At 41.7% G+C, this 70,698-nt stretch overlaps 6 protein-coding genes across 6 annotated transcripts in view; 2 read left to right on the top strand and 4 right to left on the bottom strand.

Annotated features, from left to right (window-relative positions):
• smarcad1a (SNF2 related chromatin remodeling ATPase with DExD box 1a) overlaps positions 1-8,979 on the top strand; it is a 13,268-nt gene extending 4,289 nt beyond the window's left edge. The window contains exons 9-23 of the mRNA XM_072433155.1: positions 403-599; positions 969-1,059; positions 1,158-1,257; positions 1,327-1,386; positions 1,458-1,533; positions 1,613-1,748; positions 1,815-1,946; positions 2,144-2,239; positions 2,317-2,434; positions 2,506-2,621; positions 3,187-3,375; positions 3,454-3,572; positions 4,962-5,144; positions 6,725-6,834; positions 8,190-8,979. Of these exons, the coding sequence (XP_072289256.1) occupies positions 403-599; positions 969-1,059; positions 1,158-1,257; positions 1,327-1,386; positions 1,458-1,533; positions 1,613-1,748; positions 1,815-1,946; positions 2,144-2,239; positions 2,317-2,434; positions 2,506-2,621; positions 3,187-3,375; positions 3,454-3,572; positions 4,962-5,144; positions 6,725-6,834; positions 8,190-8,251 (1,785 nt within the window). The 3' untranslated portion in view covers positions 8,252-8,979. The remainder of the gene's footprint in view (positions 1-402; positions 600-968; positions 1,060-1,157; positions 1,258-1,326; positions 1,387-1,457; positions 1,534-1,612; positions 1,749-1,814; positions 1,947-2,143; positions 2,240-2,316; positions 2,435-2,505; positions 2,622-3,186; positions 3,376-3,453; positions 3,573-4,961; positions 5,145-6,724; positions 6,835-8,189) is intronic.
• A 281-nt stretch (positions 8,980-9,260) lies between these two features.
• Positions 9,261-12,265, bottom strand: prf1.5 (perforin 1.5). The gene is made up of 5 exons (XM_072433556.1): positions 11,945-12,265; positions 11,485-11,760; positions 11,061-11,332; positions 10,260-10,401; positions 9,261-10,182 (listed from the first exon to the last, which is right to left on the bottom strand). The coding sequence occupies exons 2-5, from the start codon at positions 11,752-11,754 to the stop codon at positions 9,295-9,297; spliced, it is 1,572 nt and encodes a 523-aa protein (XP_072289657.1). The 5' UTR covers positions 11,755-11,760; positions 11,945-12,265; the 3' UTR covers positions 9,261-9,294.
• Positions 12,266-29,635: 17,370 nt separating this feature from the next.
• LOC140346569 (macrophage-expressed gene 1 protein-like) lies at positions 29,636-32,456 on the bottom strand. The gene is made up of 2 exons (XM_072432698.1): positions 31,969-32,456; positions 29,636-31,607 (listed from the first exon to the last, which is right to left on the bottom strand). The coding sequence occupies exons 1-2, from the start codon at positions 32,416-32,418 to the stop codon at positions 29,943-29,945; spliced, it is 2,115 nt and encodes a 704-aa protein (XP_072288799.1). The 5' UTR covers positions 32,419-32,456; the 3' UTR covers positions 29,636-29,942.
• Positions 32,457-33,960: 1,504 nt separating this feature from the next.
• On the bottom strand, positions 33,961-37,165 carry LOC140347468 (macrophage-expressed gene 1 protein-like). The gene is made up of 2 exons (XM_072433906.1): positions 36,728-37,165; positions 33,961-35,592 (listed from the first exon to the last, which is right to left on the bottom strand). Exons 1-2 carry the CDS (start codon positions 37,163-37,165, stop codon positions 33,976-33,978), a joined length of 2,055 nt encoding a protein of 684 aa, XP_072290007.1. The 3' UTR covers positions 33,961-33,975.
• Positions 37,166-39,798: 2,633 nt separating this feature from the next.
• On the bottom strand, positions 39,799-40,428 carry LOC140346380 (uncharacterized). Its single transcript, XM_072432403.1, has 2 exons — positions 39,922-40,428; positions 39,799-39,885 (listed from the first exon to the last, which is right to left on the bottom strand). The coding sequence occupies exons 1-2, from the start codon at positions 40,373-40,375 to the stop codon at positions 39,854-39,856; spliced, it is 486 nt and encodes a 161-aa protein (XP_072288504.1). The 5' UTR covers positions 40,376-40,428; the 3' UTR covers positions 39,799-39,853.
• Positions 40,429-47,146: 6,718 nt separating this feature from the next.
• tspan36 (tetraspanin 36) lies at positions 47,147-56,819 on the top strand. Its single transcript, XM_072432402.1, has 7 exons — positions 47,147-47,330; positions 51,999-52,190; positions 52,556-52,630; positions 53,375-53,470; positions 53,877-54,020; positions 55,385-55,468; positions 56,718-56,819. The coding sequence occupies exons 1-7, from the start codon at positions 47,271-47,273 to the stop codon at positions 56,796-56,798; spliced, it is 732 nt and encodes a 243-aa protein (XP_072288503.1). The 5' UTR covers positions 47,147-47,270; the 3' UTR covers positions 56,799-56,819.
• The last annotated feature ends 13,879 nt before the right edge of the window (positions 56,820-70,698 follow it).

The raw sequence follows: 70,698 nt of genomic DNA, 5'->3' as shown, positions 1-70,698 counted from the left end.
TGATGTAAAATAGGAATATTGAGAGATTCAGTTTTTTCATCCCTAGTCCTCCGTTAAGGGGTCGGCAGCTTTGGTTCCATCAGTTTTTGCATTTCAGAATTCTTATTCAACGTACACAGCGGTTTCAAATATTTCCTTGTAGATTATATTGTTTATCAATCAAATATACTTGTATATAATGTCCCAGGGGAAAATGTATCTTGGGCAAAGTGTTGTAGCTGCAGAACCCACAATAAATGCAGAAAAAAGTGGCCCATGGAAACGGAATTGCAAATACATTTCAACAAAGCTACTGAGTTTAAAGTGTCAAATTCATACAAGCCATAAGGAGCGAGTTTAAAGACCACCTCCCGCTCATCAAAAGTAACATTTCTACGAATGATGTTTTTTTTTCCTCCTCAGGGTGACCACATTCATAAAGACAATGGACTTTCGGAGGACTTGTTGTTCGGTTGTAAAATTGTCCTCAAAGAACGGAAAGTGGTGCTCGGTCTCATGTCGAGATGTGAGACCATTTCTTCAAAGCTGATCAAGCAAGTCTCCGAGGTGATGAAGAACAACACCTGCTCCACCAAACAGCCTAAACTGCTCGCTCCGCAGTAAGTCTTATTGGTGATGTTTCAGTCAGTCCAGAATGTTCTGTCATAATTTCAAATGGAGGATGTCTTACTCTAAGCCAGCTCCCCGCTCCATAGATCTGACCTGTTACATTGTACTATGTACTATTGCTGTGTTCCTTGTAACTGGGATACTACAAGTTTAAAAAGCTCTGGAATGCTCCTCAGTGGTATATCCCACTTGAGAACAGTGTGAACTGCTGTTTTTTGATTTGCCCAATTAGAAATATGGACCATTAACCAGGTCAAAACATCCAACCCTCCATTTTAAACTATGGACCGTGTAGACGTGAACCCAGTCTTTTATTTCAATGTAGAACATCTGAAAATATATTCTGTATTGTGTTTTAGCCTCAGGTTGAAACCCTATCAGGTCATTGGTCTGAAGTGGCTGATGCTCTTGAACGAACACAAGCTGAGCTGCATCCTGGCGGATGAAATGGTGAGGAAACCTCCAGGCCTCATCATAACCAACAAACATATCTTGATTTGAAAAGAAAAACCTTGATGACTCTTCTGTGTTGTCACCGTTTCTTTCAGGGTTTGGGGAAAACCATCCAGGCCATAGCATTTCTTGCACAACTGTATGAGAATGGTGTCACGGGGCCGCACCTCATCGTGGTCCCGGCCTCCACTTTGGGTAATGAACGTTAAAGATGAACATCTGTGACACTGGTGTAACATTGTGGCTAATACATCTGTGTTTTAGATAACTGGGACAGAGAGCTGAAACTGTGGTGTCCAAAACTGAATGTTGTTGTATATTATGGTAAGGATTTCTCTCAAACCTGACACTGATACTGAATTTGAACAAGTTCTAAAGTTTGTGCTCATGTTCAGGATCAGCAGAGGACCGACGCTACCTCAAGTACGACATCCTGAACGGGGACATAGAGTTGGACGTCATAGTGACAACGTAAGAAAGCACATTCTGAATAGTGATAAAGATGAGTGATGGTGGTGATGTTGCTTTGTAACATTATGTTGTTTTACAGATATAATTTGGCCATAGGGAACGACAGCGACCGGAGCCTTTTCCGTAAACTGCGCCTCGTCTACGCTATATTTGATGAAGGTCATATGCTGAAAAACATGAACACTCTGCGATATCGCCATCTCATGGCTATCAATGTATGTACATGTTTAGTCAGGTATTTGGAATGGTTGTTCTCCATGATTGAGCAGTGTTTTGTGCAGGCGAAGCATCGTGTGCTGCTCACTGGGACGCCTGTGCAGAACAACCTGCTGGAGCTCATGTCTCTGCTCAACTTCATCATGCCCTCAATGTTCTCCGACTCCACTACTCAGCTCTCCAAGATGTTCTCCATGGTCAGTGTTCATCTGTTTTCCACCTGCAGGGGATTTTTACAGGGTTATTGTTGTGACATAATCAGTGCCTTATTTATCGATTCAAGATACAAATACTTTTTACATTGTAAATTTCACTCTACATTCGATGCAGCATGTTTTGCTAAAAATGTTCTAAGCGTTTGTAGAAAGACAAACTAATAAAACAATCTTTTCAGAAATCCTCTGAGGGAGAGAGTAAATTTGAAAAACAACGCATTTCTCAAGCCAAAAGAATCATGAAACCGTTCATCCTCAGAAGAGTAAAAACAGAAGTGAGATCAACACTGCAGTTAACAAAAGCACTTATTTGTTGTGTAAGATAATGATGAGTTTTGTGTTGTTACTCCAGGTCCTCAAACAGCTCCCTGCCAAAGAAGAAGCGGTCGAGTACTGCTCCATGAGCGAGCGACAGGAAGAACTCTACCAAGAACTGTTCAAAAAGCTCAAAAAAACAGTTCCTGGCGAGAGTAAGCTGCATTTTGGTTCTTGTGTTTGTTATTGGCAAAAAGGACCCCTGTAACATGCATTTTCCCTTAAGAGCGTGAGATGTGCAACGCGATGATGCAGCTCAGAAAGATGGCTAACCACCCTCTACTTCATCGCCACCGCTACACCCTCGAGAAGCTCAAGGTCATGAGCAGGCTTATGCTGAAGGTGAGGCGGGAGTTCTATGTAGAAGCAGTGTTCTCGCTCAGGGGTTTAGGCATGGCGGGCCCTCGCCGTGCTGAAAAGATACCGCCAGGTATTAAGATAACCATGCTCGCGGCGCCTGCGAAAAGCACCACGACACCGTCCGTGTGAGTACTTTTCGCTCCTCAGAAAATACGCCGCTAAGTGGCGGAGTGTTATCATATTGGCTCTCCATATCGATTGCCGTAGGCGCGAGCGCAAATTTTTTACTTTTCGAGCGCCGCCTATAGCTCTCACCGCCATCCTCCAACCTCAGCCCAGCGAGAACACTGAGAAACCAGCGCATGATCAAACTATCCATTATTCTGCACACATTATATGTCATGTGATATGAATCAAATCAAATATTGCAATGTTGCAAAGAAAATTTACATAATGCAAAATGTGTCTGTTTTGTTTTTGTTCACAACCGATTACATATCATTAAACCAGTAAAAATAATATTGATAATCCCAAAGAAGAACAGTCCTGTGTGCGTGTCCTGGTGCAGTGTACTTGTATTGCCCGTTGATCCCTTCTACGTTCTCAGGAGCCCACGCACTTCGATGCCGATGCCGCTTTGATCCAAGAAGACATGGAGGCGATGTCGGACTTCGAGTTGCATAATCTGTGCAAACGGTACAGCTCCCTCAGCTCCTACCAACTCGAGACTGACGTTATACTCGACTCGGGGAAGTTTAAACACCTCACAGATCTGCTGAGCACAATTAAAGAAAAGGTACACGCCGCAACTCGCCTGAACACACATCTGCTGTCTGTAATGACGCATTTACCTGAGGGGCGTGTCTTCTCCCAGGGCGACCGTGTGGTGCTGTTCAGTCAGTTCACCATGATGTTGGACATTGTGGAAGTGTTTCTGAAGTATCACAACCACGGATATGTTCGCCTGGACGGATCCACGCCCATCGCTGACAGGTCGAGTATCGCTCTGTGTAATAAGTCACATTTTAAGATTGGACGCACTCATGGTCTCAAATAGAGGGCGCCTACGTTTGTCTGTGGGGGATTCACTGTGTGCGGGGGGAGAAAAAACATAGAAATTGTGTCTACAAACTAGGGCTGTGCTCAATATATCAATTTTGTGATGTATCGTGGCAGACTTCTTGGCCATATGTGTATCGTGATTGCCGAAATTGCCTAGTTCTATACTTCTGAACCTCCAGATTGATGCATCAAAGCCGAATCTGAGGAGCTGAAAATGTCATAGGACAGTTTTATTCTGATATTGAAGACAGTGTGAACATGAGATTATTATTCCTTTATGTAGAATAACAAAATGCATTAGAGAGGATTTTTTGCCGATTTGAGAACTCAAGCGACTGTTAGTCCCTTTTTGAAAAGTGCACATGTGCGCACTCACCCCCGTGTGGAAGCTTGCAGCTGCTACACGTGCGTTTGTTTATTAGATCACATCGCATCTCTGGTCTCCGCAGATTTCAGTCTCTTCTGAGCTCAAACAGTCTTCCTCTGCCGTCCTTCACAACGGCATATCTACCACGCATGCGTAGCCAGGGAAACGTGCTGCTATACCAGAATGAGGCTGCTGCATGTGAGCAGTAGGACAAAAGAGATATGTGGGAGGACTTATTGGCTGTCATCGCCACGAGGAAATGAGACTCAGATTTGCCGCCCAAAAATATTTTTGTCCACATTTAGCACCGGTTTTAAGGGATATTGGACTCGTATCGTATCAAGTTCTGAGTATTGGGATTCGTATCGTGGACCCTGTATCGGGTTATGTTTTGTATTGTGAGGTACTGGACAATAACCAGCCCTACTACAAACCTTGCATAACAATCACGTCTTTCAACTGACGACAATCGTGCGAATGGGGCAATACCGCTATTAATATTGATTTTATTTTGATACAAATACTGATCTAACCTTGTTCAGTCATAACTATAATAATACTGCCCTGAACTTTGTGTTTAGACACCAAATAATAATTAAGAAGAGACAAGATAACCTTTGTCTCACAATTCTAGTGTTGGAACAAAGATTAGGCACAGAATTATATTATCTTATTAAAAACAGATGGAGAATATATCTTATCTTAATAATGATAATAATAATACTCTTAATAATGACACTCTCATAAATGGTCCCAACATGTCTTAACTTAACACTTACACATGTTAATTTGTAGTATTGGTATTTGCATAACTGTATTGATGCCTAAATTGGTCAGGCCTGAATAGTCCCAGCCCAGTTTAGAATGTCCTGCCAGTTTAGACGTGTGCGTTTTCAGATCGACACTTGTCTGATCCTTTTCGATGAGTAAACGTCATCTTTTGTGTGTGGCAGGATTGTGTTGATCGACAAGTACAACACGGACAAAGACATCTTCGTGTTCCTGTTGTCCACGCGAGCCGGCGGCCTGGGCATCAACCTCACCTCGGCCAACGTGGTCATCCTCCACGACATCGACTGCAATCCCTACAACGACAAGCAGGCCGAGGACCGGTGCCACCGAGTGGGACAGACCAAGTAAGACACGCCAGCTACAGGCGCTCTCGTTTGAATGTGTGAGCAGACAGGAAGTGTGAGCAGACAGGAAGTGTGAGCAGACAGGAAGTGTGAGCAGACAGGAAGTGAAGCCACAACAACGGCAACCGAGCACTTTCATTGGAGGACGCAAAGAAGAAGAAGCAAAAACGTTTATTAATGGGGAAATGTCAGGAGCGAAACAGAAAAGTGCAGTTGAATAACAAAAGCTATCGCCAATATTCACACTTGATACAGCAACAAATTAAATCCATTTGTTGTGACGCACGATATCATTATTTTTTGGGTCTTTGATCTGACGGCTTGAATCCTTTTAATAGACAAATGCCTTTTGGGGTTTAATACTGGCACCACTTTTAAGTTCATTTATGTGGACAAGATATTGAACTCTTTGCGAGTTTTGTGTATTATTAGATCCGATACGACTAATACTACGGCATGATAAATGTTGTGTTGCCAGGTGAACGTAACTTATTAAGAATAAGTCAATTAAAGGGATTGTGTGACTTAACCGCGCACCAGCGATGTTGTATCCATTTCCTGGTTTTGATTTGAGTTGCTTTGAATAATGAGGTGCCAAAAATGTGCTGGACATGAAGCTGAGGTGTGGCCAACGCACAAACCTTTATCATATGAACAGTAAATACAGTTTATTCAGAATAAACAATAAACAAACAGTGCTACTAGTTAAACAGATGGTTCTTCTTCAATGTGCACGGTGTGAAATTGTAATGACATGAGTTAATACACACTTTGGTCGGATCAAATTAATTCTAAAACATTAAATGAGTGGGATCATCGTTCCTTTTATTCTGTGCAAACACATTGACTGAAGAAGAGGACAAGCCTCGAGTCCAGGGAGTTTGAGACAGTTTCACATAGTCACATTTTCAGCCACAGGTGAGTGATGAGTTTGCCTTTAAACACTGTAATGTTTAAATGTTAGTAATTATTCAATGTTCCGATTATTAAATAACTGGTTCATAATATTACTCATTAGATTTTTTTTCTGAAGCAATGCTCGATCAAAATATAGCAATATAATAATAGCATTTTATACAAATTATTAGGTCTCACTGCATATTAACCATTAAGGACACACTTTATGCTAAATGTTCTTTGTGAGCTTCTAACCATCTTCTGACATTGTTCCCTCTTCAAAAACACTCCATTCACGCTAGTTTGATGAATCCTGCTGTTCCTCATGATCATTACAACTGCTCGGATACATACACACATAAACATATATGCATACATTCATACACACACATGCATAAACATACACACACATGCATAAACATACACACAGCCTGTAGCTCGCCTTGGCTCTCACATGTGTAGTTCCCGCTGCTGCCAGTAGATGGAGCCCATGGTTCAGTTCTTTGTGTGGGATGAGCCTGAGACGTTGGAAGTTGTTTTTTTGTTCTAAAACATGAGATGCCAAACTAAAAGTACTCCAGAACATGTTTAAAGGCCATTAACATTAGAATAATAACATTTTACATGTATGAATAAAGTTTAGACTGGCAGTACTACATTCTGTTGTTTTCTCCTTTTGTTAGGACGGTTCAGGTGATCAAACTCATCAGCAAAGACTCTATAGAAGCTTGCATCCTTAAACTGGGTCTGAGGAAACTCAAACTGGAGCAGGACATGACGGCAGCAGACGCAAGTAAGATCGCTGCACATGTTATGCCTAATCTGCACAATGTGATCCGAGAGGAACTATTTATTTGTACTATTTAACTCTATATATTGCAGATTGTTAGATGTAGAGCTGGGTTTCGATTCAAATTTCAAGAATCGATTCGATTCCGATTTTTAGGTTTCAAAATAGATTTTTTTTCCGATTTCTCAGATTCCATCCCATTCGCTCCGATTTCGATCTGATTTCCGATTCGATTTCGATTCGATCCGGGGGTTAATGTTTTTAAAAATGTATTTGAACCGTTTCCTTCACTTCATGACTGTGTAGAGAAGCGACATATTAAAACTAGTATTATATCAATATTAAACAGCAAATCTTACAAGTATTGGTAGTTACTGATGGAAGACTGATGAAAAGGTTAAGGGTCAATCTACCTTCAAGAAACATAATCCAGGAGTCCTGAATTATCTTTCTTGAAGGTAGATTGAAGTTCACTGAGGGAAATGTAGAAAATAATTTAATTAAAGGCGGTATGGACGATTTTTCGGCGATTTGTGAACGCAGGTGGAAGTGCGCATGCCACTCCCCCGTGTGGACTGATACAACACACACGTGCGTTTGTTTATTAGCGCAACGGAGCGCATCGCATCTCTCGTCTCCCGTAGATTTCTGTCCACTTCTGCGTCAGCTCGAACTGTCTTTCTCCATCTTCATTTTGCCCCGTACACTGAGGGAACTATATTATGATAGATCCATGCGCTTAGGCACGCGGAAACGTGGGGACGAGCCTGACGCGGCTGCAGGTGAGCGATAGGTGCGTTTTATGATTGATACGTGGCAGGACTAATGATTTATCCACGCCATGAGGAAATATGATAAAAAAATAATATGCTGAAAAAAATTGTCCATACCACCTTTAAAAAAATATATATATTTTTTTTTATTTTAAAATAAATAAATCAATTTTAAAAAATCGATCTTTGGACGTACGAATCCATAATCGGTCATTAACATGTGAATCAATTAAAAATCGGAAAATCGATTATTTCAACCCAGCTCTAGTTAGATGTATATGTGGAAATGTACCTCAACAGGATAAAAACTTCCAAAATGGAGGCTTCTCTTTTTTAAAACAATTGAAATATACTTTTTTTTTTTTTTTTTTTTACCTCCAAGCAAACAAGAAGCTGTAGTATTTACTTTTATGTGATTTTGGATACAGTGAAGAACCAATATGGCTCAACATTTCGGTTTTTGTCCAATAAATCATGCATCAAATGTGTATTTTCCATCTTACCTTTTAAAAGCCCCCATTACCTCTATTGTGTCCAGTATATTGTGCCCTGCCGCTCACAAATAACCTGTTGTGTTTTTGGCAGCCGGAGAGGGGACCATAACTGAAGACATGGCCTCGTTACTGAAAGCCACTCTGGGACTGTGATACATAGGAAAAAGTTGCGTTCCTGTTACTGGCGCTACACTGGAACAAGCCTAAAGACCAAATGCTGCAGTTCTGTGGAGCTCGTGAACTGTGCCTGAAATGAACTGCGACTTTACCAGCGGATAGTACACACCATCTGTTATACACACGTCTGTGCATATGTTTGCGTATAGTAAGGCTGGAGCCGGTTAAAATGGCAATAGTAGGAATAACGAAATGTAAAACGTCCATTTCAATGATGGTTCCGTCTTTGCTGGTGAAAACTTAACGTTACGAAGCCAATTCAACGTCTGCAGTGATTGATCGAATGTCCTGAAGAATACGAGGAGGTTTGGGGTCCATAACATCATGATTTAGGCTCAGGTCTTACAGCAAACTTCAGTTCAAAGACTACTACAGTTAGTATTTAGTATGGGCCATACTCTGCTGCCATGTTTCGTCTTTGTTCTTATACTCTTGTTTTCGTTGGTTGCATTTCAGTTTTGTAATGTACAGTAGGTGTTTTTAAAAGTACTCTGTAAAAAAACAACTTGAACCTTAAACTTTGGATACCTCTTCTTTCACAAGGACCTTTTTAATGCAAGAAGAATGTGTTCAAATACGGTGCTTGTGATTTTCTTTGTTTCTTAAACACAAGTGTCTCGGTAACTGACAGAATACTGTTGCCTCTCGTGGCTCTTGTACAGTAATGTCACCTGTCTTTTTATGTATGTTTAAAATGAATAATAAAAACTGAATTGGTTTTCTTTATTTAAACTGGTTCAATGAATGTGTATTATGAATTCCTTGGCAAATGTCAAAAGGTTTGGTCCTCTGAAATTTCATCAAAAACATTCTTCTTGAACGGCATTTCAATTTGACATTTTTAACATTTACAATAATATCTTTATTGTAAAAAAAAAAAATGGATTGTTTTGAATGTGTTTATACTTCAGTACATTATATGACCATAAAATGTCAACGTATGTAAATATACTAAATTGCAAAAACGTTTATAAATTTCATTCTACTCTATTGTCTTACTTGACAGAGTAGAACAATCTCTACTCTGCACTGGGCGAGTATCTCCCACACCTGAAGCCTGTGAGGTGAGTGTCACATTTAATGGTGTAACTGAAATAAAGAACTCCTTTCTTAAGTTGGCAGCTGAGCCCATGTGTTCCTCGCTCGGGGAACACGAGACACCTCCCTACCATGTCGTTGTACAGGACGTCCCTGTCCCACACTTCAAACCACATCTCCTGACCGAGCTCCACTGATCCAAAGACGTAGCTGACGTTCCAAACTGGATTATTGTCATCCATTACTGTGGGCGTCTCCTCATACATTCCATTGTAGAAGATCTTTACGTACGCATCTGTTTTGGTGAAAGTGTCCGCTCTCAGTCCCGCTGCTCTCTGGATTTCCAAAGCGAGTGTCCCTCTCCCGGACCTCAGCGGGCAGCAGTTGTGGTCCAGGTTGGGTTTTGGCGAGCACTTCTTCATTCCAAGCTGATCCTCCTGCAGCTGGTTCTCCTTGATGTACTCTGTGACCGAATTCCTCAGGTTGGCGCCGATTTGTGCGTCGTCCACTAAATTGTGCAAAGGGAAAATGGCGTAGGAAACCACATCTGGGTTGTCCTGGAGGCTGCTCATCCAGCTGTGGTATGACTCAGATGGTTCTTGGTGGTATAAGATGTCAGGGAAGTACTTCTCTCCTCCAAAAACCTCAATTTTATGGGTCATGAAGCCTTGGTAGAAGCCCATACTCATGTTGCCCTTTACGAAGCTGTCACACTTGTTGGAAAATGTCGCATTGGCCGGGATGAAGCCCAAAGCCATGCGGAGCTCTACATTAAGACAATTCTTGATCTGAGTCTCTGTGAAGCCCTTTAACGTCGCCAAGCAAGTCCTGAAAGCTGTAATTCTTCTCACTTTGCCTCCAAGTTGAACCTGCAAATAATATAACACAGAGGATATTATTGCTGGCTCTCTTTGTGCTGCAAAAACAAGTACTGTCCTCTGCACACCTGATGAATGTAGTGGGTTCCATAAGTGTCGATGAGGCGTCTGTAGAGGGCTTTGTCTTGGCTGGTGTTCAGGCTCTGTGGGAGTCTCCTCAGATGTTTGATGAACTCTGTGCTCAGCTGTGGATGGTCAGCCAGTCTGTAGCTGCAATAACAAAAGGTTAGACAATAAAGAAGACTGCGAGCTTTGATAGCACTTGCATTCCAGGAGAGATCAGTTTAATCTTCAGATGTGGACTTATATGTAACATTTCTGATAAGGGGGTCTGCCACCTGCTTGTCTGGAAGGTTCCTTTGCAGTGAGATCCTTTTTAAATGTGATTTTTTAATGTCACGTTGCTGGACAGATTTCAGATTACAGCGTTAAACTTCTTATATCTATTCATATATTTTATTTAAAGTAGAGATAAAGGTGGGATTTATGCCGACACCTTTAGTAACTGAAGTTAAAAGTGTTCTCACACAGCAATACATTAAAAATTAAACCACTTTCTTGGAAAACTGTTATTTATAGAAAACGGTGTAATTTATAGAAAACTCTGTGTGCACTGTTGAGGTGAATGCTGGAGGAGGAAAAACAATTTAAAGTGATATCACACAAAAATATATGTCATTAACCTATTTTTTCTTTCTGCATATCAATAATCACGTGCGATATCTTCTAACAATAGGATTTCAGACGTCTGCTCAGCTGAAAAGTGACTGACATTGAACTTTTACTTCCTTGTTCAGGCTTCCACTTTTTCCACAAACAATGTCAAACAATCTATTTTAAAAGGGGGGAAACTGTCAATCATCTGTTACCTGTAGTAAGTGCAGCTAATTTCATGGAGGGCAAAAGTGGCTCTGTCCACACTGTGCTGTGAGCGGGCAAACTTGGCCAAATCAGAACGACTCCCTCCCAGCACCGCTTTACCAATTTCATCCAGGCTCAAACCTAGACCCCAGTTATTGCTAACAAGAGAGCTGGAGCTGCGCAACAGTGACTCCACAGAATGGTGAAGAGCACTAGACAGTTGCTTGCTGCAGCGGCTGAAAGGACGCCAGTCGAGCACTGCTGCTGGAAGCCTTTGGATCTGCAAAACACAAGAAAACACAAGTGCACAAGAAAAAAAAGAAAATGAATGTTGCTTTTCATGAAAAAGACATCTTGTCAGCAAGCAATAAAACCACAAACACACCAAGTGACGGGGTGACACTTTACAGGGCTGACATTGTGCTGTTGTACCTGTCCTTGCTGGAAACGGTTGGGGCACAGAGTACAGGTGTGGTTGTCAAACAAGTGGGCTTTGACGTTAATCACATATGCCCCGGTCCGCCGCATCCGCACCACATCGAAGCCCTCGCCTGCCAGGTTATGTCCAGGAACAAAAGAAGCTTTTTCACACTCTGACCCTGAGCCAGTGTAACAGCTCTGGATGTGACGGACCTCAAAGACCAGTGTGAGAGCCAGTATCAGCAGCAGAAAGGGGCTCGTCTGCAGCTGGACTTCTGGCATGGTGACCTGAAGATAGAAGAATGGACTCAGTTATGTATAGCAGAGAATAAGAGATCAGCAGTGAGATGTGTGTTTACTGTAGCTGGATGCATTATTGTTAAGCCGCTTTGAAAATTGTGGAGTATAATCCTGCCACAGATGTTGACTCGGCCAGAAACGTGCACAGACTTAGAAAGGCTTTTTCTCTTACCTTGCACTTGAATGTGTTGCTTTGCTGATTCCTTTCTTCCTCCTTTGCAATTCCTTATGTCTCAGCAAAAAGGAACACTATTGTCCCTTCTTAAAATGATCTCTGCAAACTTCTTAAATTCCTCAGAATAAACTTGTAATGAGTTTTGGTGCAGCCCTGAACTCTTTGTGTGCTTTCTGCTTAGGAATTCCCCCCACTTGATGCACTATCTGCTTCTCCTTTCCCTCTCTGCCCAAAGCCCTTTGACAATTTCCTCAGCATGACTGCGTTTGTTTTCATGAACATGACCTAGCTGCACACATCCCTCACGACTGTGTGTGCGCATGTGCACATGTGGGGGAGGGACCATCTTTTATAGTCACGAGAGACGAGACGTGCCTTTGTGAGCCCTATTTACTGGAAATGGATGCATGGTTAAGTGCACATGTGTCCAGGGCAGTGACTCTGTTATGTGTTTATATCCTTCAGCCAAACAGACTGTACTGACCTGTCCAAGCCTATGAGTCTGTCTGATTTCAGATTAGTGTCAGGTCAGGGAGTCCAGTGTTTGGGGGCGTGGATGCAGATTTGCACATTTATATGCAGTACACAACCAATTCCTACAACCGTATTTTCCGGACTATAAGTCGCACCATATCATTTTTTCATAGTTTTTTGCCGGGGTGCGACTTATATATACTTATACTCCGGAGCGACTTATATGTGATATTATTTGTTATTTTCACTCTTGCAACCCCATTTTTCTTTCTTCTCTATTATGCATTTTTGGGCTGGTGCGACTTAAGTCCGGAAAATACAGTATTTACTTGCACATGTGTAAAGCCTAGGGCAGGGCTCCTATATTGACCATGGGACCAGATTTTTGGAGGACTATTGTCTGGGGGCCGGACTTCAAAACTGCACCGCAATTTTAACATATATCCAATATCCACAAACAACTTCCAATGGCACTATTAAACACAAATCTATTGTTTCACTGAAGTAGTAAATAAAACTAGAACAATAATGCTCTGTCACATAAAAAGCTGCTTACCACAGTCCAATCACATCAGCCCTAGAGAGCTAAGCAGGACGAGGCTGGTCAGGACTGGGATGGGAGAGTGAAGGTGGACCACCACCAAGTGGACCACCAGGTGGACCTCCAGGTGGACCACCAGGTGGACCACCAGGTGGACCACCAGGTGGACCTCCAGGTGCCACAGGGAGGTGTCCTTAGGCAAGACACTTCCCCCACATTGCCTAGTCTGAAAGTGGGGAGTGAGTGAGGGATTGGTGGTGGTCAGTGGGCTGATGGCACAGTTTGGCAGCCTCACTTACTTGAGTCTGCCCCAGGGCAGCTGTGTCTATTATAGTAGCTTATCACCACCAAGTGTGAAGTGACTGAATAATGCACTGTAAAGCGCTTTGCGTTTCATGAGAGGTGCTCTATAAGATCAAATGATTAATTGATTAAAACGGAACTAAATCAGGACTAAGCAAAGACCAACCCAGTATGGAGCAATAACAGACTTGAATTGGATCATAGCAGCAGCTCTAGAACTAGACCTGGTTTTGAACCAAGACTAAACTTACTGTAGGTCACATCAGGCTTAAAAACATCTTGAACAGGACTAAACCACAGTATCTGACCCAAGACTATAAGGTCTTAAATATAAATGGCATAACATCTGCTTCAGCTGATATTAAAACAACAGTAGAGAAGGACACTGAATAACAGAGCTAACATAGTGCACTAAGGACAAACTGTAACCACGCATTATGGTCGAGCCCATTTTACCGCGAGGGGCCGGATCATTTGCTCAGTGCTAATTGTGGCATTTCTGGTGCTGTTCATGTAGGCCAGAGATGATACGTTTGCCAGGCTTCATTGCATTGTGGTCCGGGCCATGGCCCATTTTTCCCTTGATGGGCCAAAGGTAAATGGCTCAGTTTGATGACATGTTGATGACTGAAATTTCTTTACAATTCATATTTTATTATTTAATGATTAGTGCACAAAATTTCAAAGCTAATTGAGACATTTTACAGGTGAACTCTCAACCATTTTTAATTAATCTATATATATATATCTTACTATCAAACTGATTAACCAATAAAATAAAATAAACAGCATTAGTCAAGTAAAACCACAAACCAAAAGTCTCTAACTCCCTGTGGCTTCAGCATTAGTGCCATTCCACATGCCAAAGTTCTGCTGCTGCCAGAAAAGTCACCCAAACACATTGCACAATTATTAAAATACACATAAACGCAGGGTCAATATTTCATATAAATGTGCCAAAAATCTGTTAAGTCAGCCCCTCCAAACTACCTGCCTTCAGCTGGCTCTTATACCTGGGACAACAGCAGCACTACAGCGCCCCTCTGTGGACAAATGGAAAAACAACACATTGACACCAACTTTACATTTAGCTCAAAATGACAGTATGATATTTTCCAGAGCCCGTAATAGACATTGCAGTACTATAAAGGTCATATACTAATGCTCCTCTCAACTCGTACCTGGTATTTTCTCTGCCTCTTGCTCTTGCTCTGCAAACCCAATCTGAGCATTTATGCAGTTTGCTTATTATACATACAAAAACACAGATGATGTGGTTGTGTCAGTCACTGTCACAGACTCGACCTGAAATGTTACTTAGTGCACCTTTGAATAAAAAACACATAATTTGCCCAATATTTAAAATAGACATTCACAGTAACTTTACTTTATTACAGTTACATTTTTATTTGGTAGTATTCAGAATACGGATATATTCCTGAAAAAAACCCTACAAAAAACAAAAACTTGCTCCATGTTGACAACAGAATGTGATTACTATCTGATTTCTGGATATTGAGAGTATTTAAATGACAAGCAAAACTCAAATTCTAATTTGGGTCATCAGATGGATTATGATCAGAAATAAATCGAAATTGTTTACGCATCATTTTTGTAGGAGCCAAAAGCCCTGATAGAGATGTAGTGTTGGGAGCGGCCACAGGGTGTCGCTGTGGGAGCATGGATCTATATGGGTGGGACAGGTATAATGGATCTATATGGGTGGGACAGGTATAATCGATCTATATGGGTGGGACAGGTATAATGGATCTATATGGGTGGGACAGGTATAATGGATCTATATGGGTGGGACAGGTATAATGGATCTATATGGGTGGGACAGGTATAATGGATCTATATGGGTGGGACAGGTATAATGGATCTATATGGGTGGGACAGGTATAATGGATCTATATGGGTGGGACAGGTATAATGGATCTATATGGGTGGGACAGGTATAATGGATCTATATGGGTGGGACAGGTATAATGGATCTATATGGGTGGGACAGGTATAATGGATCTATTATGGGTGGGACAGGTATAATGGATCTATTATGGGTGGGACAGGTATAATGGATCTATATGGGTGGGACAGGTATAATGGATCTATATGGGTGGGACAGGTATAATGGATCTATATGGGTGGGACAGGTATAATGGATCTATATGGGTGGGACAAGTATAATGGATCTATATGGGTGGGACAGGTATAATGGATCTATATGGGTGGGACAGGTATAATGGATCTATATGGGTGGGACAGGTATAATGGATCTATATGGGTGGGACAGGTATAATGGATCTATATGGGTGGGACAGGTATAATGGATCTATATGGGTGGGACAGGTATAATGGATCTATATGGGTGGGACAGGTATAATGGATCTATATGGGTGGGACAGGTATAATGGATCTATATAGGTGGGACAGGTATAATGGATCTATATGGGTGGGACAGGTATAATGGATCTATATGGGTGGGACAGGTATAATGGATCTATTATATTATCGGTTGCTAGACGGACAAGCACACAGTTTGATGACCGCTTACGGCGGAACTGTTTATGTAGTGAAAGCGTTCTGGTGATTATGGATTTTATTATTGATATGAAATGAAGCACTGCTTGGACTGGTTTTAAGACTCCTTGTGATTAATAAAGGATACTATGAACTTTGGAACTGCCTCGGTGAACTTTCTGGGATCACACAAAACAGTGAGCTAGTGCGTCAACAACTAACATGCCGTCTGCAACGTAAGCAACTCGAGTTGGAGCTGGCTTTTACAATTTTAATAAACTTTTTACAAAAGACATCTGATAATATCAGCATTTTTCTCATTGACTTGAAACATGGACACATGATGGACATTCCATTGTATCTGTGCATTTCCATGTGCACTTGTCTGTGCACCTGTATGTTGATAGGGCTGTGCATGTAATGATATTAAAGTATATGTGTCCTACACTATGCTATAAGCTGTAAATAAACCAATCGATATCTCATCAGATAAAAATAAAAGATATCAGTTTTTATTTCTGAAACTTGGTGTTCTTTTCCTCCGTATGATCCGAGCCACATAAACACTGCTAATTGTACATTTAGTTTCATACATGACATTATATTTACAATTTGTTTTAACCAAATTCTCCTTGTAATTATAGTTTTAGCAACTATTATTTAGGCCTACTTGTACTTTGAAGCGACAATTAATTCTTATCATTATTAACTCATGTGTGTGGAGGTGGTAAATGCTTTTTATATATATTTAGATTGATGCTCTTACAATTAGTCATAAATCCGTAAAAAGTGTATATATAGAGAGAGAGACAAGGTCATAAAATAACAGGTTTGAGAGTTTTATTGATTGTATGAAAATATGTATAATGTTAAATTATGTTTGCTCCTTATGAATCCAATCCAACTTTATTTGTACGGCACATTTTACCAACACAAAGTACAAAACAAGCACAAGTAAAATATTTTAAAAGATAAATCAAGAAATGGATATAAATCAAATAAAAACAAATCAAAAACAATATGTACATAATATAAAATAATAAAAGACGGTCAGAGGACAACACAAACCTTGTGCCGGGTTAAACAACACTTAAGAGCATCAACAGACAGTCTTTATGTGGGAGGAAGAGCGTTCTAAAGTGTGGGGCCAACTAAAGGAAAGGCCCGGGCGCTCCGGCTTCTGAACCTAGTTTATGGGACAAGAAGTTGGAACTGGCCCTCAGCCCTCAGACTTCAGGCGATTGCGCTGCACAGCTGAAAAAAACAGAACACAAATGAATATATTCCCTAGAGCAATGCATTTTAGACTAGTGGGACTAGCGCAGGACTTGAGCAGGACTTGAGCAGGACTAGAGCAGGACTTGAGCAGGACTTGAGCAGGACTTGAGCAGGACTTGAACAGGACTTGAGCAGGACTAGAGCAGGACTAGAGCAGGACTAGAGCAGGACTAGAGCAGGACTTGAGCAGGACTTGAGCAGGACTAGAGCAGGACTAGAGCAGGACTTGAGCAGGACTAGAGCAGGACTAGAGCAGGACTAGAGCAGGACTTGAGCAGGACTTGAGCAGGACTTGAGCAGGACTAGAGCAGGACTAGAGCAGGACTTGAGCAGGACTAGAGCAGGACTAGAGCAGGACTAGAGCAGGACTTGAGCAGGACTTGAGCAGGACTAGAGCAGGACTAGAGCAGGACTAGAGCAGGACTTGAGCAGGACTAGAGCAGGACTAGAGCAGGACTTGAGCAGGACTTGAGCAGGACTAGAGCAGGACTTGAGCAGGACTTGAGCAGGACTTGAGCAGGACTAGAGCAGGACTTGAGCAGGACTTGAGCAGGACTTGAGCAGGACTTGAGCAGGACTAGAGCAGGACTTGAGCAGGACTTGAGCAGGACTTGAGCAGGACTAGAGCAGGACTTGAGCAGGACTAGAGCAGGACTTGAGCAGGACTAGAGCAGGACTTGAGCAGGACTTGAGCAGGACTAGAGCAGGACTAGAGCAGGACTAGAGCAGGACTTGAGCAGGACTAGAGCAGGACTTGAACAGGACTAGAGCAGGACTTGAGCAGGACTTGAGCAGGACTTGAGCAGGACTTGAGCAGGACTTGAGCAGGACTTGAGCAGGACTTGAACAGGACTAGAACAGGACTTGAGCAGGACTAGAGCAGGACTAGAGCAGGACTAGAGCAGGACTAGAGCAGGACTTGAGCAGGACTTGAGCAGGACTAGAGCAGGACTAGAGCAGGACTAGAGCAGGACTAGAGCAGGACTAGAGCAGGACTAGAGCAGGACTTGAGCAGGACTTGAGCAGGACTAGAGCAGGACTAGAGCAGGACTAGAGCAGGACTTGAGCAGGACTAGAGCAGGACTAGAGCAGGACTTGAGCAGGACTTGAGCAGGACTAGAGCAGGACTAGAGCAGGACTAGAGCAGGACTTGAGCAGGACTAGAGCAGGACTAGAGCAGGACTAGAGCAGGACTTGAGCAGGACTTGAGCAGGACTTGAGCAGGACTAGAGCAGGACTAGAGCAGGACTAGAGCAGGACTAGAGCAGGACTTGAGCAGGACTTGAGCAGGACTAGAGCAGGACTAGAGCAGGACTAGAGCAGGACTTGAGCAGGACTAGAGCAGGACTAGAGCAGGACTAGAGCAGGACTAGAGCAGGACTTGAGCAGGACTAGAGCAGGACTAGAGCAGGACTTGAGCAGGACTAGAGCAGGACTAGAGCAGGACTAGAGCAGGACTTGAGCAGGACTTGAGCAGGACTTGAGCAGGACTTGAGCAGGACTAGAGCAGGACTAGAGCAGGACTAGAGCAGGACTAGAGCAGGACTAGAGCAGGACTTGAGCAGGACTAGAGCAGGACTTGAGCAGGACTTGAGCAGGACTTGAGCAGGACTAGAGCAGGACTTGAGCAGGACTTGAGCAGGACTTGAGCAGGACTAGAGCAGGACTTGAGCAGGACTTGAACAGGACTAGAGCAGGACTTGAGCAGGACTTGAGCAGGACTTGAGCAGGACTTGAGCAGGACTTGAACAGGACTAGAACAGGACTTGAGCAGGACTAGAGCAGGACTAGAGCAGGACTAGAGCAGGACTAGAGCAGGACTTGAGCAGGACTTGAGCAGGACTAGAGCAGGACTAGAGCAGGACTAGAGCAGGACTAGAGCAGGACTTGAGCAGGACTAGAGCAGGACTAGAGCAGGACTAGAGCAGGACTAGAGCAGGACTTGAGCAGGACTAGAGCAGGACTAGAGCAGGACTTGAGCAGGACTAGAGCAGGACTAGAGCAGGACTAGAGCAGGACTTGAGCAGGACTTGAGCAGGACTTGAGCAGGACTAGAGCAGGACTAGAGCAGGACTAGAGCAGGACTAGAGCAGGACTAGAGCAGGACTTGAGCAGGACTTGAGCAGGACTTGAGCAGGACTAGAGCAGGACTTGAGCAGGACTTGAGCAGGACTTGAGCAGGACTAGAGCAGGACTAGAGCAGGACTAGAGCAGGACTTGAGCAGGACTAGAGCAGGACTAGAGCAGGACTAGAGCAGGACTAGAGCAGGACTTGAGCAGGACTAGAGCAGGACTTGAGCAGGACTTGAGCAGGACTTGAGCAGGACTAGAGCAGGACTAGAGCTCTTTGATATTGGTGATTAAAAAATCGAATCACGATCTTCCTGTGACAATGGGCCATTTGGGAAAAATCAACATATTGTAATTCTTCTTACGGTTCAGTATTGCGCAGAATGTGAAAAAAACAATTAACCACAAAAGTGCAGAAACGTCAATGTATTCTTAGGACACTAGACATTTCACAGTCTCTTTTTTAGCACACTTAGTTCTGTTCTTTGATTACCTCTCGTCCTTAATGTTTTATTTGATTCCCCTGGAAAGGGTGGAGTCCATGTCCAGATCAAAGGTTTCCCCCCTGGTGTCCTCCTGCACCTTTGGAGTGAAATCATGGAGCTCCTGTAATGTAAACAGAAAAGATTAACACAATATCAACTTGAAAACAGGACCAGATTTTATGGCTGTTCACATAAATTACTTCCAGTTATTGATGCAATTAGAGGACTTTTTACAACTAATTATTTTGAAATTTGATTAATAATTATTAATGACGTGTAATTATTTTCTATTTTGCTCAGCTGATTGCTCTCAGCTGATGCGGGGTCGGGGGTTGAGGTATTTAGGCGCAGGTGTGTGCTCGCTCGCGTCTCGCTGATGGACACACGGCTCCTCTCTTTTGGGACACACGGCAAGGCTGCTGAGAGCCGGGGGACCAAGGACTATCGCGGACACCAGGCCAAACGATTGTGGAATATAACCCGGAGTATGGAGCAGTGATCAATTGCCTAGTTGGTTGGACAAACCGGACCCAGAGCCGCAGACCGGTGAGAGCGTTCTTTTTTGTATGTTTGCTCGGCACGGACATGCGCACCGCTGCACGCTCCGCGGCGTGCGGCATTCGGACTTTTTACCTGGTTGCGGGATTTAAGAACCGTCTTTTTTTTGGAATAACTTTCGGAGTGGATTTATTCTTTGACTTTGAGCTTTGGGATAGTTATAGACGCTGGGAGCACCTGCGCCAAGGGCAGAGACTGAGAGACTTAAAGGGGCCCTATACAAACTTTTTTGGGGTTATATTTTGTTATAATTTAAAGTGTCCAAATATAATTTGTTGTTTAAAGCTGAGCCTATCTTTAAATTCATGTTTTACGTGCACATCACATCTGCAAGGGTATTTAAATGATCATAACCCAATATATTTATTTTGATTGGTAATTTCCCTTAGGGAGTGTTACAACACTATCACAGCATTAAAAACTCAAAGTCTATGGGCTCTTCAGACAAACATTAAACTCCACAGTCGTACCGGTCTGTCAGGGGCCACAGAGGGTCTTTGAGCGTCTGACACTTCTTCACTCTCCAACCCAACTGCTTCAAGAAGCATTCACACAGAAAACACAAACAATTAGCCAAAGCTCCTACAAATATATTCCTGTACGTCAAATAATAGTAATCATTTGATGTAGATTACCTGCTAAAGCTTCTGGGCTTTCGGCTCTTCTTGACAGATCAGGCTCTTCTTCCAGTTCTGCATCCATTCTCAATGTAAGGAGAAAAAACAGACAACAGAACAGACGAGGGCACAGTTTAGTTTAATACACAAAGCACATTACATGTCATTATTTTGACAAAAAGTCAGAGAAATCATTACCTCAGGAAAAGTAGGCAAAGACACAAAGGGTTGTTTCTTAATGAAGGTTCAATTGAAACTTGACAATAAATAGTCTTGATGGAGATTAAGTTAATTACTACACATTTCTAGCTGTTCTCACTGTGGCCAGAACAATTGTAAACTTGACAGCGGGAGTGTCATAGGCCATTAGATCTTGTAAAGAGGGATTATTACAATAATTAACATTAGCTAGCAAACAAGGTAAACATAATCCAGCTGCTAAATGTTTCAACAGAAACAACAAAAAATGCACAGACATGCTCAAACTCTAAATAACAGTATTAATGCTGAACACAAGCAAATGGAACAGATCACTTTCATTATGGCACAAAAACAACCGGCTGAAATGGGAACATGTGATGTGTATGTGACAGATTTGATCAGAACAGTTCAAACCTCAATATAAATTTATCTAGCACATTTTTTTTTTTTTTTTATGTGGGCCATTGAAATATGTAAGAGACACGATTCAGTTTAGACTAAATTATTAGGCTGTATGACAGTGTTTCAGAAGCAGAGTTAGCGTTAGCTACTTTCTGCTTGACCATGGACCGGACTGTATGACTATTAGCATTCATAAAACATTAGCTATAGCTGTTTATCTACATTCTTATCTACATCTACATTTTCAGATAAACTATTAGATACAGATTAAACTGATTAAAAACTAGAACCAAATCCAGAATAAACAATCGCTAAGCAAAAACTTACCTAGTTTGTCATTGTAGTAGTGTTGTTAGCCTGCTAGCCTTCTGGCCTGCTAGCTTGCTAGCTCGGCTGAGGCGGGCTTGGCTATCCAGGACCATTCTCCCGGAGAACTTCATCGTTCTGTTCTGATGTTCCTTTCCCAAAAATGAAGACTGGTTGGAAGAACATGTCTGTAGTCCTCTCTTCCATGTCCAGGTTTGACGAAAACATTTTTGAAGGACTTTTCTCGTTTCTTCTTGCTTCAACTCCGAGTGACACACCACGGACCCACAATTGACAGCCCAAACAGCCAATCAGTTTTGAGATTTCGACGATTCCAGTCCTCTGATTGGCTCCTTTATAAATATATAGTTGTTAGGTTTAATGTTGCGATAATTCTCTAATTGTGTGATTATAATGCTTTATTATTATATAATTACTTATATAATACCCGCAGAAGCCCCGCTCGGGTCTGGAGAAGAGGGGAAAGAGGTCATCCAAGCGCCATGTCCAGATTATGACGTGAGTCCTGCGTCATATAAACCTACAGCGCTGTCCACACAGGTGCATTTTTCAAATTTTGTTTTTCCGGTTTCTATGGTAATTCGTGACGTCGCAGAGTGGCAGGTGTATAAATACCGCTCACGCTCAGTCCTCGCCAGATCGACCTCGGACTCGACGCAGTGAGCAGCACTTACCGAAAACAAGTCAACTTTTCAACGCACGAAGCCGACCACAGATTCAGCATCAGCTCTATCTGAGTCCAGTGGTAAGTGGACATTCTAATCATGAGTGAGCCGTCCTCTGTGGGCAGTGCCCGGAGGTTTAAGGGAGGCGCAGGGGAGGGTGTGAGGAGCAGGTGAGGAGCCGGACTCTAGCCCTGTGAGCGGGGCCTCTCCGGCCGGGTCCGAGCAGAGCGGGGCCTCGGCGGGAGCTTCAAACAGGGACAATCTTTTATGTAATTTATGGTTTTATTAATAATATCAACCATTAAGTTCACATAAGTGAGTCTCGGTATGTTTTTTGTATAGTTTAATTCCAGGATTCTGGGAAAAAAAAGCATCTCCTTTATGTGCAGAATATTCTCTTTCAGTCAAACATATGTTTTACTTTGTACAAGGACAAAAATGTAACATTTGCTTGTATTTTTATAGTTTCTTCATCTGGAAATTGAAAGGGAGGAAAAGATTGTGGCCAAATGGGATGAAGATGCCATGGCAGCCACTCTTGAAGCCATGTTAGACTGCAGCAGTCGTACGGACAGTTGTGATATAGATGCTATGGCTGCGAGTATTGAAGCCATGTTGAACTGCAGTAATTCTACAGACAAATGGGATATAGATGCTGTGGTAGTCCGTCTTGAAGCCATGTTGGATGTCATTGTTACGGACACGGAGAGTCAAATTCCTCCAGCGGCACCTTCATGTTCACTTGGACCTGCACCCAAGAAGAAGGATCAGCAAGTACCTGGAATGACCCAATCATCAAGTCATTGTCCCGTTATGACCAACGAGAAAGCTATGTTCCAGACAACGGGACATTTTACCGTTAATCCAGCCCAAGCAGCAGCCGGCAAAGTCCCTTCGGGGTAAGTAACATGCTATAAACACACAAACACACAGAGCAGAATCTGATGGACAGCTCACAAATCAAATCAAAATGCAGCCACAAAGAAGAATAAAATGGTCAAATGGCTCAAATGTGTATAATTATGCAAGAATGCTAAAGGCACCTGCGAGCTGAATGCTACAGCAGTGCTAGCTCTATTTTAACAATCGGTTTACTTTTCTGAGGTAACGCTGGGTCAACAACATCCATTAAGAGCCAATTGTGACTTGAATTAGTTGCATAAATACACACAATTCACCAGGAAACGTCCTAAAAGAGGGAAAAAAGTTAAGTTTACCATTGAATAAATAGAGATTATTCACCCACTCACCTGGTTAGGTCCATTTGACTAGTCTAGTGTGTCCAAATACAAACTTCAACTGCAATATATTGTGCAGCCTTTCGGTCTGTATCCATCCAAACTGGAAATTCCTGATGTTGTGTCTTTGTCAGTGTTTAGTAACATGCCGGTACTTACCTACTTGTCTTTCTTTTTCCATTCATAGGATGAGACAGCAAGATGATGACAAGCCATACGTGAAGAAGCCTCCAAACGCCTTTATGATCTACAAAAAGGAGCAGAGGGAGACAATCATGTTGGAATTCAACATCAGAAACTCAGCGGAAGTGAACAAAATTGTCGGGGAGCGATGGCGTATGCTCTCGGCGGAGGACCAAGCCCCGTACTTCGATAAGGCGCGGGTGACCAAGAGGGAGCATGAAGCCAAGTACCCTGGGTGGTCCGCTAACGACAACTTTGGGAGAACGAGGAGAAGAAAGGCCAACACAGTGACTGCCACATATTACAGCCTTCCTGCAGCCCCTGTACAGCCAGGACTTTACTACAGCTGTACGATGGTATCACAGGAGTACTATCACACTGCCCTGCGAATACCAACCCAACACAAGCCACTAATGTCTTAGGTTCTGCAGCTCCATTTCAGCACACACTCTTCTCCACTGTAAATATGGTACCACCAACCCACCAGCACCTATAGCAGTCAACCCACCGACCAACCAGGACGCAGCCCTTCTACAGCCCACCCAGCAGCACCCACCAACGACAGCAGTAGTGCCATTCCACATGCCAAAGTTCTGCTGCTGCCAGAAAAGTCACCCAAACACAAGCCTGGAGCACTTGGCAAGCTGGAGAAGATTTCTGAGGAAACTGAGACATTTGGACTTTCATCCAGAATCACAAGGTCAAGAGCAGCTTCAGGTTGAAACTCCTCCTTTGGGACAAGAGAGTCGTGTGTATATATATGTATATATATCTTTCTTTGAGTATGACATTTCACAGAGACGACCGACTGCTTTACCAACAAGTCTCATTCGATAGTGCCTTTTTTCACACATAATTTTCCTTCTCAAAATGTTTGCACAATAAAAACAATGAATTGCAAAGACATACCTGCACTCAAAACTCAAATACAATGAAGTTTTAAGTAATGTTCTTGATAGATGTTGGGCCATAGCACAAAGAGAAGGAATCATACTACAATGAATCATCCAGTGAATCCATTGGCCAATTAAATTCTTCCATTTTATTGCACAATTATTAAAATACACATAAACGCAGGGTCAATATTTCATATAAATGTGCCAAAAATCTGTTAAGTCAGCCCCTCCAAACTACCTGCCTTCAGCTGGCTCTTATACCTGGGACAACAGCAGCACTACAGCGCCCCTCTGTGGACAAATGGAAAAACAACACATTGACACCAACTTTACATTTAGCTCAAAATGACAGTATGATATTTTCCAGAGCCCGTAATAGACATTGCAGTACTATAAAGGTCATATACTAATGCTCCTCTCAACTCGTACCTGGTATTTTCTCTGCCTCTTGCTCTTGCTCTGCAAACCCAATCTGAGCATTTATGCAGTTTGCTTATTATACATACAAAAACACAGATGATGTGGTTGTGTCAGTCACTGTCACAGACTCGACCTGAAATGTTACTTAGTGCACCTTTGAATAAAAAACACATAATTTGCCCAATATTTAAAATAGACATTCACAGTAACTTTACTTTATTACAGTTACATTTTTATTTGGTAGTATTCAGAATACGGATATATTCCTGAAAAAAACCCTACAAAAAACAAAAACTTGCTCCATGTTGACAACAGAATGTGATTACTATCTGATTTCTGGATATTGAGAGTATTTAAATGACAAGCAAAACTCAAATTCTAATTTGGGTCATCAGATGGATTATGATCAGAAATAAATCGAAATTGTTTACGCATCATTTTTGTAGGAGCCAAAAGCCCTGATAGAGATGTAGTGTTGGGAGCGGCCACAGGGTGTCGCTGTGGGAGCATGGATCTATATGGGTGGGACAGGTATAATGGATCTATATGGGTGGGACAGGTATAATGGATCTATATGGGTGGGACAGGTATAATGGATCTATATGGGTGGGACAGGTATAATGGATCTATATGGGTGGGACAGGTATAATGGATCTATTATAAGATATTCCTTTATTGTCCCACATGGGGAAATTTCATTGATGCAACGCAGGAAGATACAGAGGTAGATACAGAAGAACAGATCACTTATAGGAAGTTTGAAAAACACTCTCAGTAGAAGATCTCCTATAAACAAAAACTCCCATAGACAAATAAATAAATACCATTGCATGTGATCACGACAGTAATTACACATGAATGTGTGTCACGACGGCACATAGATTGCACACGAATTTCACAGTAATTGCACATATGACGGAATTGCACATCAGTATTAGGTTAGGTCAGTATTGCGAGTGTTCAGGACTAACAGTGTTTGTTATAAAGTCTGACAGCAGCAGGAAGGAAAGACCTACGGAACCTTTCCTTCACACATCGGATGAAGGAAAGGTGGATCAGTCTCTCACTGAAGCTGCTCTCCAGAGTGGACAGAGTGTCCTGCAGGGGGCGACACTCATGGTCCAGCATAGATGTGAATCTAGCCAGGACCCTCCTGTCCCCCACCTCCTGCACCGAGTCCAGAACACAGCCCAGGACGGAGCTGGACTTCTTGATGACTCTGTCCAGCCTCTTCCTCTCCCTCTCTGTGATGCTGCTGCTCCAGCAGGCCACACCTACAGGAGCTGATGCCACCACAGAGTCATAGAAGGTCTTCAGGAGTGGCCCTGTCACTCCAAAAGACCTGAGTCTCCTCAGGAGGTAGAGCCGACTCTGGCTCTTCCTGTACAGTGCGTCTGTGTTGTGAGTCCAGTCCAGTTTGTGGTTCAGATGAACACCCAGGTACTTGTATGAGTCCACTCTCTCAATGTCCCGTCCCTGGATGTTCACTGGTGAGGGGGCAGTGGGGTGGCGTCTGTGGAAATCCTCCACCATCTCCTTGGTCTTCCCCGCGTTGATGAGGAGGTGGTTCCGCTGACACCAGTCCACAAAGTACTGCACCAGTCCTCTGTGCTCATCATCGTCGTCCGTGATGAGTCCGATGATGGCAGAGTCATCATCGGACTCATGGATGTCAAATGTCAGGATGTCAAAGGGAAGCTGAGGTTTTTGCTCCTGTTCCTGCTCATAGAACGCACCTACTGCTCACCTGCAGCCTCGTTCTGGCTCGTCCCCAGGAGAGCAGCATGTTTCCGTGTGTCTAAGCGCATGGATCTATCATAATATAGTTCCTTCAGTGTACAGGACAAAATTAAGACAGAGAAAGACAGTTCGAGCTGGCTCAGGAGAGACGGAAATCTACGGGAGATGCAATGCGATCCGTCGCACATAAACAAATGCACATGTGTGTTGTGGGGGGAGTGCGCACGCGCACTTCTGCCTGAGTTCTCAAATCGGCCAAAAATCATCCATTACGCCTTTAAGTTGACTGTTGTTGCACAGGTGGGGTTGATGGAAGTGATTAAAGAAGAGACTGTCTGCTTAATCTAACTTCCACAGGACCAGATTTTTGGAGGACTATTGTCTGGGGGCCAGACTGCACCACAAATTTAACATATATACAATTTCCACAAACAACTTGCAATGGTACTCATTCATTCATTCATTCATTCATTCATTTTCTACCGCTTTTTCCCTTCCGGGGTCGTGGGTGACTGGAGCCTATCCCAGTGAAAAAAGACGTTTTATAAAATTCGGTTTTGACGTCTAGGACAAGCTCTGTCCAAGTATACAGTACATACAGACGAGAAAGTCAAATTCCTGACAAGAATGTGTTAGGAGGACGCGTCGTTTCAGCAGACTAATGCGCCCCCCCATTCCGGTTGACCTTTTGTGTCACATATAAGCAACTGTCATGCGCATTTTCGAACAACATCTCGTATGTAATGTCCTCGTTAGTTATTGTGCAGATAAAGTGTACGCTAACCCTGGTAACAGCTCTTGTTAGTGAATGCGGTTGTGTTCTTCCTTGTAAGCAACCAGCTTCCTTGTATGGTTTTGTTCCGGGGTCATACGTCAGCGTGGGTCGTGGAGCATGCGCACAAGCCTTGTCTAATTTCAGTGCGATTACGCAATCGCATAATCTGGTTGTCTCAATCGGAGATTTTGAACGGTAACACAGGGAGGACATGTAGACTCCACCCAGAGAGATCATGTGATGTTGGTCTGGTCTGGGAATTTCTTTCTTGGGAGGCAAGAGCGCTAACCACCTTTGCCACCGTGCACCCTGCAATGGCACTATTAAACAGAAATCTATTGTTTCACTGAGTGAAAGTAAATAAAACTAGCTGCTTGCCACAGTCCGATCTCGTCAGCCCTAGAGAGCTAAGCAGGACGAGGCTGATTAGGACTGGGACCGCTGGACCACCAGGTGGACCACCAAGTGGACCACCAGGTAGACCACCAGGTGGACCACCAAGTGGACCACCAGGTAGACCACCAGGTGGACCACCAGGTGGACCACCAAGTGGACCACCAGGTAGACCACCAGGTGGACCACCAGGTGGACCACCAGGTGGACTACCAGGTGGACCACCAGGTGGACCACCAAGTGGACCACCAGGTAGACCACCAGGTGGACCACCAGGTGGACCACCAGGTGGACCACCAGGTGGACCTCCAGGTGCCACAGGGAGGTGTCCTTGGGCAAGACACTTCACCCACATTGCCTAGTCTGAAAGTGGGGAGTGAGTGAGGGATTGGTGGTGGTCAGTGGGCTGATGGCACAGTTTGGCAGCCTCACTTCCTTCATTCTGCCCAGGGCAGCTGTGTCTATTATAGTAGCTTATCACCAAGTGTGAAGTGACTGAATAATGCACTGTAAAGCGCTTTGAGTTTCATGAGAGGTGCTCTATAAATCCAATGATTAATTGATTAAAACGGAACTAAATCAGGACTAAGCAAAGACCAACCCAGTATGGAGCAATAACAGACTTGAATTGGATCATAGCAGCAGCTCTAGAACTAGACCTGGTTTTGAACCAAGACTAAACTTACTGTAGGTCACATCAGGCTTAAAAACATCTTGAACAGGACTAAACCACAGTATCTGACCCAAGACTATAAGGTCTTAAATATAAATGGCATAACATCTGCTTCAGCTGATATTAAAACAACAGTAGAGAAGGACACTGAATAACAGCTAACATAGTGCACTAAGGACAAACTGTAACCACGCATTATGGTCGAGCCCATTTTACCGCGAGGGGCCGGATCATTTGCTCAGTGCTAATTGTGGCATTTCTGGTGCTGTTCATGTAGGCCAGAGATGATACGTTTGCCAGGCTTCATTGCATTGTGGTCCGGGCCATGGCCCATTTTTCCCTTGATGGGCCAAAGGTAAATGGCTCAGTTTGATGACATGTCCACTCCTCAAAGTGTTCAGTTTAAAATGTGTAGAAGTTATCTTTAATGTATTGACATACCCTTTGTCAGTAAATAAAATAATGCATAATGGAAAATGCATTTGAAGAGACTGAAATTTCTTTACAATTCATATTTTATTATTTAAGTATAGAATGATTAGTGCACAAAATTTCAAAGCTAATTGAGACATTTTACAGGTGAACTCTCAACCATTTTTAATTAATCTATATATATATATATCTTACTATCAAACTGATTAACCACATACATTTCAAATAAAATGAAATAAACAGCATTAGTCAAATAAAACCACAAACCAAAAGTCTCTAACTCCCTGTGGCCTCACGAGGGCGCTGTTTATTCACTTATGTTGTCCTCTCTTTGCTTCACTTCATTTCAATTACGCTGACAAAAGAATTATAATTACCGTAACCTTAATGACACAATGAAAAATAACACAAAAAATATTAACATTATTATCTGATTAATCAATAATCAAGATAATTCAGGTCACAATATAGTAAAAATAACAAAAAAATAATTGTGACAACTGTAGCAAGCAAAATAAAGTAACCTTACTCATTCCAAAAAAGTAAACCCTATTGTAACATACTAGAGAATCTGTGATCTATTAGACAATGAAGGAAAGTCACTTAAGACTAAAATACCTATATTGTAACTGCCCTTCTAACATCATGCTGTGTGCCACACTGTTGCCTCATGAGGGTGCTGTTGGTTCACCTGTAGTAGAACATACAATGAGGTGCACTTTCAAACACAACATCTTTTATGACTGATAGAAACAATTGTTCATAGATTGACCCCTGCAAATTAGCTTCTTCCCTGATGTGTTCTTAAGCCTGTGTTAATCTTTCAGTTTCCTCAGCTTCTCCCTGTATTTCCTCATAACTCTTTGTCATTTGGAATCTTGGCAGCCTTCCTCTTTTCTTGACCAGTACCACTGCCACCGCGACCACCAGGGCCACTAGAGCCAGCACTCCAAATGCTACCCCAGTCTTTTCACCACTGGACAGTTTGTTATATTCGGGGTCCATCTGCTTCACCATTTCCTGGATTTCTTCTGTTTTAGCCAGTTTCCACAGTTTGGTTTTTCCCACTCTGATCCAGTTCTTGTCTCCCTCGGTCATGACCATCACTGTATTGGTGGCCTGCATGCTGACGAGTGGGGGTTTGGTGAATGGAGGCAGTCGGATTGGTTTCAAATCTCCCCCTGTGAACAAACCTGACTGGACGCAGTAAAGGATCTCACACCCATCGCTCACTATCGCGAGGTGCTGGCTAAATCTATGCGGGCAGCGGCGTTGATTGTTTGCCAGAGGATTGGTTGACTGACAGCTGAAGAGGCCTCCAAACAGCACTGCATATCTTGAGCCTGTTTCATAGTCGCGGCTTACACATACCTTCATTCCATCTGAGAGCAAGGTTTCTGCAATATAATTTGGAGGACAACCTTTGGTGTTAGTGATGGGATTTATCGAGGATGGGCTGTAGAGACCGCCAAAAAGATATCCAGAATTATCTGGGGCTTTCCCATTTACTGAGCACCAGTAGGTCTCAATACGAGCGGACCGCACATAGTTATTGTCCCGACAAATCTGTTGGTGGCAATGTTTTAAGTAGAGAAATCCACACCTGTAGGTATGGTCATAACATTCATATGAAGTATATCCTTCCTGTCTCACTTCAGATCTCAGTAAAGTGGGCGCATAAGGAGAACGACAGGAGAAGTCACCCGTGTCTGGGTTCTTTTGGGCCAGTTTCTCACAAAGTGGTCCTGCATCTGCGCTCAGCTGAATACACTGTTGATAGACCCCTCCAAAGCTGAGGTTGGTGGCTGGACCCTCACACGATGCGTCATCAACATTTGCCTGAAAGTTGTAGTTCTTAGAGTTGACATCGACACAGCCTGGGCGAGTGTTGACTGCATAATAGCGCTGTATGGCTTTTTGAACAGACTGAGACACCTTCTCCACAGTGGGAGGTGGGACATCAGAGAGCCTGTTGTGGTTGATAATATAGTGTAGGGGGACTCCTGAGCGATCAATAGCCACCAGATTGTTTTTTATACTTTCCTGCCACTTCTGCAGAGTGATTCCAGGGTAGAAAGGCACACCCCCATGACTCTGGATAATGGAGTATTGAATATTGGACTGGTATGTCTGAAGGGTTGAGCTGCTTTGGGAACTCCCTCCGCCTATGTCAAATTTGAGCTTGTCAAAAAAATTAAACCCAGCCTGTGCTTTGACACTGACACCCTGTGAAACATTATCTGAGATATATTTAGAGTTGAGGTAGTCCTCCTCCACTAAAGAGGCTCCTGCATCGACAGTGGTGATCACGTGGGTTCCATAGTCCACCACCATCTTCTCAGACAGATACGCTGCATTCTTTGTCTGGTTGTTTTCAATGGCGTCTGCGATGTCTTTTACTTGTTGAGCAAAACGTGAATCCAGTGTGAAGTCTGGATATGCCTTCACCGTGTAGAGAAAGTTACGTACCTTCAGCAAAAACAGTGATTGTTAGTTAATGATCAGAAATCAATGTCTGCTCTTTTTTTAAACTAACTTCTACATGATACACATTGCATAATTTGATAAATTCCGTTTATATAATGACTCGAGCAAAAATGAATTATTTCACTTTATCTATCCGTCTGTCTATAGCCCTCCAACTTTTTCTTCTCATAATAGACAGTCCAAGAAATCTTGAAACAAAGCCTGATTATTTTATTTTATCAATTTTTTGTGAGCAGCTTCTTCAACTTTGACAATGACCAACTAATGTCAAGTCTATTGTGTAAAAGTACATTCTGTTTCTAATATGCACAATCATTTTACATATATATGATGTAAAACGTACCTGCACTCTGGTTGTTGTGGCGGACTCTTTGACCTGATGTGTTTTCATCCTTTGATTTTCAGTGGAATATTTACCATTCACAAAAGTGAGGAAGGATGCATCAGCATTTATGGAACTAGAGGTGACACTTTTCTGCTCCATCCATGAGTTGATAATCTCTGAGCTGGTCTCCACACCGGTCTCTTTTTGGGCTATTACAAACACCTCGTCAGGGATGAGGTAGAATCCATCCTCTGTGGTCTGACACTGGACGTAGCTCAAGTTCATCACTCGGCCCATGTCCATGTTCCTCAGATTGTCCCAGCCTCCACCGGGCAGGACCCCCAGGGATGTGATTGAGAGGTTTGTGGAAGCACGGCATTGTCGGAGCCAGTTGGAGGGGCGGCTTGTGGAAAAACAGGGCTCAGTCTGAAGGAGGACGAGAGCCAGGCACAAAAATGTTCTCTTCATGTTGACTTTGACTGAGTCAGACCTGCAAGAGGCTTTTAAGTTCAAGGCCACTTCCTCTTTGTGACGCAGAGTTTATCACGAGATGGGAATGTTGGGGGAGGAGCATTCTGTACTTTCCATTTCAGTTTACCTGAAATACTAATAACTACCTAAAATACATTTCAAAACATTACATGACAATTAGCTTCACAAAACACTCAAATATCCTCTAATCAAACCCTAATTTAGGATGTGTTCATCTGACTAATCATAAAAACACAAAAACTAATACAAAGGTCAAAGATTGATCTAAATCATTAAGTGTTGTAATACATTCCAAATGATCAAAAAGCAATATAACTCAGAACAGAGGGGACCAAATGTTTTTTTTTTCTTTTTCTTTGCAGGCTAAAATAAATAAGTGCTAGTTTGATGAGGCAAAACACAGCAAGCTTCTGTCTGTCAAAAAGAGATTAAGATTAATTTGTCCTAAATGATTGTGTTATGTAAAGAGAAAGACTTGTATCTCTCACAACTATAGACAGTGGCGCAAAATGAATTCAAAACAGATCAATCTCACTCCATCAAACCCATAGTTTGACAGACAAACAACTTATTCTAAGAGCACGGTTGTGTTTGTTATAACCAGGTGAACACTAGACAGACCAGTCTGTTCACGTTGTTCTGGGAAACTCCAACTTATGTCCACACCCTGGATACAAGATTACACACAGACTAGATCTGAACACAAACATATCTCGCCCTTCGAGCCAACTGCTGCTGTGATTTCGGGCATTACAAAAATAAACTTAATTTAATCTCATGTTTGCTCACAATGGATTGATAATATGGTTTGTGAGACCTATGCTAAGATACGGTGTACTTTAACAATACCTTTCATTGTTCCCTTTTCTAGAAGAGAATTCAAAGTTTATGTTAAACGTAAAGAGAAGTGAAATAGTGAAATGGCTAAATCACATGTGCTCGCGTCAGTGGAAATTACCCAAAACCCTTTTTGAACTGGCCACGGAATGGCCCTTTCAATGGAACGCAAAGATGTCAACAAGGCTGTTCATACATCCTCTTTTATTGATCCATTTTTATCAAAACATTTTACAAATAGGAAAGTGCAAAAAACAAGAACCCTGTAATCATATTCTACATTAGGAAAACAAAACAAATACAACTGCTACAAAGTAATAATATGCTATTGTTTTAATCATAATAACAATAGCCAGTGGAATGATCAAAAATATGTTATTCAGTTGAGAAAATATGGTATAAGAAAGGTCTGAGCACGTGCTATACCACCCAAAGCCCCCCAGTTGTAGAATATGTAATATTGGCATAAGTCATCATATACATTTATTTATTTAGCTTTTTCTTTTCTTTTTTTTCTTACATTTTTCATAACAAAATCTCATTTCCAAACATGCCCTAATCTATTTGCCCCCCAAAAATATACTTGTATGCGTGAATACAGACAAAAAAATCACAATAAATATGAATCATCCAAATAGTAATAGGGTTGTAGAGAGACATTTACGTGTTCTACGCTGCTTTTTCCCACTAATACCATCATGGAGCCAGTACCTCAAAGTCTTCCCCATACCGTACACAGCTCAATGTCTGCTGCAGCCTTCTTCTTCTCCTGACTAGTATCACTGCCACCAGGCCCACTAGACCCACCAGAATCAGGGTCCCAAAAGCTACGTCAATCGCTTCTCCTCTGGACAGCCCGTTATATCCAGGGTCCATTTTTTTCATTTGTTTCCCCACTCCGGCCCTCTTCTCCTCTCCCTCCGTCATGTTCGTCGCTGTGTCGTTAGCTCCCATCCTGACTAACGGGGGCTTTGTGAATGGGGGCAAAAGGACGGGTTGCAGCTCTCCTTCGGTAAAAGACATTGACTGGACGCAATAGAAGATCTCACAATTATCGCTCACTGTCGCGACGTGCTGACTGAACTTAGGAGGACAGCGGTGTTGATTGTTTGCCAGAGTGTTGTTTGACTGACAGCTGAAGAGGCCTCCAAAGGGCACGGCAAACCTAGAGCTGCTCTCATAGTCATGGCTCAGACACAGCACCATTCCATCTGAGAGAAAGTTCACTTCAACAAAGTTAGGAGGACAATCTTTGGATTTGGTGATAGGATTGGACACCTCTGTGCTAAAGAGGCCTCCAAAGAGATACCCTGAGTCAACTGGGGCATCTCCATCAACTGAGCACCAGTAGCTATCAATTCTGGCTGAACGGGTGTACTGATGAGTTTCACAAACTTGTTCATTACAAGAAGACCAACCCAAAAACCCACAACTGGTCTGTTGGTCTTGACATTCATTCAGACTATACTCTTCCTGTCTCACTTCAGATCTCAGTAAAGTGGGCACATAAGGAGAACGACAGGAGAAGTCACCCGTGTCTGGGTTCTTTTGGGCCAGTTTCTCACAAAGTGGTCCTGCATCTGCGCTCAGCTGAATACACTGTTGATAGACCCCTCCAAAGCTGAGGTTGGTGGCTGGACCCTCACACGATGCGTCGTCAACATTTGCCTGAAAGTTGTAGTTCTTAGAGTTGACATCGACACAGCCTGGGCGAGTGTTGACTGCATAATAGCGCTGTATGGCTTTTTGAACAGACTGAGACACCTTCTCCACAGTGGGAGGTGGGACATCAGAGAGCCTGTTGTGGTTGATAATATAGTGTAGGGGGACTCCTGAGCGATCAATAGCCACCAGATTGTTTTTTGTACTTTCCTGCCACTTCTGCAGAGTGATTCCAGGGTAGAAAGCCACACCTCCATGACTCTGGATATCCTTGTATTTTATGTTAGACGAGTAAGTTTCATGGGATGAGCTTTGATCAATATTCTTCATGCCAATGTTCAATCCAATGTCTTCAAACTTGAGTAGATTAAAAAAATTAAACCCAGCCTGTGCTTTGACACTGACACCCTGTGAAACATTATCTGAGATATATTTAGAGTTGAGGTAGTCCTCCTCCACTAAAGAGGCTCCTGCATCGACAGTGGTGATCACGTGGGTTCCATAGTCCACCACCATCTTCTCAGACAGATACGCTGCATTCTTTGTCTGGTTGTTTTCAATGGCGTCTGCGATGTCTTTTACTTGCTGAGCAAAACGTGAGTCCAGTGTGAAGTCTGGATTAGCCTTCACTGTGTAGAGAAAGTTACGCACCTATCAGGAGAAATAACACTGTTAGACTAGAAACTCAAGGGTTGAAAAAATATATATAAATATTTAAATGATTTGCTAAAAGCACACATTTATCCTAAGTAATTGTTAAAACAATTATGCCTGGACATTCCAAAAATGTAAAAAGTAGATCTGCAATATTAGATATAACAATATTGTGCACAAGTGATAAACTGTGTGGTATTAGTCATGATGCCTGGATTGTTTTTGTATTTGTATCTTTTTCCTTTTTTAACAGCGTTGCCACCTGCTTGAAATAAACAACACACTGTATGTGTTTATTGTTGAGTGTCTGCTTATGTCATGAAGCAGACACTATATGTTCTTGGATTTTCCCAGGATTGTCCTGATTTTTGACGCGTTTCTTAACACTTTCACCGATTTCAAGAAGTTATACCTCTTTACTATCGCTTTCACCGTCTTAGGGGGGCTATTACTTTTTACATTTGTACAACTTGTACTTTTTGCAGTTTTGCAGTTTTGCAAAAGTATCAGTATTTTTCCCCATTGAAATGAATTTATAAGGTACGATTTTGAAAAAAGACATGACTGTCAACATGACTGACTTCCTGTTTATCATAGAGCGATGCTGCCAGGTGTGTTTTACTCGTCAAAGGTCAGAGGTCAAAGGTAGCTCTATCACTGTCCCAAGTCTCATGTGCCTAGGCCAAAGATTAAGAGTTTCATGTTTTCTCTTTTTTCAACTACGTGGCACTGTTGCGACGGGCGTTCTCGCAACCTCCATTTTATTGGAGTTCGGGCCGAGCCGATCGCGTCAATGCCCCCATGTGTGACCTATGACCCCATGTGTGACATTCAGCAATGTTAGAGGGTCAAACATTATTTTACGCAAGAATGCAGACACTCGCAATGGCTTCAGCCATTGCACATTATCTAGTTACAAATATGGTATTAAAATTGGTATTAAGTGTCAAGCCTCTTCCTTAATATCAGAATTGTTAGAGTTTTTGTTTGCAATTCACTGGTCCAGGTTTCCCTCTTGATATCGAAAACACTGATTCACTTTTTAGTTTGTCTATTCTTGTCCTTCTGCCCTCGTATACAGTGGCTCGACTACAGTGGGTAATCTGTGCTAATATGTGGTTGTAAAACATACCTGTACTCTTGCTGTTTGAGCTGAATATTTGACCTGCGTTGTTTTCATCTTTTGGTTTTCTTTAGAGAATTTGCCATTCAGCAGAACGTAAAAGGATGCTTCTGCATTTATAGAGCTAGAGGTAACGCTCTTGTGCTCCTTCCACGAGCTGATGATCTCTGAGCTGGCCTTCACGTTGGTCTCCTTCACAGCGATCACAAAAACCTCGTCAGGGATGAGGTAGAATCCATCCTCTGTGGTCTGACACTGGACGTAGCTGATGTTCATCACTCGGCCCATGTCCATGTTCCTCAGATTGTCCCATCCTCCACCGGGCAGAACTCCCAGAGCAGAGATGTTTCTTGATGTCTGACAACGAGTGAAGCTGTTGTATTGATTATTAGGAAGCGCAGAACAGGTATGAAGTAAGGCAAACAGCAGAAGAGCTGTCTGCGCCATCATGGCAGTGTGGCAAGTGTTTGACTACGAGACCAGTTTGTGCTTTTGTGTTGCTTGGTTTCCTTTTCCTTCCCTTGTCTCCAAGCAGGGGAATACCGTATTGTCGACTTTCGTTTCACTGATAATTGCCTGTCCAAAAATAGTTACTTTCACACACAGTCCTGATTTATCTATTAGTAAAATAACATGATACATAATAAATAACATGTATTACAATTTATTTCAATAACTCGTTGCTACAGAGGCCAAAAAATGTAAATAAAAATGAGGCTCACAGGACAACCACTGTCTTCGGACCACACCTCTATTACCCAGAGGTGCGTTGACTCTATTCTCTCGACCTCCCACCCTGACCTCTCCTCCCTGCCCAGTCTTCGATCACCAGCGTCCACCTCACATCAATAAATACCGTATTTTCCGAACTATAAGTCGCACCTTTTTTCATAATTTTGGCCGGGTTGCGACTTATACTTATATTTATACTTATGTACTACTTATGTACTCCGGAGCGACTTATCTGTGATATTATTTGTTATTTTCACACTTGCAACCGCATTTCATACTCCAGTGCAACTTGTATATGTTTTTTTCTTCTCTATTATGCATTTTTTGACTGGTGCGACTTATACTCCGGTGTGACTTATAGTCCGGAAAATACTATAGTACTTTGCATGTATAAAGCCTAAGGCAGGGCTCTTAAATTAACCATGGGACTATGTCGAACCTGTATTATTTATTTCTCACACACAAAACGTATTTTATTGTGAAGGGGCTAAGGAAGTGTTAGAGGGGTGAAGGTATTAAGTTGACTGTTGTTGCACAGGTGGGGTTGATGGAAGTGATTAAAGAAAAGACTGAAACATACCTCTTGTAGAGGCTAATCCTAGTTCTTTGTTCCTCCAGTTGGTGCTTTTGTGTTGCTTGGTTTCCTTTTCCTTTACTTTCGTTTCACTGATAATTGCCTCTTCGTTCTGCAGTTCGAGCTGCCGTGGATCACCAGCGTCCATCTCACATTAATAAATACTGTATTTTCCGAACTATAAGTCGCACCTTTTTTCATCATTTTGGTACGAATTACTTATACACCGGAGCAACTTATATGTGATATTATTTGTTATTTTCACACTTGCAACCGCATTTCATACTCCAGTGCAACTTATGTTTTTTTCTTCTCCATTACTGATTTTTTGGCTGGTGTGACTTATACTCCAGAAACTACGGTACTTGTTATTTGCACATCTTTATGGTGGTGTCGGCCTTGCCAATGAAAGGTGTTTTTGCAATCACCAAAATACACATTTCTGCTGAATCATATTTCCAATAAAAGTCTCTCTTTGATCAGGCTTAAGAAAACATTGCACATCCAACATTTTGTCCTCTAAACATCCCCTGGGCTGAGGCTGCGAGTGTCCACTGGTGTCACAGCCCACATTTGGGTGTGGTCGTTGGGGCAGCTTTTCTCCCATGATATAGGAGCTGTTTGGGCAAATTTTGAGAATGATAAATCACATCCAGGTGTCACTATAGTGATTATGACCAAACTGTGGTCCTTAGCCTCACTAAAGCCCTTATTATGTCAACACAAGTGATCTGTTTATTTCAAAATCACCCTAAAACTGCTTAAAATGTGTTACATTGTTGTAGATTTGTGTGCATAGCGTACCACATGGACAAGAAGTGTGTTTAGGCTCGGCTTCAGCGCAACACATTTTTCAGTAAAAGGCTTAAAATGTTCCTCACCAAAATGATTGAGAAAACCATTAAAAACAATCCTTTGGTTTATTGAGTTACTGACAACGTTATTCAGTACAACCGCTAAATCATGATTTAATTATTTGTATAGTAATTGCTGTGTGATTTTCACTCATATCTTGTGGTTTTGAACAAGATCTTGACACTTCTGAACCTTTGAGAAACTTAAACAATATTAAATGATTATTTCACTTTCACTTTCCCAAATGTTGTACAGATGTTCTTTGTTTCTGTTAGAGATAAAAGAAAGTCTTAACCACCCCGCCCTCTGCAGCTGGAGATGAGATACAGCACTAGTGCATCAGAGGCTCCTGATGTTGTTTGGGTGAACTATGCATTCAGTGGATTTCACAAGTAGCAAAGACACTTAGTAAATTGTCTTCATTTGGCATGTTTTGTGTTTTCACTCTGGAAACATGCCAGATTATTTTGCTTTCATTTCCCGCCTCTCTCCTCCTGCATTATGTGCGTCACATTGATTCAAAGCAGCGTGCCACACAGTTGCATGGCAGAAGACTGTGAAAGGTGAGAGTTTAGAGCAGGTTTCAGAACACAGTTTACTGGAGTCTGACCTTTGGTGATAATACCACATTTGAATTTTGACACACAATTTGTTCTTGCATGTTATCTATTACTTTCAACCGTGCAGTATTTGTTTTACAAATATGATTTCTTCAGTGTTAATTTAAAAATAAACACACAAAACGAGACTCGTGTATCAATATACATTTATTACATATTCTTTTTTCAGCAAATGTACATATAGTACATATTGATCACTGTTTAGTCAAAAATGAGATTAAGACAGAAGTTCATTAAATATCCATGGAAAATAGACTGGAAAATAGCCAAAAAGATTTTCAAGTAAAATGAAAGCATGATTTGATAGGTGCCATCACGAAAGATCTTTTGCATTAGTTCATTCCATGGAGCGCTTTACTTCTTGGCAGCAGCTTTGGGAGCCTTGGGTTTCTTAGGAGCCTTAGGTTTCTTGGGAGCCTTAGGCTTCTTGGGAGCCTTAGGTTTCTTGGGAGCCTTGGGCTTCTTAGCTTTAGGCTTCTTTGGGCTCTTGGGCTTCTTGGGCTTCTTGACTTTCTTAGGACTCTTCGCCTTCTTCTTAGGCGACTTCTTTGCTGCTGGTTTTTTGGCCTTCTTGGCTGCTGGCTTCTTTTTTGCCACCTTCTTCGGCTTCGGGTTGATCTTCAGAGACCCTTTGACTTTGGCCAGCTTTTTCTTTGTCACTAAGCGCTTGACTGCCAGAAGAACCTTGGCGTTGTTCTTCTTAACATCATAGCCTCCATCCTTTAGGACCTTCTTGACAGAAGTCAGTGAAAGACCGCCAGTGGCATCAGCCCCAGCCACAGCCTTCAGGATCAGGGCCGAGATGGTGGGACCTCTCTTCTTCTTTGGCGCTGAAGGAGCTGGAGCAGGAGGTGCAGCTGCATCTGGAGCAGACATGGTGCTGGAGTAGGTGAGGAACACTCAGAGTGATGTTTGACTTGAGTGACAAGGCCTTCGGGTTTATCAAGCCTACATGAGAACCGTGAAGAGTCAACCCCACCCCTCATGCACTTCTTCATCTGGGGCCCAGAAACTTCAGCTCTTTGTGTTTTCTCCAGCAGCTTTATTCTGTACAAATCCAGAGTGAAGAATGGAATAATCAACAGGTGAGAACACCATTGGGAAGCCTGGGTCCAAAACTGTCTGCGTATCTGTTTTGTTCTGAGATCTGACCTAATGTATTTATGTTGTTGTTGAATTTAGGCGCTGTCATGGTCTGAGTGACATTTGTGTGGTCAACATTTCCAAATTCTGTATTTATTAATTCACTTATATATACATTTTAATTAATACAAGTTGTTTTGTGTATCATGGCTGCTTGCCTGAACCTAAAGTTTTACTTGAAAAAACCTTTTTTATAGAAAATATTGAAACCAAAAGTTGGTCAAAGAAACACAGCTGTTTGAACTTCAACCTTAACAAAGCATTGAAACATGGGAAAAGACAGAATCCATTATAAGACGCTCCTAAAATGTGCAGCTTTATGATGTGCATTTGTATGTAATTGAAAATAAACTTAAGATTTCATGTTTTTGTGATGATACATATGGCGGTAGAGGATTGTTGTAGTGTGGATAGACCGTGGCCGGGCCATTTCTTATCAGCGCCCAGACGTGTGTGTAAAGACAAGATAAGTCCGTCCGTCTGGACCATGTGGAAGTCTATATCCATTAAAGCATTTTCAGCATATTGTGAATGTAAGTGTCTCAAGCACTTATAATCTCCCTATTCATAGATTTCAAGATCTGACAACAGTCCACAGCCGTAGCAGTAATACCATTCAAATATAGCATTCAAATATATATTTTGAATTGGGAAAAGTAAAAAAAAGAGTAAAGAGTAAATATTACTATTAATATGCTTTTCAAATGTATGACAAAAAAGGAACAAATTGTACTGATCGTGTTTAATGCTTTGGACATTAACTTTGGATGTTTTTTGCAATCATGCAGTTTAATCCATTGACCAATACTAACTCAAAAACTGAGGAATAAGATTCTACTTGTTATGGTGTTAACTTGAAGCTTCTGAAGTTAATTTAGCTAGAGATTTGTACTCCCGACATCTGAGGTGGAGAGTACACCATACAGTATATATAGTTGTACTTCCTGACCTTTAACCCAGCAGCTCCCACACTGCATCAGCACGTATCCCAGTTCAGATCGTCATGCCTTAAAAATATTACCACTGTACTTTTATCGAGTTTGCTCACACTTTCAACTAAATTAAAGAATAAGCTATTATTAAACTAGGAGATAAACGTGGCTGCATTTAATAATAACTTCCTGGAACCTAAGCAGAAGTGTGCTTCACATGACACATTTATGAGGAAGAGAAACGTGTGGTCAATATGTAAAAACAGGAAGAGCAGACCCCATGCATCCACTTATAATGACGGCTTCCTGTAGCACCAGAGCATCGAGGCCCAACTTCCACAGTGTAGTGACACTAAGAATCCAACAGAGGGCACATTAGCATCAAGTTTGCTCTCACCTCCTGCACAGACAAACTTAATTGTACTTTTGCTATAGCAATCTTATTATATTGGTATAAAACGAATACAAGAATATTTGTTCAATATTTGTTCTTAATTATGTCAACCTTTCAAACTCAACGGGTCTTTACAAGCATTTAAAAACAGAACCGATCAGTACATTTATACAGAGACTAAACAGGAGCAGAGTTACAAGAGGCTCCTCAAACCAGAACTGTCAAATCCCACAGTGCAGGACGTCATTTGGACAATCATCCTTCTCTTTTAAGAGCTGTAAACTCTGGAATTCATTACCCCCTGAAATAAAGTGCATCTCGGAAGCAAATATGTTCACCTCCAGACTGAAGGGCTGAAAGAACATCCAAAGCGTCCCCACCTGTAAGTGTTATGAATGTGTATGAGTGACGTGCATGAGTGAAGAAGAATGAGTTGTGTAGATGTGTATTTTTATCACTGATTTATTTACAATAATGGAAATGTGTGTGTCAGGCAAAAATTGGTGACTCTAAATTTGGCCCTAGTGAATGAATGTGAGAGTGAATGGTTGTCTGTAATGTCTATGTCTCTGTGTTGGCCCTGCGACGAGTTGGCCACTGTCCAGGGTGTACCCCGCCTAAGGCCCAAAGTCACTGGGATAGGCTCCAGTCACCTGCGACCCTGGAAGGGAACAAGCGGTAGAAAATGGATGGATGGATGGATGGAAATGTGTTTTAATGTGTTTTATATCTGTGGGGGATTTAGAAAAGCCCAACCAGGGACAGAAGTTGACTAGCTCTGGCTATAAACTTTGTGTTTATCACATCGGCTGCAATCTTTGTTTGTAACTATGTATGATTGCATTGTCCCTAAATAAATAAATAAAAATAAGACATTATTAAAACATTTCATGAGTCGTCGGACAGAACTTTGTTAATCTACAAATGCAGACTTGCACTGAATATAAGCAACCTGCAGGTTATTTACGTTTACGTACCACAAGTGGGCAGTATAGAGTGGCGTGCATTAAACAGAGTCATTTTAACATGACTGTGCACATGTGACATTAGTGCATATTTGCATATTAGCTTGTACAATATTATTATTATCACAGAGGTCGCTCCTGATGATGTGACCAAGAAGTACATCCTGACATTAGATTTAAACGTGCTCGGTGTAACTTTTCTAGTGGCGGATCCTCCATGTGACTGTCTCCATGGAGATGTAATTGCTTTGCATTGTCCCCAGTATGGAATTAAACTTATCTTTTATTTATTCAATTACAAGAGTTTATAGTGCTTAAAATTATAATAAAAATAATCCATTGAAAAGGATTCTTTCTTGCTGAGGGGGCTCGCCTCTCCCCAGATCGGACCTGTAATGCAGTTGCAGGGTAGGGCAAGTTTATTGTTTTTTGTTTATTTTGTACACAACGTGAAATTCAAAATGCTTTACAGAACAGTTCGAATCACAATATAACAAATGAACACATACAAATCATGATAAAAATGTACTTTTAAAAGAGAAGATTGCAGATAAAATAGTTTCAGTCACATGCACAGCGAAACAGAAGTAGAAGCCTGACTCTGGCACCAGCAGGAGGCCGATCCATGTTTAGTCCTGACTCTGGCACCAGCAGGAGGCCGGCCCATGTTTAGTCCTGACTCTGGCACCAGCAGGAGGCCGATCCATGTTTAGTCCTGACTCTGGCACCAGCAGGAGGCCGGCCCATGTTTAGTCCTGACTCTGGCACCAGCAGGAGGCCGATCCATGTTTAGTCCTGACTCTGGCACCAGCAGGAGTCCGATCCATGTTTAATCCTGACTCTGGCACCAGCAGGAGGCCGGTCCATGTTTAGTCCTGACTCTGGCACCAGCAGGAGGCCGGTCCATGTTTAGTCCTGACTCTGGCACCAGCAGGAGGCCGGTCCATGTTTAGTCCTGACTCTGGCACCAGCAGGAGGCTGGTCCATGTTTAGTCCTGACTCTGGCACCAGCAGGAGGCTGGTCCATGTTTAGTCCTGACTCTGGCACCAGCAGGAGGCCGGTCCATGTTTAGTCCTGACTCTGGCACCAGCAGGAGGCCGGTCCATGTTTAGTCCTGACTCTGGCACCAGCAGGAGGCCGGTCCATGTTTAGTCCTGACTCTGGCACCAGCAGGAGGCTGGTCCATGTTTAGTCCTGACTCTGGCACCAGCAGGAGGCCGGTCCATGTTTAGTCCTGACTCTGGCACCAGCAGGAGGCTGGTCCATGTTTAGTCCTGACTCTGGCACCAGCAGGAGGCTGGTCCATGTTTAGTCCTGACTCTGGCACCAGCAGGAGGCCGGTCCATGTTTAGTCCTGACTCTGGCACCAGCAGGAGGCTGGTCCATGTTTAGTCCTGACTCTGGCACCAGCAGGAGGCCGGTCCATGTTTAGTCCTGACTCTGGCACCAGCAGGAGGCCGGTCCATGTTTAGTCCTGACTCTGGCACCAGCAGGAGGCCGGTTCTTGTTTTGTCCTCACTCTGGCACCAGCAGGAGGCCGGTCCATGTTTAGTCCTGACTCTGGCACCAGCAGGAGGCTGGTCCATGTTTAGTCCTGACTCTCTCCTGTTAAGGTTGATGTATATTGTTTACTGGCCTGACTCAATAAATAAATAAACGTAAGTTTAATCTCGTGCTGTGGACCTTTATAGGAAAAGCAATAACTTAATGGAGACAGGCGATGGCGTTTCCTCATATTGCACCTGTTAAAATGTGAAGCAGTGAGACTGTTTTAATCTTGTTGTGGTATGAAACAAACAATAGATAGACTTTGTTTTCTTTACTTATTTAAAGTCAATGGTTATTGTATAAGAGCCTTTTGCCATAGGTTTTGTACGGGAGAAGATCCATGTGTTCATATGAGATAACATGCCCCAGACATCTGGCTTATAACGGTTGTTGGCTTTTGACTTTCATTGCTACAAACTAAAGAAAGAAAAAGTGTACATTTCAAACAATTGGTTTAGTGTGTTTTATTTAACTTTTATGTGTGACTTACCAGAGGAATAATGGTGCTCTAGATGCCAAAGGGAAGGGAAACCACCGCACAACCGTTACAATAATTTATATTCATTTTATTTATTAAACCAATAATAAAAATCTAAAAAAGCATACTTAATAAAGCATTCAAATATAGAGTAGAAACATGAGTTATATATAGTTATATTTATAAAAGGAGTTGTAAGTTTAAAACCCTCTATGATTTAAAGTGTAATTATTAATGTGAACAGCATTTATCATAACAGTACAAGACAATCATTTTCAGTATATGGATAATTCATAATCATAAAATATACAGAACTGTAACTACACAACATGATGTTTCATAAACTGACAATGTAATGTTTTCACTCTTCCAAGAATCCTGCAAAGATTTCTTCCTCATAAATGTTATTATTAAATTGGTTATGTCTTGACTCAATTCAACATTTATAGCTTTTCCACAGTTTTGTGCCACAGATGGAAATATCAAAACTGTAAAATGCACTTGTTTCAATGCACTTTCCCCAGACCTCCATCAGTATCATAAATATGTCAGAATAAGTGTATGATCTGACATAGGACATACTTGCTTTTGTCTGGATTGAGATGTGCCGCGACAGTTTGGTTTATACATATCTAATGCAAGGTCTGTAAGCTATTCAATTTGTACCTGGATCTGATTTATTATTTTATTATTATATTTGATCAATTTTCTTATTTTTTATTATTATTATCTTAGAACATTAAACAACAAAAACCAAACCACGCTGGACCAAAGAGAAACAAATTAAGTACCCAATTAAATTAGAGCATAAGAAAGAGAACCCAGAGAAAAGAAGGTTAAAGCATAATACCGTAAAGTGATTTTTTAAATTTTTAGTATTTTGATTATAATGTGCCTACAGTTTTTAGTTGTCGGCGTGATTGGTGTCGTCCCATTATTTTGTGATGGCCTTCTTCCCATTTGCCAGGAGTGTGTATCCATCCATTGTGTCCATGGCATGGATTTTGAGCCCCAAATACATTGTTTTCCGAAATTGAGTGAGATGATGACATTTTATAAATTTCTAATGTGATTGTTGTGTTCCCAAGAGTTACTGTATATTTACATCTTTAGATACGCCAACCCTACAATTTAATAATGTGATAATAAGGGCTTTTACCTTTAGAGACTAAATTGAAATAAACATAAAAAAATTAAAAACAGGCCTGGCTCATATTGACTGTGTGTGTTTTTACATAATGACTAAATATTTTCCTTCAATGGACAGTATTTAGTTGCATACCTGAAATAACGTGCAACTGAGAGTATGCGTTCATATACTTATACGCAATAGCTTTATTTCTGTAACATCGCCTATTCACTCGACCGTTTCCCCTAAAGATTAGACTGGGGCTACAAACCAAACGCATTCCTTTCTTCTTCTTCTTTTGTAATAAAATAGATAAAAATAAATAAAATAAATAATTATAAATAAAATAAAAATGTAATTATAAATAAAATAAAAATGTAATTATAAATAAAATAAAAATGTAATTATAAATAAAATAAAATAAATAAAATAAATAAAATAAATAAAATAAATAAAATAAATAAAATAAATAAAATAAATAAAATACAATTTTAATTATAAATAAAATAAAAATGTAATTACAAATAAAATAAAAATGTAATTATAAAATAACTAAAATTACTAAAATAAAATAAATAAAATAAATAAAATAAATAAAATAAATAAAATAAATAAAATAAATAAAATAAATAAAATAAATAAAATAAATAAAATAAAGGGAAGGAAAAAGAGAGAGAGAGAGAGAGAGAGAGAGAGAGAGAGAGAGAGAGAGAGAGAGAGAGAGAGAGAGAGAGAGAGAGAGAGAGAGAGAGAGAGAGAGAGAGAGAGAGAGAGAGAGAGAGAGAGAGAGAGAGAGAGAGAGAGAGAGAGAGAGAGAGAGAGAGAGAGAGAGAGAGAGAGAGAGAATGACGAAAGCACGCGCTCAAAGTCCGCTCAATAAAGTGCGCAGAGTTCAGACGCGCGGCTTTATCACGCAGCTGCTTTGTTCTCTCCGCGCACGAAGCACGAAGCATGTGACAGTGACATCACCGCAGTCAGACTCACGGACGGAGTGAACGTCATACAACACCAAAGAAGAAGAAGAAGAAGAAGAAGTGACCTGTGATCAGCAGCACTCACACAGCACAAGCAGCGGGACAGGCAGCGGGACTTATAGGCGCACCTCGGCTCAAAGTGGACCAGTGGCACCGCAGAGCATCTCCTCCATTTCCACTCCTGCTGCACAAACAAGTCCAAACAAGATGGACTGCGGAATCATCACGTCCAAAACCGTGCTCCTCTTCCTCAGCTTGATATTTTGGGTGAGTGTCGTTTCCTTGCCTGATTCTGTGATTATTGTTGTTGAGCAGCAGTGTGTAAAGTTGATTTCCCCAAAAACCTTCTGTAGACCTTTATCTGAACAAGCAGTGTAACAAAACCCACAGCTTCACACCATTTACGCATCACAATGAAAGACAGTTTTAGGGTTAAATGTTCAATGGTCCAATCTGGGATGTTTGAGATGTGGCAACTACTGAGAATCTCAAATCATATTGTGAACTAATCGAATCTAATCTGCAACGATAAGAGTTTCATAACCCAGAACAGTTCCTGGCTGCATTTCCAAACTTGGGTAAAAAGTGACTTATACTTCTCTCTGGTAGGCCTTGAATAAATGTGTAGGCCTCTTACGATGTGAGTGCGATATATTTGCCATAAGAAAATATCATATTCAACTTTCCATGGGTTTAAGGATTCTTTTGTGACTTAAAGGTTTTGGCATAGCGATAGCGCGCAAAAATGTATATATATCTTCAATATATATCTATATATATATCTTCTTCAAAATCAGGAAGTGATCATGTGCCTGAAACTGTAAACATGTTACTACACTGCGTCATGGACACAATAAACCTTTTTCTAAATGTAGTTGTTTAAAAAAACAAAACATGAACAGGCGACATAAAAAGATTAAACCTTCTCTTGTAATGATTGTGAGTAGTAAAAGTTACTCATTTAATCCTTGACTCAAATCTTGCGCAACAAAGTCATCTCGAATCGTACTGTACAACAAAAAATACACCAAATGTCCCACTAGCGCAAAGAAAAGATAAACATTGAAATGTTCCTTTCCTCTTTTATTGACTGGTTCACTGATATAGTTATTAATGTGACAGGAATACACTTTACAATCAGATCTTCTTCTTCTTCTTTGGTGTTTTAAGGCGGTTGGTATCCAAGTGTTACATTACCCACACCCATTGCCTTTATTCTTTAGACTTTATTCTTCAGAAGCGCAGGAGTTCAAAGCACATGAGTTCTTCTTCTTCTCCTCCTCCTCCTTGTTGTTGTTGTTGTTGTTGTTGTTGTTGTTTTATGGCGGTTGGCATCCAAGTGTTGCATTCTTCTTCTTCCATTGACGCCTCTATAAAACACCAAAGAAGAAGAACTGAAGAATGGAGTTTAAAGGATAAAGTCTAAAGAATAAAGTCTGGCTGTAATGTAACACTTGGATACCAGCCGCCATAATACAACATAGAAGAAGAAGAAGAAGAAGAAGACTGCCATTACGGGCCCCCGGAACCTGACTGCAAACAGGGGCCTCCCCACTCTGACTCTGAACGTCTCCACCCCGACTCCCACGCAGCACATTTTCTCTTTCTGCCCACTCAGGGCCTTCAGTTCCAAGGTATTACCCTGCAGCCGAACAGACGTCCCACTTCCCTAATCTACAACAGCTTCCCCATTTTGCTTTATGATGTATATTTCATAAACATTTCCAGAACTGACACTAATGCTAACTCGTTGGATCGGATTTAAACTAAACCACCTCTGATTCACTCTGTAGCAAAAGGATTCTTGGCATTTTTTCAACATTTGGACATTGACAAATTCATCGTGTCCGTTTCTGTGTCGCTCACTTTACAAACACTGATTTTCCTTGTTTACATGAGAAAATTGGCTTCAGTGGGAACCGACCGTCACAGCCAGTCTGCTGTTGCACTCTGGGTAATCGCATTAGAAAGGGACGCCGGTCCAAGGGTCAAGGAACACACACTCGTGGCTGTTTCCGTGTTCAAACGTCTCCTTTTGTTTCATAATGTTCAGTGATCTCACCTTTCAGTAGGATACACTTATTATACTTATTATAGGATACACTTATTATACTTATTATAGGATACACTTATACACTTATTTTTAATAAGAATTGGAAGAACAAAATTAAGCATATTTTTTCTCATGTACTGCATTTGTCAAATTTTACACATTCATCTTGTATTATAATATCCTATGATGTCACCATTTCAGACAATCACCTACAATAAGCTTAAATTGAAATAATGATTGAAACAGAAACAGTTAAACAACTATTGAAACTAGATACTAATTTAAGTTGGTATCAATATATTGAACTTTTGTATCCGTTTGTTTAGGTTTATGTATGTTATAAATTCCTTTATATTGACTAAAATATGATTATTAAATATATGGACGTGGTAGAGAAATAGAGACTGGGGTTTACTGTGTAGGACAATTCTTTTCATGTTGATTTAAAGTGTTGAATTTGATATTAAATATAATAATAATAATATATAATAGTATTATAGATTATTATTATTTTGTTTTACTTTTCCAGTCATATTTTAAAGCACAGACATGTACCTAAATAACTGGGCGGTTTTGTACAAAAAACACTGAATATTTACCAATATTTCCAACAATTCTCCTCTAAATTCGGTTGATAAAAGTACATTCTAATAATAAAACGAGTAATTTAGTAGAAGGTGAAAGCGAAGTGTCCCTGGCCCTTGTGGACAGCCCCCCCCGCACAGCCCTTTGTGAGCAGCAGAAATAGTTGTGGTTTCTTCTCCGTTGGGCCAGCACTGATGTGACCCTGCTGATGTGAGGGCACCTGAGCGTGGTGTGCCCTCATGACTCACTCTTCTAATCACTCCACGGTCACGAGATCCCTCTGGAGTCAGCCCTCCGCCGCTCGCCCCCCTAATCTCTCCAAAATCCGATCCCAGGAACCAGAACAAAGAACTTTACACAACCTGCTGGAGCCACATGTGCTGCGCTGCTTATGACCAACGTGAAGAATGACTTGCTAAAGGGAGATATCTTTATGACAAAGACATAGTTTTTCCACACAGTTGAGTGATTCATTTGTTTCTGGTCGGATAAACGCAGACAATGGCGTCTCGTATCATGTGCCTTTAAAACTTCCTTCTATTGTGATCAATAGAATGAATAGAATTGGGTTCACATAGAATAATTACTTCAATGATTAATAAAGGATACAAACATTCACAATAGAATCAGAAAAGGTTTGTCAATGAACAGAATATTCACAAACAAAGGAACTTGCTTTGGTGATTCGGTGAATTAGTAAAGGGTTAAACATATTACGCAATATATGCTAGAATACTGACCCCCGCACACCACAATATACAGTATAGAAATAAGCAGCTGACGGCTTGAATGCAGTTATGAATAGTGCATGATGTTAGTTTTATGATGATCCATTCGCTTGTTTGGTTTATCTAGAGCAGTGGTTCTAAAACGCTGCAGCTTGTTCTGTTTTAGTCCATTTTAACCACATTTTATCCACAGTTTAGACCCTCTGTGGCAATAGTGTTTAGCCCTTATTTAGACCTTTTATCATGTTTTAGATCTTGTTTAGATCTGGTGGTACTCAGGGGGCTAAAAACGCTCAAAGGTGTTTGTTTGGGATAAAGAGACTGTTCTAGAGTGTTCCACAGTATTCAGTCACATGTGTTTTTAAACCCTGACGTGAATTCTTACTGCGTACTAGCTTTCAAATGCACCTAGTACACACTTAGTACTATCATCTGGCATTATTGGAGGAAGGAAGAAAAAAAGTTTCCAGGCGATTTTATGTTTTATTCTTTTGCGCTGAAAAAAAATCCCCTCTTTACCGCATTCCGTTCCAGAGCCAGTTCAAAAAGCCGGCTGTGTCACTCTTCATCAGCGACAGCAAAAACAAAGAGCAGACAAAAGAGGAGCATGTGACAGCGGGGAAAGGGGAGGCATCTGCTTACTCTGCTAATGTCCCACCAACTCTGCGTTTAAGGACACAGTCTGTGTAATCCAGAGGGGCATTTTGTAAATTGTATTAGCCATATAATACAATATCTATATCTGTCTTAAAGTAGAATAATGTTGAATATGAAGCTGTTTGTAGACTGTATATTGCTGTTTCTGGAAATAGTTTAGCCTATTATGTTAAAATGACCTTTGAATCATTATTTGTTTCATTTTTAATTTAGCTCAAAAACAGCAAGCAATACATACCGTATTCTCCGCACTATAAGGCTCACTGTAATTTTCTCAAAAAACAAAAGTGCGCCTTATAATCCAGTGCGCCTTATATATGGATTAATTCCGGTTGTGCTGACTGATCTTGAAGCGATTTTGTGCGGTTTTGTTTCTCTTAATGCGCCTTACAGTCCTGGTGCACCTTCTATGAAAAATGATCGAAAATAGACCGTTCATTGACAGTGCGCCTTATAGTGCGGAGAATACGGAGAAAAACTTTATTCAGTTGTCATTGTTCACCACTGTTATTCAGACTGAATTCTAGACAGTCTATAATTAAACATATAAAATACACTTTCAATCTAAACCTTACTGAGCTGTGTCTGTTCCTTGTTTCCTTTAGAAAGCTTGTAGTACATGTTAATTACATGAGTATTGCAGTGGGACCAGTGGAGGTGGAAAGTTCTTTCAGGCGTTGCCACAACAAATCATCTCCCTAGATAAAATTTTTTTGACGGTAGAAATGAAACGTACAAGTAATGATCCGTATTATGTTTTTCTAATCTGTGTTGCTGGTTTGAACAGTTTTTAGCGTAAAATTTGATAAAAAAATGCTTCATTTTTTAATTGAATCACATGTAGTTGTTGATGTAAAGTTATATCCTCTTTTATTGTCACATTTGTGGTAATAATGTCACTTTGTTTTTCAGGCTGCGGGAGCGTTCATGGGCTACGTCGGATATACCATGGTCAAAACGGTCGACAACTTTGAGAGTTTCATCCAAGACCACAATGCCCTCATCCCAGCCGCCGTCGTCATCGGCATCAGCGTCTTCATGTTCATCTTTGGGATTGTGGGATGCTGCTCCACATTCCGGGAATCCAAATTCGGCCTTAGCTGTGTGAGTTTAGCAGAATGAATGAAAAAAACAATCCAAAAAACATTTAAAAGAATTCGACCCAGCGCTTTAAACATTTCAAAATGGCGATTGAAAGTGAACAAAATGGCTTCTATGATAATCACACACTTTGTACACGACATATCCGTACGTTTTGAAGAGACGACGGCGTGAAATTTAACGTTTAAATTGAAAAGTTTGACATTTTGTGCTTGAATTTGAAGTTAGAACAGCGCCCCCTACAGCACGATTCGACAGCTCCTTTACACAAGTCATTCTTTTGCTGTCTGATCAAAATAAAGTCCATTCCTGGCCGCGAATGCAAACCAATCAAGCATTTTTAACCAATATAAATGTGTTTGTTTCAGTTCTTCGTGATCATTATGGTGATCTTTGCGGCTGAAGTGGCGGCGTTGGTCTGCACCTTTATTTTCCGTGGCAGGGTGAGTGCAAATAAATACAATTTGCTGGTTCGTCTGGTTGTAGGTCATGTACGTGAGTTCTGTCCTGACCTCGTGTCACAGTTGCTCAATAACAAAATCATGTGATGTGCAGTTGATCTGTTGACTAATATGATGATAAGCTTTAGGGAGGTTTTTAAAGAAAGTGTAAGTGTAGTATGTGCAATATGTACTCCCAACTCCTTCCTCAGCTTATACATTCATGTTGTACCACTAGATTTAGGCCTGCTTGTTGTGAGCTATCCTTGCACAATATTTGAAAAGCTTTCGGGAGCTTTTAACAAACTCTTTTTAATTAAAAATACTTCCATAAACAATTATTCTATTCACAAACTGTGTGTAAGTTGAGAGCTGCAACTCATTTTATTCTTGTACTAGTCAGCACTTATTTTATGAGTCATTTATTTTGTGTTTTGGAGATTTTTGTTTCTTTCCTTTTTTGCTCCTAAATATGTGTTATAATTTATTTTAATCAGTATAATTTTCCCAATTCAAGCTAAAAAATATTAAATCTGATAAACTTTATTTTTTTTGAATGCCGTTTTTTTCTGGTCCAGTCTTGTTTGTTTTGCTTTTTCAATTATGAAAAAAATAAATACAAAATTGTAAAAGAAAAGAAGAAATTTACAAGCAAATCATTGTTTTTATCAATACTCCTTCCCTTTATTCTATGCAAAAGATCTAAGTGACAGATTTGTTCCTTTTCTGTTATATGTGTTATTTCAGATAAACCCTGCAATGGATAAGACTATGACTGATGTGTTTGCAAAGTACAACGGAGAGAACTCTGACTCTAAAGCGGTGGATTACCTCCAGTCACAGGTTGGTCTCCTTCTTCTTCTTAATTTGATTATTGTTGTTTTGTGCTTGCAATTCCACTAACGTCCACTTGCTGCACTTATAATGCCACGTGGCCAGTTGAAGCTGTCAAATGAATGTACCGCGAATGGTCCGCAAACCACAGTTTGAAAACCAACTGTCTATACTGACTATATATACTGACTACTTAACTGACTAAGCTTTGTATCAGTTTTTGTTTCATGTGAATAGGCCCAGTAAATACAGATGCAACAAATCTGCAACAGTGACAATGAAGCAGCAAATTCCACATCAAAATTCAGACTTTTTGCCAGCTCAGTGTTAAATACAGGGTTTATAAAAGGTTGTGAAGTCATTATGTTGATTGTATATATATTTTTTACATTTGCATTTCTTTGTGCCATTGCAGTTGCAGTGCTGTGGCGTGAAGAACTACACCAGTTGGAGAAACACCACCTGGTTCGCCACTAATGGCTCCGTGCCTGTCTCCTGCTGTAAACGCAACTCCACCTGCACTGGGAGTATGAACCAGCCAGACCTGCTCTACGTGGAGGTATGTGCAGGGTTACTGAGCGACAATGTCTCTGTTACTGAGCGACAATGTCTCTGTTACTGAGCGTTAATGTCTCTGTTACTGAGCAACAATGTCTCTGTTACTGAGCGACAATGTGTCTGTTACTGAGCGACTATGTGTCTGTTACTGAGCGACAATGTCTCTGTGACTGAGCGACAATGTCTCTGTGACTGAGCGACTATGTGTCTGTTACTGAGCGACAATGTCTCTGTTACTGAGCGACTATGTGTCTGTTACTGAGCGACAATGTGTCTGTTACTGAGCGTTAATGTCTCTGTGACTGAGCGTTAATGTCTCTGTTACTGAGCGATTATGTCTCTTTTACTGAGCGTTAATGTCTCTGTTACTGAGCGACAGTCTCTGTTACTGAGCGTCAATGTCTCTGTTACTGAGCGACAATGTCTCTGTTACTGAGCGTTAATGTCTCTGTTACTGAGCAACAATGTCTATGTTACTGAGCGACTATGTGTCTGTTACTGAGCGACAATGTCTCTGTGACTGAGCGTTAATGTCTCTGTTACTGAGCAATTATGTCTCTGTTACTGAGCGACAATGTCTCTGTTACTGAGCGACAATGTCTCTGTTACTGAGCGACAATGTCTCTGTTACTGAGCGACAATGTCTCTGTTACTGAGCGACAATGTGTCTGTTACTGAGCGACAATATCTCTGTTACTGAGCGACAATGTGTCTGTTACTGAGCGACAATATCTCTGTTACTGAGCGACAATGTCTGTTACTGAGCTATAATGTCTGTTACTGAGTGGTAATGCCTCTGTTACTGTGCGAAAATGTCTGTGCAATAATGTCTGTTACTGAGCGACAATGTCTCTGTTACTGTGCAATAATGTCTCTGTTACTGTGCAATAATGTCTCTGTTACTGTGCAATAATGTCTCTGTTACTGAGCGATAATGTCTCTGTTACTGAGCGACAATGTCTCTGTTACTGAGCGACAATGTCTCTGTTACTGAGCAACAATGTCTCTGTTACTGAGCGACAATATGTCTATGTTAGATATATAGTGAAAGTACAGATACAGGTTAGACTTCCACGCAAGTTGTACCTGCGTTTTGAATGGAAATTTTGTTTATTGATAATATATCAGTACGAGGGAATCGCTACTTTGGGCAGTTCTCAACCTCTTTCACCGAACAAAGTCATGATTTTAAACAAACATGTGCACTGTATTCGGTAAATTCACTGTTGCATGACACTAGATTCCTTTCAAACTGAAAAAGAACTCTTTGCATTGGTGCTGGACTGCTGGTTCAGTTTGCTTGAGGTGAAAATGTGAATGTGTATTTCCTCTTCTCCATTTTGATGAACTGCATTGTGCTTTCAGGGCTGCGAGGTGAAGCTGGTGAACTTCCTCCATCAGTCTTTGAGCTATGCCATGCTGGTCATCCTGGGATTCGCCATCGTAAAGGTACAGCAGCCCCTTCTTATCGTTCACGATCGCACACAATAGCTCTGTACACAAAGCTTAAATTAATAATAAAAAGGAGTAAAACAAATATTCGCTTCGACCTCATGGCAAAATGTTCATGTTTTAAATTCATCTGCAAACATGAAATTCTTTTTAAAACAATTCAGATTTTTTTAGCAAAAATTACTGTTTTAGTTTTTTGATCTCATGCCTTTTTGTTCATTATCCAGTCTACATCATTAACTAAAAGTATAGTTATTTATTGACGATCAAAAACTCTACTGAAACGTAGAGACTGGAACCTAGCTCTCAGTTAAAGTTCATATGTCAAGTTTTCATGTCAATGTTGAAAATTACAGGAAGCGGCGCCTTTTTCTACTCAAGTCATCAATAAACAAAATCCCATCTGAAATAACAATTTACGTGCATGTTTTTCTGAGACTTTAAACATGGATTCAACAAAATAAAAGTCTTGTCATATCACGATTGAGTAAAGGGATTTTGGCCCTTTTTTACACTACGGTTGCTAGGTAACAGTTATGGAATTACCTCATATACATACGTCCAACCAAGAAGTAAAATGATGACTAGGTGTTAAACTCTTGGAAATTGAAATTAGGGTAAAAATTACAGGTCTGATCTCATCGTAAAATGCGGTTTTCAAGGTAATTTTGAGCTTTAAAACTATTGTAATTACATAAATTCAAGTTTTAAATAAATTTAAGTTTAATGCCATACTGGGGAACATTTCTGACTAAATGAAACCACCTCCTTCATGAAACAAGCAGGTGACATGAGACCTTTAATGTATTCTCTTTCAATCAAAAAGCCCCATAACATCCATATGTGGTTTTGGCAGTAAAATACAAATATCTGAAATAAAATAAAATAAATAAAGACCACTGGCACCATTGGCATGTTTTTACTGATAGTGTGAGTTCGACCAGGGTTCACACCAGCCCAAGCAGGTACAAAACTTACCACTGGTCAATGATTGGCCGGTGGAATCCACGGTTACCACGTAGTAGCCATGGATACCGGTTGTCAGTATAATCACAGGAAGTCTTCAGCGTTAACACTGTCACACATTGTAGTGCTCTTCTCGTCTCATTTCCCTATTCAAAACATCCACAAACTGAAGCACTTCCTTGTACACAGTTTTCACAATATGTTGGTCACAGTGTTATGCAACGTGTACATTTTTACAGTCGTGATTATATATTTTAACATTTACTCTGATTGTTTGCAGTTCTTTGGAATGCTGAGCGTTTGCGTGATCACCTGCAAATCCAACAGCAAGAGGAATGGCTACGAGTCTTTCTACGCCTAAAGGGCTCGCTTCCTCATGTCTGCGCAAAGTTTATGTAAATAAGATGTGTATTTTAAGTAAAGTGTAATTATTATCTTACGATCGAGATTTTTTTACACCATTCTGCACTGTTTTCTTTGGTTGCCTTAAAGGATAAATAATGCGGGGAATTATTGTGTCGCCTTCTCTGCTGTTTTCCAGGATAAATCATTTTTGTCGGATGTTTAATATAGACATCGGAGGTGTTACTGTTGTTTGTCATGGGCTCCAGAAATGATCACAATAAATGATACTTTTGAAAAAACAGTCCCAGTGATCCCAATTCCAGTTTATGTAAAGACTCTGAGCTGTAATAAAGAAAAAGCAGAATGAATATCATTAGTCTCATTTATGAGTCGTATATGTTATTTATTCCACCCTCTACAGCTGAAATGATCATAATATATATTACCATAAAATAACAAAATGTCTCCTGCAAACATCGTTCCAGCTTTAATATATTGGATAAGCAGTCTATATTGTAATTATCGTGTCAGGACTAGAGGCTTAAGGAATGCTAAAAGATGAAAACTTTTATTTTTAATTTTTTTAGTAATTTAATACAGTAAATGTAAAACAAAATTGTGAGTTATAATACATTTTAAAAGTCAATATATGTTGTGTGTTTGTGTTCTGTTTGTGAACTCAAAAGTGCACTGTGTGTGACCACCACCTGCTAATCTCATTTAAACTATCGCCATAGAAACAGGCACACGTATTGTTTATCTACAGAAACACCTGCACTTGAATATTTAAGAAGTTATAACAGAAAGCAATAACATCTAACCATTGCATATTTATTTAAAAATGTTAGGATCATACACATACTGTATATAGTACTTGCCAATTTGTGGAAAACAATTGTATTATCCATTTGCTGTTATTGTTCTGCCTCGTGACTGGTTTATTGTTAAGTTATGGATTTATATATATTTATATATTTTTGATCATTACCAAATTAATCTTATTGCTTTTAACTGACCACCACTTTCTAAAGCTATTGTGGGAAATCCCGCTGCTGATGAAGAACGAGCCTCTTACTGTTAAAAATAAGTATTATGGATTATTATGGTTTATTGTTAAGTTATGGATTTATATATATTTATATATTTTTGATCATTACCAAATTAATCTTATTGCTTTTAACTGACCACCACTTTCTAAAGCTATTGTGGAAAAAAAGGATTTCCCTCTCATTCTGGAAGATATCGAACTTAAAAGTATGACAGGTTTTCAACTTTTGACTTAATTTGGTGTGTTTTATCATGATAAATTACATAAAATAATCTACTTTTTGACCTGAACATTAACAAGTGCAGACATATTTGTCTTAACAGCATTCTAGTTCAGTTAGAAGTACACTTTAACGCAGCATATTTCCATTGTTATTGTAAACAGACCCACAAGACCCCCTAAACCTGCTCTGTACGGAGACATGGGCTGGGAAACATGTGAAGTCAGACATTTCTGTGATATGATGCGCTTAGGGAATACGTTAATTAAGAAAAACCTGACCAAACATATTCAATTGGAGTTTGTCACATAAAACCACCTGATCTCCTGTTTATCTATATATTGGACAAATAAGGAAACAATACTGTCCCCTGTACCATGAGATACAAGGTAAATTGTTTTCTGATTTATCCCCGTTTGCCGTTTGTCAGATGCAGACAGACTGGTCCATCTGTTTAAACGTGTTATAGTCAAGGTTTGTGTTAAAGGCCTGGAAACATCGTAATATGACATTATATATTTGATGCTTTTTGCTTGTTTTGTGTGTGTGTGAGCCCGTGTGCATGTGTGGTGCATGTAAATAAACTAAACTAACCCATTAATTTTATGACCTACTGTTCAAGATGATCTGGATGTTTTAGAGTTTTCTTTATAAGCTTCATTGTTGTACTTAATCGTTATCGCTGAGGTTATATTGTTGACCTGGTGTCAAAGAAAATCTTAAAATTAAGAAGACACAACATGTAGGACACATTCACAACAATTCAAGAAGTGAAAAGAGACATTTTGCTCATTCTTAACAATATTATTCTTTGAAACCTTTTGTTGATTTTGTGCTATAGAGTGATATAGACAACTAAACAACTCTTGTCTGATCGTTGTTTGATGGTTTTCACACTCACTTTCCTCTAGAATTAGCCCATGTCAGTCCTGTTCATTATTGAACTACTAATTTTATTAAAACACAGTCAAGATAATTATATTTAAGATTTTCAGATTATGCAGTTTGGCCATTTTTTTTAGATTTAAATATTAACTTCTCTAATGTCACAGAAAATATTATTTGACAGATAATAAGCATTATTTAGTTGAATTAATGTTTCAAGGATCAACTTGAACTGTCATTTTCCACATTTTCTTCTCAAACCAACACTGTTTGGTGTAAACCTATTATAGGTTTTATTCCACTCTATGATAAGTACTTTAGGGTTAGTGATACACAGTTGAAAAACATCAAAGGAAACATTTAATTGAAAAAAATGTCAGTGAAGTTCAGATCTTAAATGTTGCAGTGTTTCAGATGACATCACAACGTTTGTGATATTTAATGACCAAATACATCAATAGGAAAATGCAGATTTTTGTTCTTAAACAAGAAGTTAGTGAGTCTAGTCACTAATATAAAAAATAATCACATTCAACATCTGTGATTTCCAGTGGCGGGCCGTGGGTCTGGGGCTTGGGCCTTCAGTGAGGACCTACACAGTCCCACCCGAATGAATCCAAGAATCAAATTTAAAATTCTACTCCTGACCTACAAAGCCATAAATGACATGGCCCCATCCTACCTCAAAGATGCTATAGTACCATATCATCCAAACAGAGCTCTTCGCTCTCAGAATGCCGGCCTTCTGGTGGTGCCAAGAGTCTCTAAAAGTACTGTAGGAGGTAGAGCGTTTAGCTACCAAGCTCCTGTGTTATGGAATCAGCTCCCGACCCATGTTAAATATGCTGACACAGTCTCTTCATTTAAGTCCAGGCTTAAAACGTTCCTCTTCAAAATCGCTTATGGTCAGACTAGTTAGGAACAGAAACATAAACCCACAGCTTTAGCTACGCTGCCCTAGGAGTAACTATGCTGGGGGAAGTATGACAGCTTGAGCACTATCCTCTTCTTCTTCTGACTACTTATGCTATCAAACAATATTTATTTTATAATTCCACTTGCAAACTGTTCACCGCCTTCTTTTTCTTTCTCTCACTCCTGAGGACCTGTGGACCCAGATGCCCCTCCCCTGGTGAAGTGGTCCCTGCCCTGTGTGGACGGTCCCTCATCTGCCTGAGGAGTGGGTCCAGCTCGCCTCCGACGGTCCCTCATCTGCTTGAAGAGTGGGTCCAGCTCGACTCAGACGGTCCCTCATCTGCCTGAAGAGTGGGTCCAGCTCGACTCAGACGGTCCCTCATCTGCCTGAAGAGTGGGTCCAGCTCGCCTCCGACGGTCCCTCATTTGCCTGAAGAGTGGGTCCAGCTCGACTCAGACGGTCCCTCATCTGCCTGAAGAGTGGGTCCAGTCCGCCTCCGACGGTCCCTCATCTGCCTGAGGAGTGGGTCCAGCTCGCCTCCAACGGTCCCTCATCTGCCTGAAGAGTGGGTCCAGCTCGCCTCCGACGGTCCCTCATCTGCCTGAAGAGTGGGTCCAGCTCGACTCAGACGGTCCCTCATCTGCCTGAAGAGTGGGTCCAGCTTGCCTCCGACGGTCCCTCATCTGCCTGAAGAGTGGGTCCAGCTCGACTCAGACGGTCCCTCATCTGCCTGAAGAGTGGCTCCAGTCCGCCTCCGACGGTCCCTCATCTGCCTGAGGAGTGGGTCCAGCTCGCCTCCGACGGTCCCTCATCTGCCTGAAGAGTGGCTCCAGCTCGACTCAGACGGTCCCTCATCTGCCTGAAGAGTGGGTCCAGCTTGACTCAGACGGTCCCTCATCTGCCTGAAGAGTGGGTCCAGTTCGCCTCAGTCGGTCCCTCATCTGCCTGAAGAGTGGGTCCAGCTCGACTCAGACGGTCCCTCATCTGCCTGAGGAGTGGGTCCAGTTCGCCTCAGTCGGTCCCTCATCTGCCTGAAGAGTGGGTCCAGCTCGACTCAGTCGGTCCCTCATCTGCCTGAAGAGTGGGTCCAGCTCGACTCAGACGGTCCCTCATCTGCCTGAGGAGTGGGTCCAGTTCGCCTCAGTCGGTCCCTCATCTGCCTGAAGAGTGGGTCCAGCTCCAGTCTCCCTCGTGTCCGTCTGTCCGTCTGTGAGAATCGGATCTCTCCTTCACTGGAACTCCTCCAGGTTTCTACGCTTTTTTCCCAAAGAGGTTTTTTTTGTAGTTTTTCCTGGCCGAGAAGGAGAGTCTAAGGACAGAGGACCCTGGGACATCGTCCCTCGCCACCACAGACATTGTCTGACTCCCTCGCCACCACAGACATTGTTGATTCATTTCTCCCTGTGGCCCTCAGAGGCAACTGTTGTTGTGATTTTGGGCCTTACAAAAATAAATTGATTTGATTTGATTTGAATCCACCTCGTATTACCATCATTATGATGCCATGGCTCTAGACACTATACATTTAGACAGAAACGCAGTTTAAACAGGCGTTGCGTTACCTAGTCCGCGCTCGTTCTCTGTGCATTCTCCATGCCGTTGTCCGTGCCATTGTCCGTGTCGTTCTCCGTGCCGTTGTCCGCTCGTTCTCTGCGCGTTGTCCGTGCCGTGCTTTGTCTGCGGCAACGTCCGCGCGTTTTCAACGCGCCGATGGCCAAACTTTGTAAGTGGGGAACGAATCCGCTTGTAACAGGCTTTGCAGCGTCGGCGTCGGACGACCTCTCCTTACAATGTCTAACTTTTCTTGAAAAGTTCGTCTTGAGAAAGGCGTTATAATTATATCCTCGACCAAATCGATATCTTTTCCTCCTTCCACATTGTGGGTTGAAAAAAACAGCTTAGTAGTACATGGATTAATTTGTCTGTCAAAATCCAGTTTCCTCCATCAGAGTTTCTGAGGTTCCGCAGAGCCCCGCCCATAGGACCTGCTTCTCAATATTGGTGATCCAATCAAAAGACGTGCACGTGATGCACCTGCTAGATGGCTCCTGTGTAACAGCAGCAGATGTACAATGGCCAACTCTAAAGCTGATTGGTTGACACATATTTTCATTTCCATTCACTTTAAGCTACAAGCATCAGCTCTGTTGAGTCTGAAGGCCTGAGGGCAGATTTTAGATCCCTGGCAACACATGATGCCTGAATATGATTGGATAAAAGTTCGATCATAATGACCAGCCCTCCAAATCTCAACTTGGGGCTGGAAGCAGTGCAACCAAGAGGAAAGCCAGGAAATGAAGAGTAATACTCTTACTCTGGGGAATTTTTTTATAAATATTTGTGGGGGAAAAAATATATTTTTAAATTATATTTTGATTATGTTTATATTTTGATTATGCTGGCCCTGACGGCCCACATTTCCCTTTTTAGATATTTCATGGCAAAGTACAATGTAATCAACAGAGAAATCTGGCTCTTGCCTCTATCATCACAGAGAACCTGAAAAACACCTATTCATTCAATGACTCGCCCTTTTATTTTGTAGGGGAAAGGAAGACTGGGATAAGTTTCGTTTTGTGAAATCTCTACAGTAAATGAAACTGAAACTTAAAGTAGGTTTGCGCACAGCAGAGAATAAAAGGCAGGAGGCGCCTCATTGTGCCATTTGTGTTTGGCGTAAAGAGCATCGAGTATTTTTTTTAGATTAGATTCAACTTTATTGTCATTGCACAGAGCACAGGTACTAAGACAACAAAATGCAGTTAGCATCAACCAAAAGTGCAAAACAGCAGTTAAAAGTTAATGTCTTTGAAAACTATTGACTTATGTGTTTTTTACACATAATTCAGAAACGGAATCATCATCCTAAAGGTAAGGGGGAAATCTATTCATAGTATAAATTAGTTTCAGATTATATTGTTATAGTTTTAACCTTTTTTCGTTTGTCGTCTTTGTGTTTGTTTTTCACAGAGAGAATATTTGCATCATGGCTCAGAGTTGCCGTGACAGTGATTCAGTGGAAATGGGGGATGAGGTATGAGGCATTTTATCACAATTCACTGTAATAACACATAACTTTGAAAATACTTATATTCATTACATTGTTTTTAGGAGTTTTATGATGCAGCAGACGTCCTGATGGATCAAGGTGAGATTTTATTTACTTTAATAAAAGACAGTTACTTCAGTATTACTGTTTCAATGCTACGAAGGTGTATGGCCACTTATAGATGAAAGAAAAAAATAGGATAGTGTTGCATCATGGCCAAAATGGAGAATAACAAAATCTCAATGTAAGTGTCCATGTAATATAATAGGTCCATGATCCATGTTTACTTGAAGTTTCGGTACAGGTAAATAGTACAGGTACTTGCTCTGTAACATCTTTAACAGCCTGCACTCCAGGACAAGTTCGCCCTCTATGGGGAACTCATTAATAACTCTTTTACAACGGTATTATACATTCACATTAGGAGGAGTAGAATACAGTATAGACCTCGTGCAGTCACGTGACGACTGTTCAATGCTGGACGGCAAAAGAAAACGCGTGCGTACACTGGGCAATTACAGCCAGCAACAGCAACATTTCACTTCACCAGTCCAAGTGTTCTGTTTGTATATAAAAAATGTATAAAGAATATATATAAAGGGCGAATTAACTTGTCACTAGACTGTTTGTAACAGTTACAGTTTGAATTCATTAGCGTTTCTGTCACATAACTTAAAATAAGACATTTGCTTGTAAAACATTGTGTGTGGGACAGTGATGCTGGTGTTTGGAGCGGTGGCTCTACATTTTGCATTTTGTCACTTTACGGCGTTGACTTTCTGTTTCACATCAGATTATTATAACACGGTCGCGATCCTCCTGCTGTTTCCATGGATGTATTGGCCGTTTCAAGGCGCCGCAGAGGAGCGTGTGGCATGTTTTAAACGTACGAGTGTGACTGAGAAGCAGCGTGAGGACGCGGGGGTCCGAGGTGGCGCGGTGAGGACGCGGGTGCTTGGGTGGGCGGCGCGCCGAACTAGTTGTGGTTGCTCGCGGCAGCTCGCGGCACCGTACTCTTTTACACAACAAAACTCTTCCCGGTCGCATCCATGGGTCGCACTCGTGAGTTTGAAACTTAAGGTTAAGAAGTTAACCCCGGTTCTCTGAAACATGACTGAGGTATCTCACAAATGGGACAGCTCTCTACGCTGGTCCCCAGAAGCCTTATAACACTATGCCAGTCTCAGAATGGCTAGGAGACGCTACGCACGCGACTAGAGGAGGCGGAGCCTATTCCACCCGCTTATATAGCGTGACGGAGGCGTCACCACTTCAGTCTAAGTAAGCACACTCTTCTCGCTCAGGGCAAGAAGGGCGGTCTCATGAGATACCGCACTCATGTTTCAGAGAAATGGGGTTAACTTATTAACCTTAAGTTCTATTTCAACATTCGTTTCGCTATCTCACAAATGGGATATAGAGACCCCAGAAATGCCAGACAAGCTTACCCGAAGACCAACGATCACACAAGCACCCGGGGCGAGGCCCCCACGCTCAGGACGTTCTGAGACAGTGAGGGCCCAGTGACATCTAGTCTATAGAACCTGGCAAAGGTGTGAGGCGTAGCCCAGCTGGCTGCCGCACAAATCTCCTCCACCGAGGGGCCCCGGAACATAGCCCATGATGTAGCCATGCCACGAGTGGAATGAGCCCGTAGACCAGCAGGAGTCTTACCCCGATGGGGTGGAGCCCATGACACAAACAGCTGCTCAGTTCCCCGAAATGAAGCAGTCCTATCCACATAAACGCGCAGTGCGCGCACCGGACAGAGCGCGCACCGGACAGAGCGCATGGAGCCGCTGATGCTCCTCTGACGTAGACAGAGGAGAAAGAGCAGACTGCTCAATAGGGAGGCATGACAAAGTCGGGTTAAAGACTTTCGGCATAAAAGCAGGATTAGGTTTCAACAAAACCTTAGAATCTCCTCTAGTAAACTGCATGCATGACGCGACAGACAGGGCATGTATGTCACTCACACGCTTGGCAGACGCCATCGCCAGCTGTAAAGCCGTTTTGAATGAGAGCCATTTCAGCTCCACTTGATGGAGCGGCTCAAACGTTGGGCGAGACAGGGCATTCAGCACTATAGTCAAATCCCACAGGGCGACCAGGCTCCTCGAGACTGGCCTGAGGCGACGTGCACCTTTCATGAATGAACTGATAAGGGGATGCTGGCCAGCCGTCTTATCCCCAAAACCAATGTGACACGCCGAAATAGCGGCCAAGTACACTTTGATGGTGGAGAAAGCCAGACCTTTTTTCCAGTAAACTCTGGAGGAACGTCAAAATGATGGGCACGGAGCTCTGAAGAGCAACACAGCCCTTTTTCACGCACCACTCCTCAAACGCACGCCACTTCCCATCGTATGCACTACGAGTCGAACTGGCCCTAGCACTTTGAATGGTGTTAATGACGTTGTCCGAGAGGCCCGCAGAGGATAGATTTAACCTCTCAGGGGCCAGACCCATAAAGCAAGACGCTCCGGGTGAGCGTGGAAGATCTCCCCGCGTGCTTGCGACACCAGGTCCCTGCACAGAGGCAGAGGCCACGGGTGACCAGATAATAGCTGGAATATGTTCGCCATCCAGTGCAGGCCAGTGGGGGGTCACGAGGAGGAGTGAGTGCCTCCCCTCCCGGACCCTGGAGAGAGTAGCAGTGATCATTTCTAATGGGGGAAACGTGTACAGGTGGCACTGTGTGTCCTCTTGTGACGCAAACAGGTCCACCTCTGCTCTGCCGAATCTCTCCCATATCTGATTCACAATGCTGCTGTGAAGCTTCCAGTCTTTGTAACGGGGGTGCCCCGGGAGAGCAGATCCGCCCCCAGATTCATGATTCCCGGGTAGGGATGCGTACCGCTACGACGGACCGGATCTGGACTTGTAAAAACGTTTCGGTTCAGGTCCAAAAAAAACGAAACCCTGGTGATTCGGTTCTGGACTCATATAAAATATAGCACTGACATACTATATCCTTTTTGTTCTAGAATTTAGACCATCTTAAACCTTCCATTGATCGCGAACCTCGCGCTGGCAAAGACGTAAACACTGCCATGCGCCGCTGTCAATAGCGCACACGGACCCTAATTAGTGACGCACGCGTCTTCCGGGCATAAGTTGAAGCCGGCGAAATAAGTTTAAAGACGCGAGAGACGGGAGCGCCTGGTACGTGTCGAGCTGTGCGTAACCGTGTATCCACATGTGAACATTGAACCGGTGAGATCGCTGGCTTTATCTGAACTGTTTAAGCTGTGGCCGCCGCGTGCGATGTTGTGATGGTTAAAGGGGCGGGGTCAGCGTGGTTTCTTGTCTGGGTTGTGCTTTGGTCTGGGTGTTAATATTAATGAAATAACTTAAGTGTTATGTTGTGGTGTGATGTATTTGGCATTAAGTAAATGCAAAGTAAAGTCAAAGTAATATTGCTTAATTGCTGCATTCATTAATTGGAGTTTATGTTTTGTAATAGTATTTTGTATTTGTATTCTACAGTTGTTAAATATGGTCTGGTGTTTAATGCTGCTAATATGATGTATTATTTTGATGTGTTGTGTAAAATATTTTCATATTCTACTTCTGATACAGCTAAGTTGATGCTTTATAGTGATTCAAGTTGACTTTTATGCTAGTTTTTGTAACTCTGTTATTTTACACTGACTTATTTATTTACACTGGTGCATTGTCTGTTTTGAAGGTTTTTACCTGACTTTTGATGCTAATGGATCTGCAAAATTAAAGAGTGGAAATGTGTCTAAAGGCAAAACATTGTATCAGATGAAACAGCTGCTTTGACCCTTGATCCAGACTGACTCTGTCAACAATAGTCAACAATAGTCAACATGCTGTTGTTGAGTTGAGTCTTGAGTTGTTCCTCAAGTGATGTGTGTTAACTGTTTAGCAGCTAGCTAGTAGCTAGTAGCTTGTGATTTGTAAGTTGTAACTTCTGTTAAAAACAGTGAATAAAGCAGACAAGTTGAGTTTATTTCAATCTGCAGTTAAGCCTTGTGTTTGATAGTCGTCCTTGTTCAAGTGTCTTCAACTTAATTTAACCAAATAGCTTGTGTTATGCTGTTATAACATTATGCAAATATGGCATGGTTTTGGTCCGGACTCATTAGGTCCGGACCTGAACCTATCCCTCTGGATTCGAATCCGGACTTGAACCTGAACGTGGGTTTAGGTATGCATCCCTAGTTGGCAGTGTTTCACTACGTGTGGTGGTTTGTTTTGCCGTCCAGCGACATGTGTCACGTGACCCGCTGACGTCAGCTGCACGAGGTCTATATAACAAATACAATGCAATACTATTTTTCAATATACCACAGAAAGCATATTTTCAAGTTAAAACACGCTCATATATTTGCTTCTTTTTTAATCATTCAGTCTCCCACAGCACAGTGCAGCACATTCTATGGCAGGAGACGATACTTGGGTTTTGGTAGGACACAAACTAACATTGTGTGTGTGGGCTGTGTCTTGTTAGTGTGGGAATACAGTATAATGCAACACATTAGTGGACACAGTTTGGAAATTACACATCTCCATGAGCTGCATTCTTTCAACTTGGTTATTTAGTCCCAGTTCAGGTCAAAGAGTTCCACATAGCTAGTGCCTACCATTAAACGTTTCAAGTCAAAATTAGCCAAATCTGGCATATTTTATCTTGAAAACCTATTTTTTTCTTTTATCTATAAATGTCCTTAATACGCCTTCGTACATTGCAGTGATAGATACGATAAGAAATTTAATGTGTGTTTAATTACAGGCGTGTCCTCACCTGTTACAGTGAACCCAGCCGACACTGACACTGCCCCCGTTTCCATGGAGTCAAAGTCTTCTGACACATGTGACCTTGAGTGTGAAGCAGGTAAACGTGGATGTAAAACTGTCATGCAATAGTAAATTGTATTATGTTTATGTAAACATTAGGGCTGAAACGATTAATCAAATAATTGAATTACAAAAAAGCTTTAATTAGTATTAGATTACCTCGATGTTTCGTTTAGTTTCATTTACTTATTTAATTAAAACTACATGAATCTGTGTCTCTTGTTTCACATGGAACTTGTTTTCGCGCTGACCTGCCACAACTAAAGCCCAACCATAGAGCAGAGTGTGGCGTATTTTAAACTTACGAGTGTGACTGGGAACTGTAGTTTTGTTGTGTGAAAGAACACGAGGACCTTTATTATGGAACAGAACGTCCGCGATGATAGAGAGGCAAAATGACCCCACGCAGTGGCACGAGGTGTAAAGTGCATTGTATAGTGGTACAGTCCAGCAACAGCGTTGTTATGCAGGAGCACTCCATTGTATGAATTGTGTACTAAGCTATGAAGCCAAGATTACAAGTGAAAACATAGTCAAATTAATTTGTCTAGAGTCAGACATGGTGTCAGAAGTACCAGTACACACGTCGCTTGGAGGTAAAAAACGTTGTGAGCACAACATCGAGGTCTCGGTGAAGTTTATTTTCAAGGTAAATTTGTAGTGCTAGCTTTGAGCCATGTCATGGAATTAGACATACACCAATGCTATTCCTTAACACATAGAGAACACAATTCAACTTAGAATATGAAACGACACAGAAATATCAGACATTTGTATGGCAAGCTTGGGAGAAAACGCTGGGCTGCGTCAGCCAGGCCGTTGTAAGCAGCCTGGCGTGACCCTCCTGCGTCTCACCCCGTTTTTTCCCATGTTGGTTGGTTTTATTAGATATTCTGGAATAGGCGGGTCACATTTCTCATTGGTCAGCTTCACATCAAGGCACTTGTTTTACAGCTGGTATTTTTCCTAGAGATCAAGCCTTGGGTAAACATTACCCAAACTCCTCTGGGCTGTCCCCCCCCCCCCCCCCCACCTTCACAAGCAAATGCTGTCACACACCCGTTTTTCTCTGACTAATGATGCAGATAAAATATCACAAGTATGCAGATAAAATACATCACAGAAATATAATCATATATTCACATTTTATCACAAGCTAACAGACACAATCATGGCAACGAGCATTCAACCGCCCAAGGAAATGAAGTCATATATTATGAACAACTGGGACAATTTTAGGACACAATTTTAGGACTATTCTTTGGCCTCGGGATTAGCCAATAAAGACAAAAAAATACAAGCTGCAACAATGGGAAGTGGATGCCGCCATGTCTACAAGCTTGACCCTGTCAGCGGAGCAACAGGAGGACGTGAAGACTATTCTGAATCCGCTGGAGAGCTACTTTCAGCCTAAAAGAAATGTCATATTTGAAGGATACATGTTTGGAAATTGCAAAAAGGACAAAGGCAAGCCTATTGATTAATTTGCAACAAAACTAAAGAGAGAAGGCTGCTTCATGTGACTATGGGGAACTAAGAGAGGAGCTAATACGGAACAGGCTTGTCCTAGGCATTAGCGATGAGAACGTGCGGCGGCGCCTGCTTAGAGAAAAAGATCTCACATTGACGTCTGCTATTGAATTGAAATGACTGACATGAAGTTAAAATGGCAGATGATGTCAACAGCAAAGAAGAGGACATGGACAACCAGATCTACTCAGCAGAAACCATCGGAGCTGTGAATGGACAATGTAAAAAATGGTTTGCCACTCTGAAATTCAATAGAGTTTTGCAAAGGTGCCAGCTAGACTGGAGCAACTTGCAATGTTATGAGCATCAAAAATAATAATTATACTGTCGCCCAAAGTTCCACTATTGCCCAGTAACGCCAGGCTCCTTCTGTTTTCTGGGGAAGCGCTGAACTTGATCGGCATATTTAGAACAGAGTGTGTGGTGCAGGGCAAGAGACACATGCTGGACTTTGAGATAGTCAGATGCCACCGAAGGCCCCTCCTCTCAGGATGCATGTGATGCTTTTCTACAACGCAAGTTGGACAGACAAAGCAGCTACTTGACAACATTCTGGACTCCATGGGCCACCAAAAGTGTATCAACCTAAGCAGCATGAACTTTTAACAGGGCTCAGAGGTGTTGAGCCAATAGCAGATGACATACTCATTGTGGGGTGTGGGGACTCCAATGCTGAGGCAATGGTAGATCATAACATACAGTTGATTGCACTATTGGACAGTTGCAGTGAGATAAGACTGAGATTGAGCATCAAGAAGTTGCAGTTCAAAGTAAAAGAGGTCAAATTTCATGGGTATATTCTGTCAGGAGAAGGTCTACGGCCAGACCCTGAGAAAATAAGAGCAGTACAGGACATGCCCCACCCCACTGATGCTAATGCAGTCCAAAGATTCCTAGGGTTTGTTACCTACCTTGCCAAGTTTCTTCCACGCCTTTCAGAAGTATGTGAGCCGCTGCGTAGGCTACTGGACAAGGATGTGAAACATCCTTGTCCATGATACAGCAGTGCTGGAGATCAAAAGGTTAGTCACAGCAGCACCAGTTTTGAAATACTACGATGTAACCAAGCCAGTCACAATATAAAGTGACGCAAGCCAGCAGGGACTAGGATGCTGCGTCCTACAAGATGAAAAGCCAGTCGGATTTGCATCTCGTGCACTAACACAGACTGAGCAGAACTATGCACAAATTGAGAAGAAGTTCTTGAACATTTTATTCGCATGTCAGCGCTTTCATTATAATCTCTATGGCAAGGATGAGATAACATCAGAAACGGATCACAAGTCGCTCATCTCAATCTTCAACAAGCCTCTCTTGAGTACACCTAAACGCCTGCATGCTTTTCACTTTGCAAAACTACAATCTCAAGAAAACATACAAACCCCAGCTCAGACATGCACATTAGTGACACTCTTAGCAGAGCCACAGTTGCGTCAAAGAC

The sequence above is a fragment of the Eucyclogobius newberryi genome, unplaced genomic scaffold, assembly GCF_026437365.1.
Source record: "Eucyclogobius newberryi isolate DKJ021-1_F unplaced genomic scaffold, fEucNew1.0.hap1 SCAF_6, whole genome shotgun sequence".
Taxonomy (NCBI): domain Eukaryota; kingdom Metazoa; phylum Chordata; class Actinopteri; order Gobiiformes; family Gobiidae; genus Eucyclogobius; species Eucyclogobius newberryi.
The sequence above is the reverse complement of the archived record's forward strand: the minus strand, read 5'-3'. Positions and strand labels throughout refer to the sequence as shown.

What these genes read in the sequence shown, in the direction of transcription:
- LOC140346380 (XM_072432403.1), bottom strand. Translation starts at nt 40,375, where the DNA reads ATGTCTGCTCCAGATGCAGCTGCACCTCCTGCTCCAGCTCCTTCAGCG. An exon ending in ACCTAAGGCTCCCAAGAAGC is followed by an intron (nt 39,886 to 39,921) that starts CTAAGGCTCCCA and finishes CTCCTAAGAAAC; the next exon opens with CCAAGGCTCCCAAAGCTGCT.
- prf1.5 (XM_072433556.1), bottom strand. Translation starts at nt 11,754, where the DNA reads ATGCCAGAAGTCCAGCTGCAGACGAGCCCCTTTCTGCTGCTGATACTG. An exon ending in ATTAGCTGCACTTACTACAG is followed by an intron (nt 10,402 to 11,060) that starts GTAACAGATGAT and finishes TTGTTATTGCAG; the next exon opens with CTACAGACTGGCTGACCATC. An exon ending in GAACCCACTACATTCATCAG is followed by an intron (nt 10,183 to 10,259) that starts GTGTGCAGAGGA and finishes TATTATTTGCAG; the next exon opens with GTTCAACTTGGAGGCAAAGT.
- LOC140347468 (XM_072433906.1), bottom strand. Translation starts at nt 37,165, where the DNA reads ATGGCGCAGACAGCTCTTCTGCTGTTTGCCTTACTTCATACCTGTTCT. An exon ending in CTCAAACAGCAAGAGTACAG is followed by an intron (nt 35,593 to 36,727) that starts GTATGTTTTACA and finishes TTCTCCTGATAG; the next exon opens with GTGCGTAACTTTCTCTACAC.
- LOC140346569 (XM_072432698.1), bottom strand. Translation starts at nt 32,418, where the DNA reads ATGAAGAGAACATTTTTGTGCCTGGCTCTCGTCCTCCTTCAGACTGAG. An exon ending in CCACAACAACCAGAGTGCAG is followed by an intron (nt 31,608 to 31,968) that starts GTACGTTTTACA and finishes TTTTTGCTGAAG; the next exon opens with GTACGTAACTTTCTCTACAC.
- tspan36 (XM_072432402.1), top strand. Translation starts at nt 47,271, where the DNA reads ATGGACTGCGGAATCATCACGTCCAAAACCGTGCTCCTCTTCCTCAGC. An exon ending in TCCTCAGCTTGATATTTTGG is followed by an intron (nt 47,331 to 51,998) that starts GTGAGTGTCGTT and finishes TTTGTTTTTCAG; the next exon opens with GCTGCGGGAGCGTTCATGGG. An exon ending in CCTTTATTTTCCGTGGCAGG is followed by an intron (nt 52,631 to 53,374) that starts GTGAGTGCAAAT and finishes GTGTTATTTCAG; the next exon opens with ATAAACCCTGCAATGGATAA.